Source organism: Pleurodeles waltl, chromosome 10 (assembly GCF_031143425.1).
Source record: "Pleurodeles waltl isolate 20211129_DDA chromosome 10, aPleWal1.hap1.20221129, whole genome shotgun sequence".
In the NCBI taxonomy this organism is placed as follows: Eukaryota; Metazoa; Chordata; class Amphibia; order Caudata; family Salamandridae; genus Pleurodeles; species Pleurodeles waltl.
This window is the reverse complement of record NC_090449.1, coordinates 676,491,152-676,563,240: the sequence shown is the minus strand read 5'-3', so window position 1 is coordinate 676,563,240 and position 72,089 is coordinate 676,491,152.

Below are 72,089 nucleotides of genomic sequence, written 5' to 3'. Positions count from 1 at the left end.
TGAAATTTTGATATAACCATAAAACATAATAGGGGTCAATATGACCCCGGCGGTCCCGGATCACCCAGTTGGAAGTGGAGGTAGTACCGCCAACAGGATGGCGGTGTGAAACACCGTATTATGACCGTGTCGCATTTGCCACGGTCATACCGCCGGTACCGCCAGGCTACCGGCTAGACGGCAGCCTAGTGGTCAGAATCCGCCAGGGCAGCGCTGCCCTGGGGATTATGAGTCCCCATCTGGCAGCCTGTTCATGGCGGTAAACATCGCCATGGAAAGGCTGGCGGTGAGAGAGACTCGGAGTGCCCCTGGGGGTCCCTGCATTGCCCATGCACTTGGCATGGGCAGTGCAGGGGTCCCAAGGCACAGCACCATCGTGCATTTCACTGCCCGAATTATGGGCAGTGAAATGCGTGACAGATGCTGCTGCACCCACTGCACGTCAACATTGCCACCGGCTCGATTACGAGCCGGCTTCAACATTGTTGTGACTTTTCCACTGGGCCAGTGGGCAGAAATGCTGTTTCCGTCTGCTGGCCCAGCGGAAAGGTCATAATCGGGTGCCATACATACCACCAGCACTGGCGGTATTGTGGCGCCCGTGGCATCGGCTGTCTGTTACAAAGACCGCCGATGTCATAATGACCCCCAATATGTTTCGGAGCCCACCCCTTCACAATGCCTGTGCATAATTAGCCTGGCGTAGCAAGTATAAAAGCCCCCCATAGGTATCATACACACAGGCATCTCACAAGACTTTTTTTGTGAGCGGGAAATTGAAGCTTGTGGAGAGGAGGGCTACCCCAGATGATTAAGGAGAAAAATATAAAGGACAGAGCACAAACTGGTAATGTAAACCAGCTTCTACTGAAGGTAAATAACTATGACCTGTTTGTATATTTTTTGTAATGTAATTCCATCTTGCTATTGTCTCTAGCCTTTCCCTAGGACACACAGAGCATGTGTGCCATGTACTTTGAATACTACTATGAAAGACATGTTTTCTTTTAAATGTATTTATTATAATTATTAATATTATTATTATTATAATTATTATTATTATAATATTATCTTTATGTGGTACACAAAATGTGTTTTAATTATGATAAAATGGCCTAGGGGTGTCCATCATGAACCGTTGCACCCTGAGCACCCCAGGGGCTAAGCTCACGGAGGGTGGGGGCACAGAGCTATGTGCATCCACCCTCAAGTGGCCATTACCTTAAAGGTGGGTAATAGGGGTGTCCTGTGTTTTGAGCGCTTTGGAGGCACCCCAACTCCCAGCACCCCAAGAACAGCGGTAGCCCATGCGGCAGTGTGAGGGGTTTACTGAGGAAGCTTACTATTTAAAAGCACATGCTGAAAAGTTCCTTGTGCATGCAGCCTTCTGGAAATAATAGAAATTGTCAATATACCACTCATAATTAATGTGCCTACTGCAGAGCTGTAGTTTTGACTCTCCATAAAGTAGCACAGAGGGTTGATATGCTTGCTGCAAAGAACAGAACTATATGTGGATAGCTGAGGGGACAGGTAAAGCCAGCCTTTACAAACACTTTTTAAAATGATATTAATGTGTGTGTAAGGAGGACTGTGGTGAGATGTGGGGGGGTACAATATTTTTTTGGGTGGGGTTGGGGTGCCAAAAAGACTGTTGCACGGGTCCGCATGCTATGATCCCTGGGGCCCCCCTGAGAACACGCATGAAAGTTACGTGATGGCTGGTGACAACATTAGTTAATTTGTGCTTGTTGTTTCTGGTGCTGAGCTCCTGCACCTAATTTTTGAGGGCTGATGCTTATTCTTCTGCCTCAAGCATTTGTTGCGCGCAAATTGCACATTTGGGAAAGATGGTGGAAGAGAAAAAACAAATAAAGCGCCACAATGGGAGAAAGCAGCAAACTGTAGAGTGACCTGAAGGGTCAGGGAATGGCTTTAATGTAACAAAATGACCGGAGATTGGTTCAGGATTATGATGCCTCAGTTTTCCATGTTCCCCAGCATTTAAGTGCAGCAGCCGTGTGATTAAGAGGACTGCTTTGGATACCAACATGTTTTTATTTACAAATTAAGCATTGGGTGGCGAGCACATGAGGTTGGCCACCCTTTGTTATTAACTAACAATACCTGCTCTCAGGGGCCAAAAGCTGCGAGCCTTCAGCCCCTGAGAGCAAGTATTGTTAGTTAGTGGTGGGGGTCGCAGAGTGCATGTGGCTCGGCGACACCCTGTTATTAACCTAACACGTCAGCACTCAGAGACCACGTGGCCTCTGAGAGACGGTCTGTTAAGTTAAAAACAAAGGTCACCGAGCGCTTTGTGGCTTGGTGACCATGCCATTAACATAATAGATCTGTTCTCAGAGGACGTGTGGGTGTTCCCTTCCTATTTGCGACTCGCAATGCAATTCAATTCCATTTGCGACGCGAAAGCGGTCGCAAATGGAATCGCAGTTACCATCCACTTGAAGTGGATGGTAACCCAGTCGCAAACGGGAAGGGGTCCCCATGGGACCCCTTCCCCTTTGTGACTGGACAAAAAAATATTTTTTCAGAGCAGGCAGTGGTCCTATGGACCAGTACCTGCCCTGAAAAAATCCGAAACTAAAGGTTTCGTTTTTTTTTTTCAAAGTGCAGCTCGTTTTCCTTTAAGGAAAACGGGCTGCACTGAGAAAAAAAAAACTGCTTTATTAAAAAGCAGTCACAGACATGGTGGTCTGCTGTCTCCAGCAGGCCACCATCCCCGTGAGTGCCCATACTCGCAATGGGGTCGCAAACTGCGACCCACCTCATTAATATTAATGAGGTGGGTCTTTGCGACCCCATTGCGAGTTGCAGAAGGTGTCTGAGACACCTTTCTGCATACCAAATTGCGACTTGCAATTTGCGAGTCACAGGGACTCGCAAATTGCAAGTCGCAATTTGGATTTTTGCTACATCTGGCCCTAAATCTCGGGAAGGGGTGTTGGAATACCACTTTCTCCATAGCCACTTTGAGGGCTTTAACCCAGAGGTTGGCGTTGTGTAGGACGGAGTTGGTCCAAGATTGTGAATAAGCTGCTGTAGACATAAGTAATATACAGGCGTGAAGAGGCGTGCTGCATTGCCTAAGCAGCCTTTATTAATACTAGTGTCCACAGGTCTAAATATAAAAAGAGGACCCTGGATATACTCTACAGTTCTTACAAGCGCTCAAAAAAAAAAAATGCAAGAGCCACACAAAAACTGGGTAAAACCCCAAAAATCAACACCCGTAACATATAAAACGACCCCGCTAGACCTCACAACATAAAGGTAGGAGAAAACATCACATACATAGGGGTTTTAAGACCTCAGGTGATAGAGTCTAGAGTATGGTTACCCCTGAACAACCTGCAAGACCCCAACCCATAGTAGGTAAACTGGCAAGGACACAGCTCGTAAATACATCAACTATTGTTCAAATAGGCTGCGGTCGGTTACCTAAAAACAGCTGGGCTTGTAAGAAACAGAAGCGGGCTAGTAGCGATAGAAACTGTAAGCTCTTAGTAAAGAAATTAAAGAAAGCTTGACGAAGGCCCTCATTACTACCCTGGCAGTCGGTGTAAAAACGGCGGTAATAAAGCCAACAGGCTGGCGATAAAAAAAATGGGATCAAAACCACAGCGGAAACCGCCAAAACAGACATCCACTTTAACACTCCGGCCGCCAAGGCGGTAGCAACAAACACAGTGGCGGTCACCGCCAACAGACAGGCGGAGGACAATTTACCGCCCACCACATCACAACCAGCCAAGCCGCCAGCTTCTCCGGGGCAGTACCAATCCCATCAAAAGCACGGCGGAAACAGTTTATGGAAGGGAAACCACTCAATGCTCAACACTCAACAAAGAACAAGGACGCCATGAAGACCTAGCTGCAGGTCCTGCCGATGCTGGTCTACCTCCTCAAACACGAGGAATATCAAATATATTTTACAGACAAGCTCCCTTGGATAGCCTTTCCGGTTAGAACGGATTGTGCCACAAGCAACAGTGTCCACCCTAAACAACTCCTTGAACAACTGGACTCCAGTGTAGAAATGATCTACTTACAAATGGTGACCTTTGTTAAACAGCCGTCTTAAACAGCCCCTTGAAAAGGACCAAAGACTCGTCCACACTTATCTCTTTGCCTGGAACATAGACCTCTGAAAACCGATCCACAAAATGATCAAGGACAGGCCTAATCTTAAAAAAAGGTCACAATCAGGGTGATCTCGTGGCAAGGCTAAAGCATTGTCTACAAAATGCAGCATACGAAGAAGAAGCAAATACCGATTACGTGTCATAGTTGCAGAAAATATAGCAGTTGCCATCAAGGGACTAGTAGACCAATAAGAAGCCAGTGACGGCTTCCTGATCAACCCCATCAAAAAAGACAAACCTAAAAACCTTTTAATCTCTTCCAGATATGTGGGAACCCAATGAGTAGCTCTAGACTGAAGCTTAAGTCTGGCAGCGGTGTCCCGCATATATTGCTCTGCATACACATTTGTCTGCTCCACAATCTCTTCCAAAAATACATCGTCCATAAACAAGTGAAAGAAATGGACAGGCAAAAAGTTTTCCGTATTAACTCTACACCCTGGGAGACCAGTAAATGCAGGTAACTGTGGCTGCTCCATGTTTGGGGCAATCCAGGTGTCAGGTCTTCTAATGGGAAACCCTTCAGCCCCAGGCTGCTGCACTCTTGGCACATCAATGTCCTCCTCTAACACAGGCCCTTCATCGGCACTGAGAGTAGCTTCCTCATCAGAAGAATACTCTTGGACAGAAAACTCACTTCCATAATCTCCTGCTTCCTCCTCTGCTTCAGATGCAGAGTCAGTGTCGTAATCATGGTCTGAAGACGACTCAAAGAGCATGCGAACAACCTGCTGAGCGGTCACTTTGCGGCTAGCCATGATCCTAACAACAAATGGATTGCCAACCACAACTAGCACTAAAATAAGTAATAAACAAAGTGTAGCTTTATCACAAAGAGTTATGTACTACAAAAAACTATACCACTCACTTGCCTGAAATAGCTACTCACCAAGCAACTACTCTGCACAGACACAGCAATCACCAATGATATCCCACTAAAAAGAAAAAAGAAAAAAGCAAATTAAACATATGACAACACAAACATCACTGTGCTCAAATCTAAGGACAATGTCAAACACACAATACTGCATTTAGTACACCACCTACAAACATGTCATTCATGCATGTCAACAATACTCCTTTGGAGTAAATTGCTTTCACTTACCTAAAACATGCAACTATGCAAACCGCAGGACAACTACTGCCAAAACCGCAAAGATCCACAGCAAAGGAAGCAAAAGCGTTGAACTAGAAGAAAAAGAAGAAATAAATTGTTATAATCACAAATACAAATACTTTGCCAGTTGACAAACACCCCACCACCAAGAACTTAGAAGTTGTCCCTGTTACCTAAGTGGATCCTGCCCCCCTCAGGGGTAGATGGGCGTAAAATAATTGGCCAATCTGCCCCCAAGGGGGGCAGAAATGGGCAACACCTCTGTGCCCCCTTTAGGGGGGCGACCCTTCCCAAAGGGGGCACCCCCAGCACAACACAAAACAAAACAAAAAAATCCCTGCCGTATTGGTGGCTTCTGCCCTCCTTGGGGACAGATGGGCCTACAAAAATAGGGGCAGAGATGGCCAATACGAACTTTCTCCACTTTAGGGGGGCTACCGTTGCCCAAGGGGTGCCCCCAAACACACACCACACACACACACACACCACACAATCCCTATCCCTGGCGCCTAGTGTGCTTCCACACCCCCGGGGGTCAGATCGTCCAAAAAATGGCTGGTCTGCCATCGGGGGGGCCGACACAGAAAAAAAAAATAGCTCCCCAGGGGAGCGACCCTTGCCCAAGGGATTGCCCCCAAAATAAATAATAAAAACAAAATCCCTGGTGTCTAGTGGATTTCGCCACCCCCCCCTCTGGCGGCAGATCAGCCCAAAAATTGGCAATCAGCCCCCAGGGCGAAATACTAAAAAAATAGCCCCCCAGTGGGGCACCTCTTGCCCAAGGGGTCGCCCCCCAAAAAAACTTTACAATAAAAATAAATCCCTGGTGTCTAGTGGATTTCGCCCCCCCCCCCCCGGGGGCAGATCGGCTGAAAAAAAGGCGATCTGCCCCCGGGGGGGGGGGAGGCGAAACACTAAAAAAATTGACCAGAGGGGTTGGGGGGGGGGCAACCCTTGCCCAAGGGGTCACCCCCAAAAAACACAATAAAAACAAATTCCCTGGTGTCTAGTGGATTTCGCCCCTCCCCCTGGGGGCAGATCCGCCGAAAAATCGGCGGATCTGCCCCCGGGGGGGTGGGGGAAATAAAAACAATTGCCCAGGGGGGGGGCGACCCTTGCCCAAGGGGTCGCCCCCAAAATACACACCAAAAATAAAATCCCTGGTGTCTAGTGGTTTTCGCCCCCCCGGGGGCAGATCCGCCGAAAAATCGGCGGATCTGCCCCCAGGGGGGTGGGTGGGGAAATACAAAAAAAATTGCCCCTGGGGGGGCGACCCTTGCCCAAGGGGTCACCCCCAAAATACACACCAAAAATAAAATCCCTGGTGTATAGTGGTTTTCGCCCCCCCCCCCCCCCCGGGGGTGAAATACAGAAAAAAATTGCCCCCCGGGGGGCGACCCTTGCCCAAGGGGTCGCCCCCAAAATATACACAAAAAATAAAATCCCTGGTGTCTAGTGGTTTTCGCCCACCCCTGGGGGCAGATCCGCCGAAAAATCTGCAGATCTGCCCCCAGGGGGGGCGAAATACTGAAAAAATTGCCCCCCAGGGGGGCGACCCTTGCCCAAGGGGTCGCCCCCAAAATAAACCTATTTAAAAAAATCCCTGGGGTCTAGTGGAGATTCCTGCCCGCGATCGTGGAGCAGGAATCTTGTGAAAACAGGCACAGGGGGAAAGGAAAAATGCTTTCCTTTCCCCGTGTCTGTTTTCACCACCCCCGCCCCCCAAAAACGGAAAGGACTCACCTTCTAGGTCCTTTCCCGACGATGCGCTGGAAGCAAATGGCTTCCAGCGCGCCCGGCAACACTAGATGACGTTGGCGTGCTGTGCGCGCGCTGACGTCATCGGATTGCCGGGGGGCGGGGGTGGAAGGGGAAGGTCTTCCCCTTCCATCCCCGCCTTAGGGGGGGCAGGGGGTGCATGGGGGGGCGCGCTAGTGCTCCCCCAAGTTCCCCTGTGCCTTGGATGAGATGATCTCGTCCAAGGCGCAGGGGAACTGTAGCCTTGGACGAGATCATCTTGTCCAAGGCATAGTAGCTGTTAAAACTAAAAAGAGGCCTCCATTTTGCTGGAGGCCACTAGGTTTCTGAGGGCACTGTTGGGACCACCCACCATGAAGGAATTTTGGTCCAGGGCTGGGTGCCTGAGAATGGGGACCTTTTGACTTGGTGACTGGAATCTGCCCAAATTTACTTGTGTGTGCAGGGATCTGGGGCCTGCTTTTAAGCACTGGTCGTGGTGCTGCCCTACCCCCTCATCAGACTGCCCTCCCCCTGGGATGTGGCTCACCTTTGACTTCAGCAGCGGAGTGGGGCCTATGCTCCAGCTGGCACCCTGAATGGTGGACTCAAGTGAGGATTCCCGATCAACAAAACACGTACAGCAGCCCTGAGCTTCCTCAATGCAAATAAAGCCTTGCATCCCTAATGTTGTCTCACGCATCCTTCTTTTAAGTTTTAGTACAGCAATTGTTTGAGGTGTGCATTAAATTAATGCATTGGGGGTTTTAACTTACTGCATATTTGGGTTCTGCATTTGTGTGAAGGCATTACTTCCCCAAACAGTTATTCCTCCCTGCCGAGGTTGTGGTACCGGTCCTTGTTAGGCTGGGTACCCTATCTGTGGTTGCTGTTGCCATGTGTTTGTCCAGCTACCTGACCCCTGTTGTGGTGGTGCGGCGGTGGACTGTCATCCAGGTGGCTGAGTGTAAGGTACATTCAGTTTTCCCTGGGCTTGGTTTTGTGGATGGAGATTTTATGGCAACTGACCCCATCTTATCGACCTCTCTCCGTGATATGACTTTAGCTGGCATCTGTCGGTCATGTGACCCATTCTGTGGCATAGTGACATTCTCTAAGGTCTGGCTGCTGCCAACCTCCCTGTTTTCTGCTGTTATAGCTAGGTTGAAATCCTCTGCGGTTTGTGGTGGTGCTCCCTTCAGAACTGGTGCCATGGGCATGCCAGCAGCCAATGCATCCCCCTCAAAGCGGTCTTTTTCAATTTATGCTGGACCAACTTAGCGGTGTCTCTCTGGGCCTGCTCCAGTCTTTCCCTGTCCTTTTCTTATTTCTTTTTGTGATAGTGTAATATGTAAGCTTATATTCCCCTTCAAGGTTTGGTGTCTAGCCCCACTACGCTGTCCCATTCGCTTTGTATTTCGGTGGGCAGCCTCTTTTTGAGGACATTGTAAAACAATTTGACCTGGGGGCCTGCATCAGCCCACGGCTGTCCTGTGTCTTGTCCCCATGGTTCCCTCATCCTATCTTGAAAATTGGTCATGGTCCCCTCAGGTTTCATACTTTCTGCCATGAACCCTCTTGCATCTGGGCAGTCAAGGAACATTTCCCTCAGGGCTGGTGCCTGTATGAATTGAATGTGGCCCCATCATGCTCGGTGTTTGTCAGCATGATTGCTGGGATGTGAGCTCGGGTGAAAACTGTGTTAGTCTGCTCTCTGATAAGACTACTTAGCAAACTTTTTAAATCACCTATCACTAGGTTTATTCCTGCTGTGTTCTTCTCAAAACATGAGATTCATTTCCCCACCCCACCCAACAGTGGTGGTAATTTGGTTCATAGCCCTTCTTTGTCCATCTGAACAATTGGCACATAGATGGTCCCTGACGTGCTCTTCTGCAGTGACAAGCATATTTTGGCTTTGGGTAGCTCCCCTGGTTTCTCCCTAACATAGCATTCCCATCTGCTTAAACAATCCTGTATGTAGGGGAAATTCCACTTGTGATCTCCCCCTCTGTACTGGAGGCAGTGTTCCGCAACAGCCCTGTCCTCTGGTTTTGGTTCAATAGTCTGTCAATACTGGCTCTGGGACAAAGATAATAACAACGTATGTGGAGAAAAGTAATAACTCAACACAGGCCCTTCTTGACAAAACATAAGCTACACCTAATCTCCCAGATCCAAACTTTTTCCATAATGTCAGAATCACACCCTATACCACACCCATGGGTTATGCGTACAATCTGTGTCACTCCCGGTGGTCCAAAGGAACCATCCCTCTCACTTCTTTCAGATACCAACAGTATTAGGAAACCAATAGCACTGAGAAAACCCTTTTAGACTTAAAAAATGAGATTGCGGTGCCAGCCCTATCTCACACCCAGGGCCCATCTGTGTTGCACCCAGAGGTCCAAGTGGTGAGGCCTCAACCCTGCATCACACCCAGGGAACAAGCGTACCATATGTGTCATACCCAGCGGTCTAATCGATAGACACCTGTCAGAATTAAGGTGCTGGTCCCATATCGCACCCAAGGCCTATGCGTACCATCTGTGTCATTCTCAGTGGTACAAGTGAACAATACCTTTCAAGGTTGAGGTCTGGCCCTTTATCACACCCAGGGCATATGCGTACCATCAGTGCCACACACAGCGGTCCAAGCAATCAACCCTATATCACACCCAGGGACAAGCCTACCATCTGTGTCACACCCAGCAGTCTAAGCAACATTCACCTTTCCTAGCGTGCTGATTATAAAAAAAGGTGACTTCTGCGGGAATGCCTCTGAGGCCGCCCTGCGACTAGTCAGTTCAGACACACAAAATAGGTAACATGCCGGATTTCTGTCAGTGGCAGGGCGCTCAGGTTAAATGTTTATGATTCTTCCTAGTTTGCTATATGCTAAATGCTAGGACTAAGGCTCTGATGTAGTCTCTTACCCTTCTGACAATGGCTTCAGGACAGATGTCCGTCCCACGGATTCAGCAGAACTTCCAATCAATTGTGGCATATGTTCACCTTCCCTGTTGAACAAATGTGAATCTGTCACAGCAGGATCGGTCGCAGTTGGGGCCAAGGTACCAATCAGCTCCTGGATGGCTCACCAAAATGTTGCTCGAATGTGAATTTACCTTGGAAAAATATAAAAGACAAGAGGTGTTATGCAAAACAGGAACAGTTGTTTTAATTAAAGATTATGGCTGCGAAAGCAATTACAGAAACGTGGTCTGAAGACTGTCTCAAAGTACTGAGCTGTGCTATATACATACCTCTGGGCACTGAAAAACAATTAAAGTCATAAATAAGGTCCCTGATAACAAATGTAGGCGGGCATTGACCTTACATTGACACAATGAGGGCCAGAGGGTAACATGTTCAGATGTCTGGCATGAGGGGCCCACAATCGTGGCGTGTTCCCATGCATGTTGTCTTCTGATTGGCTGAATGTTCCTAACTTCATGTGGCCTCTGACTCTATGGTGTTTTGGGAATGCACACACCCCTCCAGCCATATGTGTTTTATTGAGACCAATCTCCTGGGACCATAGTGGTGGTGCTGCACCTATCTGTGGGATTGCTCTGAGTTTCCTGTTCTTACATTTGTCTGCTTGCTACGCGCTGCATGGTGCCCCACCTGTGACCTGTCAGTCAGTAACCTCAGCCCTAGGTCTCAGAGTCTGCCTGACCACGTATGTCTGGGTTGTGGTTGATGGAGAGTTTACAATGGGTGAATTTGATAATAGTGGTGCAATTTTGTTTTTAAATATGAAAGTATCAATTGTGCACATTGGCATCACCTTTTTCAATAATAACACCTGTTATAACTGTGTACAACCCCTTCCGCACTTAACTTTCAGTAGTAGTCACAGACTTTTCAGAGAGGTGGTGTGGATGTGCTCAAGCTAAAAGCTCAACAATCACACAAGAATTCAATAAATCATTGTCCAGTCCAGTGCTTATCTTTACAAGAAAGAAGAGTACTTTAATACATCTAGGATGTAATACTATGTACTTTTTTCACAGTATACAATATAGCGCTCCTGGGCACTATCCAGGAAGGGCTGTGACAGGGTACATTTGGCAGGCACAGCCTCCCTTGAGCAGTCACCACTTAGACAGATGCAGCCCTGAATGGGCTAGGTTTAAGAGGCTATTGCAGACCGGCACTCTCGGGTCATACAAGGCTTCAGGAGCCATGCACAGGCAAACCTAAATGCTGGGCAGCTGCAGCCATGCACAGGTCAGTCACAGTGCAGGGCAACTGCTGCTGCATTCCTCAGGTCAATGATGAGGTTTAGCAGTAGCAGCCTCAGATAAGCTCACAACTTTATCAGGCTTGGCCCCACAACAAAGGACTGTTCTTATGCTGGCAGTGCAGCCATGGTCAGGCCAAATCCAACATCACTTACTGCACAGAGTGTGCCTCGGTAGTTGCAGTCATAGGATCACAGCTCTTGCCAGGAATTAATGCAAAGAGACTGTGGGACTGTTGGTACTGGAGTCAAACAGATTGCTCTCCTCAGGCCTCTCTTCCTGGCACCTTGTTCCCCCAGGACAGACACTCCCCCCGCAGGGTTGACAGGTTCCTTTCTTCTCTCAACAGGCAGGCAGGCTTCTCAGCATTTCAGAACAGGTACACAGCTCTTCCTGCAAGAGATCCAACAGTCTTCTGAATACTCTGTGGAGCACTCCCTCCCTTAGCAATAGAGGACCTATAATTAGAACAACAAGATGGTTTACACTTTTATACACCAAAATCAGTTGGATGTGCCCACCACCCACACCTGTAAAACCAGGTGGCAATAGAAATCCCTTTGAGTGTACTTTCCATGCTACTCTCCAGAGAGCAGCCTTTATATAGAGTGCTTCTAACAGCACTGTAATCTCATGACAAACAGACTGGCACACGGCACCTGAACAAAATTCTAAAAACACACAACACAGCGACTATAACCACCTAAAGGTGGTTGCCAAGTCTACGGCAAAGCAACTCTCATTTAGGAAAAAGAAGTAGGCTTTTTCAAAACCTGGACCTGCATCTCTTGGGACGCCTATTAAAACGTATGGAGTTAACCATAAAGACTCTTGCACCAACTTGCACTTTGTATTAAAGGTCTCCATCTGTCCAAACAGGAAACTTTGAGTGTGTCATTTAAAGACGGTTCAGTGGGACACAACTACTAGCGGTCCACACATTATGTCACTGGTCTGTGCTTAGAAAATCAGAGAATAAATCATAACTAATGCCTCAAAGGCAACAAAGAACGAGATAACTAGTAGGAATGTTTACATTTAGGGAGAATTGCTGTAGGGCTAAAGGCCTTGAACATTCAATACAGCATTGGTTACTTTTCCAAATATATAATTTAACATTAACTGTTTAGCACATGCCACTTTATGAATCCTCAGCACCAATCTAAGCATTGTTGATAAATGTACAGAAATTATAATTTTGGCAGCTTCGGTGTAAACAGGATGTACATGTCTGGAACGAGAGAAAAACTGAACTGGCCAGTATAACTTGTTCAGAAGTGCCTGTATTACCACATTGATCACTTTTAACACATTTTTAAATGTTATCATATGTGTTTTATTTTAATTGTTTTAATGAACCCTTTAGTACATTTTGAATCCAAATCTACCCTGGAGCAGCAGAGGCACAAAGATGTGTGAGATTTCTGCTTGTGGCTGCCATCACCGTAACCAAAGGAGTATTTAGGAAAAGACAAAAGGACAGGCCTCACCTAAAGTGTTCTTCACCGTGCACAACAGAGCCTGCAGACACACCTTGGCTTCTTCTACAACCAAATGGCAGTGGTCAGGAAGACTAAGCAGTACATGCTTGTTAAGCAAAGGGCCCAGATGAATAATTAAAAGAGCCCTGTTTCCACTGCCCTCACTTTAATATCTATGGGCCAGATGTAGGTAGCCTTTTGCGCTTCGCAAATGGCGAAAAAACGCTATTTGGGAGGCGCAAAAGGCATTCCGCGATGCAGAATCACATTTTGCGAGTTGGTACCAACTCGCAAAATGTGATTCTGACTCGCAAATAGGAAGGGGTGTTCCCTTCCTATTTGCGACCGCATCACGATGTAGAGTTGCTTTGTGACCGCGAAAGCGGTCGCAAACCAACTCGCAGTTACCATCCACTTGAAGTGGATGGTAACTCATTCGCAAAAGGGAAGGGGTCCCGATGGGACCCCTTCCCCTTTGTGAATGCTCACCAAAATATTTTTTCAGAGCAGAGCAGGCAGTAAATATTTTTACAGAGCACTGCCTACTCTGAAAAAAACCGAAACAAAAAGGTTTCGGTATTTTTTCTATTTGCAGCTCGTTTTCCTTTAAGGAAAACGGGCTGCAAAGACAAAAAAAAAAAACTGCTTTATTTAAAAGCAGTCACGGACATGGTGGTCTGCTGTCTCCAGCAGGCCACCATCCCCATGAGTGCCTAGACTCGCTATGGGGTCGCAAACTGTGACCCACCTCATAAATATTCATGAGGTGGGTCTTTGCGACCCCATAGAGAGTCGCAGAAGGTGTCTGAGACACCATTCTGCAGTTCCTTTTGCGAGTTGCAAATTGCAGGGCGCTGGGACTCGCAATTTGCAACTCGCAAAAGGAAACCTACCTACATCTGGCCCTATGTCTCCTCTCGACATCTTCAGGAATTTGAGCAACACAGTCCCACTGGCTGAGAAAACACCCACCTTCATTTTGTGAACAGGCCATGCCAGAGTATCCAAAATTAATCCGATAGGCCTCCATTATTCTGGACGCACACAACATTCCTATACCACACAGGACACACATATAAACATGCACTATATGTACTTAGGATGGTTGTGCTAGGAACTGGGCAAGCACACTAAAGCAGAACTTTAAACAAGTGGGTCAGGAGGCCTCCACTCCAGTGGCAGAAATAAAATGGCCTGGTAGCACAGCGGATTGTCAAAACACAATACCCTGCCTCCACTGTCAGGTGATGCATTGATTCTATCCTCGCAGAAAAGACGATGCATCAACTTCCGGACTCACGGCCTCGGTTCCTTACTGAGGTTCAGGTTGATGAAAAATTGGCAGCCATGGATGATGCATGGAAAATCCAGACGCGCTATGTTGGTGAAACAGGCGATGTGTCAATTCTGCAGGCACGATACAGGCGCTGCATTGATTCTCCAGCCGCGTGGCAGGCGCTGCATCAATTCTTCAGCCACGAGACAGGTGCTGTGTCGATTCTTCCGGAATGGTGTGTCAATGCATAGATTTTCTCCTTCAGATCACCAGCTTGCACTTCCAAGGGCTCTGGGACTGGAGTTGGCACCACTTGGCAGGTTAGAACTCTCGGCAGAAGAGCCCAGGCACTGGCAGGTGAAGTCTTTGACAAGCTCAATCCAAGCCCTTAGAGAACCTTTGGAGCAGGATGTAGTCCAGTCCAGTCTTGTCACTCCCAGGACAGAAGCAGCAAGCAGCAGGCCAGCAAAACAAAGCAACAGGATGAGTGGCAGTCCTTCCTACAGCATCCAGTTCTTCTTCCTGGCAGAATTTCCTCAGTCCAGAAGGATTTTAACTACGTGGTGTCAGAGGTCCAGTGCTTATACCCATTTCTGTATTTGAAGTAGGCAAACTTCAAAGAAAAGTCTTCGTAGTGGACAAGACCCTGCCTTTCTCTGCCCTGGTCCCAGACACACTCCATGGGGTTGGAGACTGCTTTGCGTGACGACAGGCACAGCCCTATTCTGGTACAGATGTTAGCTCCTCCCAACACTCTTGCTCAGGAAGCCTGGTGAAGGGCCATTAGGATATGCAGGGCACACTTCAGCTCCCTTTGTGTGACTGCCTAGAGTGAATGCACAGACATCCCAACTGACACCCAGACGTGTATTCAGCAGACTGGTAGAGGCACAGAATGGTTAAGCAAGAAAATGGCCAGTTTCTAAAAGCGGCATTTGCAAACTTACAGCTCAAAAAACAACTTCACCAAAAGATGTATTTTTAAGTTGTGAGTTCAGAGACCCCAGACTCCACATCTCTATCTGCTCCCAATAAGAAATTACACTTAAAAGATATTTCAAGGCAATCCCCAAGTTACCCTATGGGAGAGCTAGGTCTTGCAATAATAACATGTAAAGCACACCAGTACATGGCCTACCTTTTAAATACACTGCATCCTGCCAATGGGGCTGCCTTCGGCTTATTTTAGGAGTGACTTACATGTAGTAAAAGGGAAGGATTGGGTCTGGCAAGTGGGTACACTTGCCACGTCATAACTGCAGTTCAAAACTGCCCACACAGACACTGCAATGGTAGGTCTGAGACATGTTTACAAGGCTACTCATGTTGGTGGCACAATCAGTGCTGCAGGCCCCATAGTAGCATTTGATTTACAGGCCCTGTGCACACATAGTGCACTTTACTAGGGACTTCCAAGTAAATCAAATATGCCAATCATGGATAAACCAATCACCAATACAATTTAGACAGGGGGTGCTGGCACGTTAGCACTGGTCAGCAGTGGTAAAGTGCCCGGAGTCCCAAAGCCAGCAAAAACGAAATGTGGTATACAGTCAAAAACAGGAGGTCAGAGGCAAAATGTTTAGGGGTAACCATACAAAAAGGGCCATGTCCAACACACATACTAGCTTACTGTGATGCTAGGGCCAAAAAATCAAAAGTCTTGATACTGGATACACACATTCAGCTACTGAGGGCTTGTAATCACACCTGTACACCATAGAGGGGACATTCATGCCCCAACACACATGCTGACTGAAAAGTTAAAAAAGGACTGATGTATTTTAAAGAAGTTGAGGATTCTGCTACCGGAAGACTGAGGAATTAGAAAAGAAGAGAGTTTAAAATAATTTTGGAAAAACTGAATATTTAACTCTTAAAAATTAAGCTTCTACAAGAAAAGAAATTGCATTAGTTAGTATTTTACATTGGATGATTCATTACACAAACTATCATTGACAAAAGATAAGCACAACGATTACCTAGTGCGATTTAATATAATATAACGTTGACCTTCCTTCCACAGCCTCACACCTTCCAGGTGCTGCTGTGTTCATAGGGAGAGTACTTCATTTATTAACATATTCTTGACATTTGTTATTGTTAGTCTTTCTTTAGTGTAAGAGTCTATTCCATTTTTCCCTGAGTTCCTCTACATATGTGGCTAAACATACGTAGTTAAACATGCATAGTTTTGTTGAATGTTCACAACAAGACAGCCTGATAAGATGAAGCAAACACCAGAACATTATGAGCTACAAGTTTGTGGAGGTCATTTGTCTAAATTATTTCATTGATTGAGATACAAACAAGAAAAAAAGCAAGTTGCTCAGGTTGTGAGGCTAGGAAAGTGGGAAAATGTTAGGTATTACTGTGTTATCATCCATTCTGACTTTCAGAACTTAGAACCTTTCAGCATTGGTATTTACCTGGACTTTTGTACAGCACCTATATAATTGCCTCCTTGTAGTGAACAGCTAACACGTAAGTCATGAAAAGAAGTCTTGAATTTATCTCCACCATATAGGATCACCCCTTGGCCATCATATTTTGCTCACTGTGCCTCTCTAAACGGAGACTGGCCCGGTGCAAATCAGTTGTAGTTCTGCTTCAAAAGGAACAGTCCAGCCAGAATTGCCAGGCCAGGTCCATTCCAGAAGGGAACACAAGCAACCTAAGACCAGTTACTGCCTACTTGTGCCCTGTCAGTGAGCAGCAGCTTGTATCCAATGACGCAGTGTGCAACAGATCCATGGAACAACAAAGTGATGGAAGGAATACTCCCTTGAGGCATTCAGTGCACCTTTAGCAACTTCCAATGTCCTGATCACACGCAAGGGTGAAAATGTACTTTGCTAAATTAGTCTGCAAGATCATGCTTTCCTATTGCATTTTGCACAATAAAGCCTTGCAAAAAGGAATACACATCCCATGTTTTGTTGTCCATAAAGACTGTCGTGATGGTTCAGTGAGCAGAGATGAGTGTCTGTATGTATGCAAAAACGTGTGGTCAACTGGTGCCTTTACACTTCACCCAAGGCATATTTGTTTTTTTGCATCACAGTAGTAGGACAAAGTTGAGACAATTATGAAAGGGAAACATTATATCCTTCCACACTGAATGTCCTGAGGTATGACTGTTGACTTCAGTAGGAAGCAACAACTACACAAAGTTGTCTAAACAAATTTTTCAAATGCTGAAATGTAACATGCAGATTATAGGTTAGGTGTCATGTATCTGATGTAAGATGAGAGTGTATCAGACATTTGGGTCCCATTACCTGTGTGCGGAATGGTGCACCTGAGACATTTATACATACATGTACATGTTTTATAAATGCAGCCCAAGTAAATGTGTGAAACAAACATGATTTGAGGGTAGTTTCTCCTGCATGGGAAGAGATGTGCCTCCCCTTACTCTCATTCAAGTCACCTGTTTCTGCTCTTTTTCAGATTGTAAGCAGTTTATATATATGCCGGGCCATATTATTCTCCCTGTAGCTCATACCAAGCGATAATGTGACAACTGCTATTCCTGGACCATCCACACATCTAGACTGCATCCATCTCCATTATTTGCTGTTCTGCCTTGCAGAACCCCCGAAACAGCGTGTGAGAGGACCGAGGGAGCCTGCAACTTTGTGTAGGCAGTGGAAAGAAGCCAACAAAAAGGTGCCTTCAGCATTAAAGAAGTGCTTATACTCAGCCCTGGCAGAAGGTATGACTAGGCACCTGATAGGAGATAGACAAGAAGTGGTTTGCAGATGGTATTACTGAAAACAACTGCTAGGGACATCCGCAGTTGGGAGATGATCTTCCACCTATGTATCCACCATAATATTCTGGGAAGGTTCACCCTTTCCTGGACATTGCCACAAGCCAGGGAGACTGTGAAGAAGAAGGTTCTTCGAGCCATGTGCAACATATTGCATCCTTGGATTAGGCACATCTGTCATCACAGCCTGACACCACCTCATCCATCCTCCTCCAACAGTTTTTAGATATCTTATATTATAACTTACCTGAATCTTTTATTAGTGTTCCATGTGTGCGTTCTGCATGGGAATGCTTGCTGATGTTGTAACAGCATTACACTTGCCCTTAGATTTGCACCCATTTGTAGATAATCTCCACGTAGTTTAATGTCCACATGTAGGTGCCCGATAGACGATGGACAGAATATTGGATGGTGCAAAAACATTTACTGTAAGAGGGAGTGAAGTAAGGTAGCATATACCCAGCCTCTCTATAAGACGGTTTTGCCTCTAGAAATGTTAAACTAACGGGACACCAGGACATAGTGAGATTTACCCCCACCCTCCGTCACTGGATTTCCCTGTATAGGATCACCATGCAGGGCATAGTAGTCCGGGTAGAGAATTCAGCCAATGATCTCACTGTAGGGAGAAACTCCCTGTGTGGCGTGTTATGGTCATTTTTAAATTTTTCAAAAAAGAAAGTTCCCATTTGGTGAGGGGTGGAGGGGGGTGGAGGGGGGCGTTGTGTTGGAAAAGAACAAAAAACAGAGCTGGGCCAAAAAACACATGTTGCTGACTCGGCAAGCTTCTCATTGCAAAGGTGATGTGACTTGTAAATTTCAGATTTTTTGATGTTTTGTAGTCTTCACCATAACAGTAGTAATCAGGGATACCTTTCCTCATCATTCAAAAAGTGACAGTTGTCCTGCCCCGGAAATGACATCACATCCATTACCGGAACTTCCAGAGAGCTCCTGGGAGCCCACCCCGGAACTGAAATAGGTGTAGGTGAGTCATGTGTGTTGTGACATGGTGTGATGACGTGTTAGTCACACGCTCTGTTGCTGTCCCTAATGTTTAGATGTATGTGTTGTGTTAAATGGTGGCCGTGCAGGTGTGCGCCATGTTTCTGCACCTAAGAGGACAAGTCTGGGCATGTTCATGCCATCAGGCTGGTTGGGCTGCAGTGTGGTTCCTCAGAGGGAAGTGTGGTGAAACTACAGAGCCCCCACCCACCCTCCCCAGAGCCTTGCATAACTTAGAGGGAATGTACGATGGTGACCTTTTTAAAAAAAAAAAAAAGTCTTGAAGCCCACAGGCACAGAAAGGGTCAAGCAGGGTGTATATGGACATAGTCATAGTTACCTAAGGAGGGTAGCTGAGTGTGAGGGGAGGATAAGTGAGGCCTAGCAGGCCACGTGGGGGTGTTCAGAGGAGATGCTTCCCACCACCCCTATTATCTTATCAGGCCTCCTTGTTACTGCTTAAGCAATGAACTTTCAACCTATGTTTTTGCAAGTCAGAGAGACCCATACATGCTTAGCAGATGTCCACGTAGAAAGAGGTAGCCCTCAGGTGACGTGTTATGAAATTTTGATATAACCATAAAACATAATAGGGGTCAATATGACCCCGGCGGTCCCGGATCACCCAGTTGGCAGTGGAGGTAGTACCGCCAACAGGATGGCGGTGTGAACCACCGTATTATGACCGTGGCGCATTCGCCACGGTCATACCGCTGGTACCGCCAGGCTACCGGCTAGACGGCAGCCTGGTGGTCAGAATCCACCAGGGCAGCGCTGCCCTGGGGATTATGAGTCCCCATCTGGCAGCCTGTTCATGGCGGTAAACACCGCCATGGAAAGGCTGGCGGTGAGAGAGACTCGGAGTGCCCCTGGGGGTCCCTGCACTGCCCATGCACTTGGCATGGGCAGTGCAGGGGTCCCAAGGCACAGCCCCATCGTGCATTTCACTGCCCGAATTATGGGCAGTGAAATGCGTGACAGATGCTGCTGCACCCACTGCACGTCAACATTGCCACCGGCTCGATTACGAGCCGGCTTCAACATTGTTGTGACTTTTCCACTGGGCCAGCGGGCAGAAATGCTGTTTCCGTCTGCTGGCCCAGCGGAAAGGTCATAATCGGGTGCCATACATACCACCAGCACTGGCGGTATTGTGGCGCCCGTGGCATCGGCTGTCTGTTACAAAGACCGCCGATGTCATAATGACCCCCAATATGTTTCGGAGCCCACCCCTTCACAATGCCTGTGCATAACTAGCCTGGCGTAGCAAGTATAAAAGCCCCCCATAGGTATCATACACACAGGCATCTCACAAGACTGTTTTTGTGAGCGGCAAATTGAAGCTTGTGGAGAGGAGGGCTACCCCAGATGATTAAGGAGAAAAATATAAAGGACAGAGCACAAACTGGTAATGTAAACCAGCTTCTACTGAAGGTAAATAACTATGACCTGTTTGTATATTTTTTGTAATGTAATTCCATCTTGCTACTGTCTCTAGCCTTTCCCTAGGACACACAGAGCATGTGTGCCATGTACTTTGAATACTACTATTAAAGTATTTATTATTATTATTATTATAATATTATCTTTATGTGGTACACAAAATGTGTTTTAATTATGATAAAATGGCCTAGGGGTGTCCATCATGAACCGTTGCAGCCTGAGCACCCCAGGGGCTAAGCTCATGGAGGGTGGGGGCACAGAGCTATGTGCATCCACCCTCAAGTGGCCATTACCTTAAAGGTGGGTAATAGGGGTGTCCTGTGTTTTGAGCGCTTTGGAGGCACCCCAACTCCCAGCACCCCAAGAACAGCGGTAGCCCATGCTGCAGTGTGAGGGGTTTACTGAGGAAGCTTACTATTTAAAAGCACATGCTGAAAAGTTCCTTGTTCATGCAGCCTTCTGGAAATAATAGAAATTGTCAATATACCACTCATAATTAATGTGCCTACTGCAGAGCTGTAGTTTTGACTCTCCATAAAGTAGCACAGAGGGTTGATATGCTTGCTGCAAAGAACAGAACTATATGTGGATAGCTGAGGGGACAGGTAAAGCCAGCCTTTACAAACACTTTTTAAAATGATATTAATGTGTGTGTAAGGAGGACTGTGGTGAGATGTGGGGGGGTACAATATTTTTTTGGGTGGGGTAGGGGTGCCAAAAAGACTGTTGTACGGGTCCGCATGCTATGATCCCTGGGGCCCCCCTGAGAACACGCGTGAAAGTTACGTGATGGCTGGTGAGAACATTAGTTAATTTGTGCTTGTTGTTTCTGGTGCTGAGCTCCTGCACCTAATTTTTGAGGGCTGATGCTTATTCTTCTGCCTCAAGCATTTGTTGCGCGCAAATTGCACATTTGGGAAAGATGGTGGAAGAGAAAAAACAAATAAAGCGCCACAATGGGAGAAAGCAGCAAACTGTAGAGTGACCTGAAGGGTCAGGGAATGGCTTTAATGTAACAAAATGACCGGAGATTGGTTCAGGATTACGATGCCTCAGTTTTCCATGTTCCCCAGCATTTAAGTGCAGCAGCCGTGTGATTAAGAGGACTGCTTTGGATACCAACATGTTTTTATTTACAAATTAAGCATTGGGTGGCGAGCACATGAGGTTGGCCACCCTTTGTTATTAACTAACAATACCTGCTCTCAGGGGCCAAAAGCTGCGAGCCTTCAGCCCCTGAGAGCAAGTATTGTTAGTTAGTGGTGGGGGTCGCAGAGTGCATGTGGCTCGGCGACACCGTTATTAACCTAACACGTCAGCACTCAGAGACCACGTGGCCTCTGAGAAACGGTCTGTTAAGTTAAAAACAAAGGTCACCGAGCGCTTTGTGGCTCGGTGACCATGCCATTAACATAATAGATCTGTTCTCAGAGGACGTGTGGGTGTTCCCTTCCTATTTGCGACTCGCAATGCAATTCAATTCCATTTGCGACTGCGAAAGCGGTCGCAAATGGAATTGCAGTTACCATCCACTTGAAGTGGATGGTAACCCAGTCGCAAACGGGAAGGGGTCCCCATGGGACCCCTTCCCCTTTGTGACTGGACAAAAAAATATTTTTTCAGAGCAGGCAGTGGTCCTATGGACCAGTACCTGCCCTGAAAAAATCAGAAACTAAATTTTTCTTTTTTTTTTTTCAAAGTGCAGCTCGTTTTCCTTTAAGGAAAACGGGCTGCACTGAGAAAAAAAAAACTGCTTTATTAAAAAGCAGTCACAGACATGGTGGTCTGCTGTCTCCAGCAGGCCACCATCCCCGTGAGTGCCCATACTCGCAATGGGGTCGCAAACTGCGACCCACCTCATTAATATTAATGAGACACCTTTCTGCATACCAAATTGCGACTTGCAATTTGCGAGTCGCAGGGACTCGCAAATTGCAAGTCGCAATTTGGATTTTTGCTACATCTGGCCCTAAATCTCGGGAAGGGGTGTTGGAATACCACTTTCTCCATAGCCACTTTGAGGGCTTTAACCCAGAGGTTGGCGTTGTGTAGGACGGAGTTGGTCCAAGATTGTGAATAAGCTGCTGCAGACATAAGTAATATACAGGCGTGAAGAGGCATTGCCTAAGGAGCCTAAGAACTGCATTTATTAATACTAGTGTCCACAGGTCTAAATATAAAAAGAGGACTCTGGATATACTCTACAGTTCTTACAAGCGCTCAAAATAAAAAAAATGCAAGAGGCACACAAAAACTGGGTAAAACCCCCAAAATCAACACCCGTAACATATAAAACGACCCCGCTAGACCTCACAACATAAAGGTAGGAGAAAACATCACAAACATAGGGGTTTTAAGACCTCAGGTGATAGAGTCCAGAGTATGGTTACCCCTGAACAACCTGCAAGACCCCAATCCATAGTAGGTAAACTGGCAAGGACACAGCTCGTAAATACATCAACTATTGTTCAAATAGGCTGCGGTCGGTTACCTAAAAACAGCTGGGCTTGTAAGAAACAGAAGCGGGCTAGTAGCGATAGAAACCGTAAGCTCTTAGTAAGGAAATTAAAGAAAGCTTGACGAAGGCCCTCATTACTACCCTGGCAGTCGGTGTAAAAACGGCGGTAATACAGCCAACAGGCTGGCGATAAAAAAAATGGGATCAAAACCACAGCAGAAACCGTCAAAACAGACAGCCACTTTAACACTCCGACCGCCAAGGCGGTAGCAACAAACACCATGGCGGTCACCGCCAACAGACAGGGGGAGGACAATTTACCGCCCACCACATCACAACCAGCCAAGCCGCCAGCTTCTCCGGGGCAGTACCAATCCCATCAAAAGCACGGCGGAAACAGTTTATGGAAAGGAAACCACTCAATGCTCAACACGCAACAAAGAACAAGGACGCCATGGAGCCCGAGCTGCAGGTCCTGCCGATGCTGGTCTACCTCCTCAAACACGAGGAATATCAAAGGCGGCGGTGATGACCACGGTGAGTACTGCACCTAGCATACAGGGGACGGGGGGAGGAAAAAGAGAGTGACACACACACGCAACACGCAACACCTCACCCTCACCCACAACACCATACATACAAACACATGCAACAACAGTACATTTACACCTGTTGCCCCCTGGAAGAACGCAAGGACAAAAGGAATTGAGTGAAATAAGTGACATCTTTGAAATATGCCGATATATGTAACGAATAGAAAAACAGTATATACAAAAATTTACAATATGTACAGAAGGCCGTACACTGTCCTTTGCAAATGTCCGTTGCCCACTGGGCCAAAAATCATGGGCCAAGCCCACACTTGACTCCTGCCTCAATAAGGAGAGAACACTGCAGGGGCATCAGGTCGAAAACAAACAGGCACCTCAGGGGCATGGGGAAGGGGGGGCACCTCAGCCGGAAGATGGAATAATGCCACTGCTCCTCAAGGGGGCTCCATGCCCACTGCTAGGTCCCGGGGAGTGCAAAGCCACAGTCTCTCAAGTCTCTCAAGTAGGTGGGTTGCCCACTGCTTGGTCCTGGGGAGTGCAAGGCCACAGTCTCTCTAGTGGGTGGTTTGCCCACTGCTTGGTTCCTGGGGAGTACAAAGCCACAGTCTCTCAAGTGGATGGCTTCTCCACTGGTTCTGGAGGGGGTCTTGTGCCCAGTGTGCTTCATCCTGCCAAGGATAGGGGGAGTGGATGCAGTTCTCCACTGTTTCTGAAGGGGGCCTTGTGCCCAATGGGCTTCATCATGCCAAGGATAGGGTGAATGGGCGCAGTTCTCCACTGGTTCTGGAGGGGGCTTTGTGCCCCAATGATGCAGCACTTGTGGTGTGGCAGTTCACATACCCTCACCTGGGTGTCTGAGGCATGAGATTTGCATGGACGAGGTAGCATGATACTCCATGGTGGCAGGGCCAGTGTCCATCCTGCTGCAACTGAGGCTGCAAACTGGTGGTAGTGCCGGTGCTGGTGGGGGTGCTTCCAGTGGTGTTTGGAGGCTCCAGGCCGTCTACTGCAGCCTTGGACAGATGCACACTGGGGCTGCTGCTGCTGGTAGTAGTCCTACTGTCAGTGGAGCAGGTGGCAGTGCTTACGGCGGTGCTTGCGGCGGGGATGCTAGCGGTGATGTCCGTGGTGCAGGTGCTGCCAGTGGTGGAGGGAGGCACCAGCCCGTCTCCTGCAGCCTCGAACAGAGGCGGTGCTTGTGGTGGTGCTGAGCGCTGTACAGGTGGTGGGGCTGTCAGTTCTGATGGTGGGCACCAGGCCCTCACCTGGAGCCTCCGAGGCCTGAAGTGCCTTGCCTTGGCTTTTCTGCCCCTTCCTCAACTTGGCAGATGCTGCTGGGACCTTGGCTCTGGCAGCTGGAGTTTTGGAGGAGGCCTTGCTGGGTGGGTTGTGATCCTTGGCCTTGCTGCATGCTGGCCCCTTCTTCACCTTGGCAGGTGGTGGAATGGTTTGGTCCTTTGCAGGGGTCGGTGGCATACTCCCTGGCCTGACGGGTGCCCCCTTTGATCCTCTGGGAGTTGCAGGTACCACAGCGGACACCGACTTGGTGGCTGAGGCGCTGGCCTGGGATCTGGACACCCTGGCCCAAGGGGAAGGACGGGGGAGGGGTAAGGAACAGGTCAATGTTTGCCAGGAAATGTTTTTTAGACACAATGGGATGGGAAGATGGAGAGTGTTTGGGAGTGGAGGAAGAGGGAGTGGTTGTAGGAGGTGTCCGTCTGCTGAGTTTGGGTGAAGGTGCATGGGCTGGATGCTGTTGTGAAGTGGATGGCTGTTGGGTGGGTGGGTGCTTGCGTTTCTGTCCTTTGGGAGGAGGGGTCACAGACACACTGGGAAAGGACACAGGGGACCTGGTTGTGGGGCTGGTGACTGCTCGTGAGGGGTGTGTTGGGATGGGCGTACTGGTGATGGAGGTAGTGGATGAAGATGAAGTGCATGCAGGTGTGAGAGTAGACGCTACTGGGAGGGAGGTGGACGAGGAGAAGGAGGGGGACACAGTGGAGGCAGTGGATGTTGGTGTGTTTGCATGGGTATGGTGCTTGTGTGAGTGTCTGTGAGATGAAGTGTGGTGCTTATGTTTGCCTGAGCCACTTTTGTGTGGTGATTTGGGTGAATGTTGGTCTGAAGGTGTGCTGGGGATAGGCTGGGGTTGAGGGGATTGGGTCTCGGTAGAGGAAGTTGGAGGTGGGAGGCTAGACACAGGGACAAAGGCTTTCATCAGTGCTGAGGCCAGAGCCTGAAATGCTTTCTGTTGGGCCGCCACGCCAGAGTGAATGCCCTCCATGTATGCATTTGTTTGTTGCAAATGCCCTGCTACACCCGGGATGGCATTCCGTATGGTTGACTGCCCAACAGAGAGGGATCTCAGGAAGTCAATAGCCTCCTCACTGAGGGCAGCAGGGCTGACTGGGGAAGGGTTTGAGGTTCCTGGGACAAAGGAGATGCCCACCCTCCTGGGTGAGCGGGCACGGGGAACACGCTGAGGGGCTGCTGGGAGGGCAGTGCTGGTAGGGGGGATGGTAGCTATACCTGTTGTTGAGGTGGGCACAGAGGTGTCGGCCACCGCCAGGGAGCTTCCATCGGAGGAGGAGTCGCAGTCTGTGGTCTCCCCTCCTGTCCCTGTCGTGGTACTCCCCTCGCCCTCCGTACCACTGGTGCCCTCACCCTTGGTGGATTTGGCCTCCAGGCCCATGTGGGATGCAGCTCCCTCTGTCACCGGTGCCTCGGCTCCTCCGCTAGATGATGCTAATGCACACAAGGACAGGGTGACAAAACAAAAATGGGGGGGGGAGAGACAGAGATACACTTGGTCATTGCCAGCAACACCACTACCGTTGGCGTACACAACACACAGGGAGCAGCCCTATGCACTAGGCCATGCCCCCCCATTTCCTAAGACAGTCACCAGCCCATGGGGTACAACGCCTAACACCAGCATCTGCACACCAGAAACCCACAGGACCCTGCCCAGTAGTAGAATGCCACTTACACTATTGGGGTAGGAGTGCGCCAGAGCCTGCCCAACAAGGGACCTACCCTGCCATTATCGCCCTGGCCAAGGGGCACCCACAGCCCACATCGCCCACCCAGGTACCTCCTAACGCACGCAACGTCAGCTTTCAGAATCTGTACTCACCCCCTTGTGTCTGCTGTGATGTCCTCAAGCGCCCATCCAACTCCGGATAGGCCACCGCCAGGATGTGGAACATCAGGGGGTCATGGTGTGATGGGCACCCCTTCCTCGTTGGGAGGCCACCCCCAGCTGGGCCTCCGCTGTCTTCTTTGACTAGCAGCGCAGGTCCTCCCATCTCTTGCAGCAGTGGGTGCTCCGCCTGTGAAAGACCCCCAGGGTCCGCACCTCCTTGGTGATGGCACACCAAATACCCTTTTTCTGGTGGGCACTGACCTGGAGGGAAAAGACAGCAGAAAAGGGAATTATTCACCCGTCCGGACTGTCAGACTCATTGGCCACCAGTTTCCACCCATCCCCTGACGCACATACAATGACCACCTTACATGCTGCACTCGGGTCAAGACACCTCAGCACCCCCCAACATGTGGCTTACATCCACAGCACTCCATACATTCATGGCCCACTCATCATGCTCACAGTGTACTCACCGGTTTGTCTGGAGGACCGTAGAGTAATGTGTACTGGGGTAGGACCCCATCCACCAGTTTCTCCAACTCCTCCACAGTGAAGGCAGGGGCCCTTTCCCCAGACACATGAGCCATTGTCGCTTCCAGACACAGGTCACAGCAGCACTTGCAGTGTAGGTCTTCTCCTGTTGAAGGTGAGGTAGCAATGAGTGAATAGACGTGCCGTCACCACTGGCATACACTGTCATTTGCTCCTGGAACCCATATGGCCCAATGATAACCAATGTGAAGTTGCGCGGTGGTGGTCGACCGCCTACTGCGATGGCGCACAACGCCAGTACAATTACCTCATTTCCACTTGTCCCTCCTCACAGTTCAGGCATCTGCCATTGCAGGGGGCCACAGGGAATGGCACCTAACTGCGTCACAGCAGACATTGGCACGGCAACTGATTCTAGGATTCACATTTTGTTTCTGTAAAGTTAAAATAACAGCATTAGTGTAATAGATGGGGGAATGTGACCCTCTACTCACCGTTCTCTTCCATAGTCTCCAACCGCTGAGGCTGCATATGAGATGGCGGCATCCTCCGGTGTACAGGCCCCTGATGGACCTTACAGCAATGGAGGACAGACACATTATCATTACCTACAGAGTTGATCGTGCCACAATCCAGGAGCTGTGTGCCCATTTGGAGCCAGACCTGATGTCAGCTATTCTGCAGCCACTGGTATCCCCCCTCTAGTGCAAGTCCTGTCAGTGCTCCATTTCCTGGCAAGTGGTTCCTTCCAAACAACAGTGGCCATGGCATCAGGGATATCTCAGCCAATGTTCTCCAACGTGTTGACCAGAGTGTTGTCAGCCCTGCTGAAACACATGCGCAGCTTCATCGTATTTCCCCAGGTGGAGGATATGGCCACAGTGAAAGATGACTTTTATGCCCTGGGACATATCCCCAACATCATAGGCGCCATTGATGGTACACATGTGGCATTTGTCCCCCACCCCCCGGACAAATGAGCAAGTCTTCAGGAATAGAAAAAGCTATCACTCTCTGAATGTGCAGATGGTGTGTTTGGCGGACCAGTACATCACCCATGTGAATGCCAAATAATCTGGCTCTGTCCATGACGCCTTTATCTTGAGGAGTAGCAGCATCCCGAATGTGATGGGCCAACTCCAGAGACACCGGGTGTGGCTAATAGGTGAGCCCAAGGTCCCCACACAGTATGAGTAGGTGTCTGGGTGTGGGGTTGTCCCTAAGGGTTAGTGTGTGTCTAATAGGTATCCCTCGATATTTGCAGGTGACTCTGGTTACCATAACCTCTCATGGCTACTGACCCCAGTGAGGAATGCCAGGACAAGGGCAGAGGAGCGTTACAATGAGGCACATGGGCGTACAAGGATGATTAGCGAATGGACCTCCGGCCTCCTGAAGGCCAGATTCCAGTGCCTCCATCTGACTTGTGGATCCCTGTACTACTCACCCAAGAAGGTGTGGCAGATCATCGTTGCCTGTTGCATGTTGCACAACCTGGCCTTGAGAAGCCATGCGCCTTTTCTGCAGGAGGATGAGCCTGAAGATGGTCTTGTGGCAGCGGTGGAGCCTGTGGACAGTGAGGAAGAGGAGGCAGAGGAAGAAGATGTTGACAACAGGAGCAACATTATTCTGCAATACTTCCAGTGACACACAGGTAAGACATTGTACGTTCATATTACATTTCAGTTAACTGTTGGACATTGTACAAGACAGCCTCTTACCGTATGTTTCTGGACACTGACCTTAGCCTTTGCCATGTCTATTTTCAGATCCCTGTGCCCCACTCTGGTTCCTGCTATGTGTACTCCTGCCCACTACAGGTCATACCAATGTATATATAACTGTACATATGGATTGAAATGTTTACAGCTTGTTAACCTAATACATATTGCAATCAATTGACAGACTCTGTACTTGTATTTGATCCAAGGGTGTTTATTTCAGTGCTCATAAGTAGAGGGGGATGTGCAACGGGCAGGGGTGATGGTGGAGGAAGGTCCAGTTAGAGTCCAGTCTCTTGGTATCACAGGTGCATTATCCAAGGGGGCCCAGGAAGGGGAGTAATGGCAGTTCAAGGTGGACAGGGTGACATAGTGGGACAGAAAGGTGACAATCAGGAGAGTCTTATTTCCTGGCAGGGGTTTTGGCAATGTTCTCTGTCTTCTGCCTGGAACGTAAGGAACGTTTGCAGGGTGGTTCTCCTTCTGCAGGGGGTGGTGTGCTGGTGGCCTGTTGGTCCTGTGGCGGTGCCTCCTGTCCACTAGCGCTGGCGGAGGTGGAGGGCTGTTCATCTGTGTGGTTAGTGTCAGGGGCCCTTTGTTGTGCCACTGCCTCCCTCATGGTCTTGGCCATGTCACCCAGCACCCCTGCAATGGTGATCAGGATGGTGTAGATGTTTGATAGGTCATCCCTGATCCCTAGGTACTGTCCTTCCTGCAGCCGCTGGGTCTCCTGCGGCTTGGCCAGTATCAGGCCCATGGTCTCCTGGGAATGGTGGTATGCTCCCAGGATGTTGGAGAGAGCCTCGTGGAGAGTGGGTTTCTTGGGCCTGTCCTCCCTCTGTCGTACAGCAGTCCTCCCAGCTTCCTAGTTCTGTGCCTCTGTCCCCTGAACCATGTGCCCACTTCCACTGACCCCAGGTCCCTGAACGTCCTGTGTATGTGGGTTTGCCTGGGGTCCCTGTAGTGGTGGACACACGTGTCCTGGGGACAGAGGGATGGGCCCGCTGGGTGGGTGCTGTGCTGGTGTTTCCTGAGGGGGGAGGCTCTGTGGTGGGTTGGGACTGTGGCAGGGGAACCGATTGTCCAGAGGTCCCTGATGGGCCAGGTTGGTCATCGTGATCCAGGCTTGCAGAGCTGCTGTCATCGCTGTGGGCCTCTTCAGGAGGTGGACTGGTTGTAGCTGGCACCTCCTCTCCGGTGACGTTGAGTAGGGGTCCTGTGGGGATGCAAATGCAGTATTAATGTATCTGCGTGTGTCATCTTGTGCATGGGTGTGTTTCCCTGTATGATTGTGATTTCCCTGTCAGCTTGGCCTTGTGTTCGTGGTGGTTTTGTGGGCTGGGTGAATCTCTGTGATGGACATGCTGTGGTGATGGGTGTCCATGCAGGTCTGTGATGGGTGTCCATGCATAGGTGTTGCATGCAGGGCTTACTATTGGGATGGGTGGGTTGTGATGGTGGGGTACATGTGAGGTGCTGGAGTGATGGGAGTGAGGGTAGGGGTAGGAGTTTGTGATGGCATGCAGGTAGGGTGGGGGATTTAGTAGTAAAGATTTGACTTACCAGAGTCCAGTACTCCTGCTACTCCTGCGAGGCCCTCAGTATGTATGATTGCCAAGACTTGCTCCTCCCATGTTGTTAGTTGTGGGGGTCCACTGCCAGTCCTCTGTACTGCTACCTGGTGTCTTGCAACCACGGAACACACCTTACCCCGTAGGTCGTTCCACCTCTTCCTGATGTCATCCCTTGTTCTGGGGTGCTGTCTCACGGTGTAGACCCAGTCCACGACTCTCTGCCATAGCTCCATCTTCCTTGCAATGGACGTCTGCTGCACCTGTGATCCGAATAGCTGTGGCTCTACCCGGATGATTTCCTCCACCAGGACCCTTAGCTCCTCCTCAGAAAACCTTGTGTGTCTTTGGGGTGCCATGATGTGGTGTGAGTGGTAGGTGTGAGGATGTGTGGGGTGATATGTGGGGTGATGTGTTGTGGTGTGTGGTGTGAGGTGCGTGGATGGTGTATGGGTGATGGTGTTCTGTGCCTCTGATTGAGTGGGTGCTCCTGCCTTGTCTCTCTCTCAGTTGTCAAATCCTTGGGGTCATAAAGGGTTGTGGGTAATGTGGTTGTGTGTTTTATATTGGTGTGAGTGTGTGGGTGTGGTGTGTGTATATGTGTCAGGTGTGTGTAGTTTGAATTGTCCAATGTGGTGGTGTTTTGTAAATGTGTGTGTATTTTGAGCGTGGCGGTATGTACCGCCAATGGTTTTCCGCGTTTGCAAGACTGCCACGGTGATTCATGTGTCGTGATACTATTGTGTGTTCCTGTTGGCGTAACAGTGTGGGTTTTGGTCCCGCCATTTTATCACTAACCTTTGGTGTGGCGGACTTGTGTGGATGTCTGTATAGTGATGGATTTCTCTGTGTGGGTCATAATACCCGTAGCGGATTTCCGCCATGGTCACGGTATGTTGGTGGCTGTCAGCACAGCGGTAGGCGCCATTTACCGCCAATGTTGTAATGAGGGCCTAAGTGTTACAAGGAGGTATAAAAATACGGCAACCCCTAGCCTTAGTCAGCTCTCAGTGAATGAAACATCCGTTAGCCCCCCTTCTTGCGACGATCCTCAACACGAGGATTCAGAACAGGTGTTTTTAGAAAGTGTTAGAAGGTACAGCCATACTGTAGAGAGGTTTAATGCTACAGAGCATTATGAGGAATTCCGTTTGGTAACGTGGATCATAAAAATTCCTCTGATCACGGCATTATAGCTATCCACCAAACCGTACACACGCTCATAGAAAGGCTGTTACAAGATGTGGGTCCTAACGATTTTTTTCAACTACGCTTCTAGAGGTAGGGCATTGATAGTCTTTTGTTCACCCATCGAACACCAGGCGACGTGTTTGACGCTGTAGAATTTCTATAAAACCTCTCTAGTCTGCTGCAGAGTAAGGCTGTAATAGTTGCATAATGCACCTCCAGAGTCATCGCCCTCGTTGTCAGGGGTTGCGAAGGTGGTGTTTCCAGACCTTTAAAAAGCATCTTATATAGTAAGATCATTGGAAAGAAACAAAGATAGTTGCTCAACTTTAACACAGGGCCATCCAACACGTGTCTGGCTGCTAGCGTAGGTGGGCTACTGATGGGTCACTCTACACCCAATGCTCACATTCTGTCTAGAGCTGCTGAAGCCCATGGGGCACTTGAAATACTACACGACCGGATGGTCAGTTTTGGGGACATAGGTATTTTTTAGAACTACTTTGCCACAACGGTTCCTGGAAGTACGCCACAACCGGGGAGTGGAAGAAAAACAAGACAGTATGGGGGTCATTCTGACCCTGGCGGTCAGTGTTAAAGCGGCGGCCAACCCGCCAACAGGCTGGCGGCCCAAAAAATTGAATTCTGACCCTGGCGGGAACCGCCAACACAGGCCGCCGCATTAACACTCCGACTGCCACGGCGGTACAAACAAACAGCGCGGCGGTCACCGCCAACAGGCAGGCGGCAGACAATGTACCACCCACCCTATCACGACTCACCAATCCGCCACCTTTTCCGGGGCGGGAGCCCCGCCGATAAAAACACGGCGGAAACAGACATCTCCAATGGAAAACGCTTACCTCGACACACTCCACGCGGAATCGGAACAGCATGGAACCCGAACTCCACATCATCCCAGCCATTGACTTCCTGCTCTTCTTCCAGGGTCACGAACCTCGCCGCAGACGACAACGGTGAGTACTGCACCTACGACACAGGGGAGGGGGGGAGGAGGAAAGGTTACGGGCACACACATACGCCACACACCCACCCCCACCATCACCCCCACCGAAATACCTACACTCCTATGCAGATAAAAAAGTCAGAGTGACACCCCCAAACCCCCCCCCAAAAAAAAGCAAAGTCAAAAGGCATTGAATGTAAAAGTAGAACTATATTATTGCAACAATAAAGTATAGCGACCTTAGCAATATATGAGGAATTAATACACATCTAGTACTATATCCATACAAGTAGCAAAAGTCCGGCCCAGTCTTTCAAAGTCCAAATGTCCGTGGGCCAATGTGCAGCAACACATGGGCAAAGCCCACACACGAGATCGAGTCCATTGGAGAGATCACTGCTGGGGCATCACAAAAATAAAAAACAGGCACCTCAGGGGGAAGGGAAGGGCGGGCACCTCAGCCACATGAGTCCACGACGCCAGATCCACGAAGGCCCTCAATGCCCACTGTGCCATCCTGGGGAGTGCAAAGCCACAGTCTCACAAGTCTCTACAGTGGGTGGATTGCCCACTGTGCCATCCTGGGGAGTGCAAAGCCACAGTCTCACAAGTCTCTACAGTGGGTGGATTGCCCACTGTTACATCCTGGGGAGTGCAAAGCCACAGTCCATCAGGTGGATTACAGAGACCACTGGTCATGGAGGAGGCATGGTGGGCAGAGTGCGTCGTGAAGGCCTGCCCGACACAGAACCAGGACTGCCAATGGGCCAGCGGTGCATGTCAGGAAGGGCCCAGCGGAGCGGTGCTTGAGACGGCGGTGCCCAGCGGAGCGGTGCTTGACAGGAAGGGCCCAGCGGAGCGGTGCTTGACAGGAAGGGCCCAGCGGAGCGGTGCTTGAGACGGCGGTGCACAGCGGAGCGGTGCATGACAGGAAAGGCCCAGCGGAGCGGTGCTTGAAAGGAAGGGCCCAGCGGAGCGGTGCTTGACAGGAAGGGCCCAGCTGAGCGGTGCTTGACAGGAAGGGCCCAGCAGAGCGGTGCTTGAGATGGCGGGGCCCTGTTCAGTGGTGCTTGACAGGAAGGGCCCAGCAGAGCGGTGCTTGACAGGAAGGGCCCAGCGGAGTGGTGCTTGACAGGAAGAGCCCAGCGGAGCGGTGCTTGACAGGAAGGGCCCAGCGGAGCGGTGCTTGACAGGAAGGGCCCAGCGGAGCGGTGCTTGACAGGAAGGGCCCAGCGGAGCGGTGCTTGAGACGGCGGTGCCCAGCGGAGCGGTGCTTGACAGGAAGGGCCCAGCGGAGCGGTGCTTGACAGGAAGGGCCCAGCGGAGCGGTGCTTGAGACGGCGGGGCCCTGTTCAGCGGTGCTTGACAGGAAGGGCCCAGCGGAGCGGTGCTTGACAGGAAGGGCCCAGCGGAGTGGTGCTTGACAGGAAGGGCCCAGCGGAGCGGTACTTGAGACGGCGGGGCCCTGTTCAGCGGTGCTTGACAGGAAGGGCCCAGCGGAGCGGTGCTTGACAGCAAGGGCCCAGCGGAGCGGTGCTTGACAGGAAGGGCCCAGCGGAGTGGTGCTTGAGACGGCGGTGCCCAGCGGAGCGGTGCTTGACAGGAAGGGCCCAGCGGAGCGGTGCTTGACAGGAAGGGCCCAGCGGAGCGGTGCTTGAGACGGCGGGGCCCTGTTCAGCGGTGCTTGACAGGAAGGGCCCAGCGGAGCGGTGCTTGACAGGAAGGGCCCAGCGGAGCGGTGCTTGACAGGAAGGGCCCAGCGAAGCGGTGCTTGACAGGAAGGGCCCAGCGGAGCGGTGCTTGACAGGAAGGCTCCAGCGGAGCGGTGCTTGAGACGGCGGTGCCCAGCGGAGCGGTGCTTGACAGGAAGGGCCCAGCGGAGCGGTGCTTGACAGGAAGGGCCCAGCGGAGCAGTGCTTGACAGGAAGGGCCCAGCGGAGCGGTGCTTGACAGGAAGGGCCCAGCGGAGCGGTGCTTGACAGGAAGGGCCCAGCGGAGCGGTGCTTGACAGGAAGGGCCCAGCGGAGCGGTGCTTGAGACGGCGGGGCCCTGTTCAGCGGTGCTTGAGAGGGCGGGGCCCTGTTCAGCAGTGCCTGTCTTGGCTGGCCCTTGTTCAGCGGTGCTTCTCACGGCGGGGCCCTTGTTCAGCGGTGCTTCTCACGGTGGGGCCCTGTTCAGCGGTGCTTGAGACGGCAGGGCCCTGTTCAGCGGTGCTTCTCACGGCGTGGCCCTGTTCAGCGGTGCCTGTCTTGGCTGGCCCTTGTTCAGCGGTGCTTCTCACGGCGGGGCCCTGTTCAGCGGTGCTTGAGACGGCGGGGCCCTGTTCAGCGGTGCTTCTCACGGTGGGGCCCTGTTCAGCGGTGCTTGAGACGGCGGGGCCCTGTTCAGCGGTGCTTGAGACGGCGGGGCCCTGTTCAGCGGTGCTTGAGACGGCGGGGCCCTGTTCAGCGGTGCCTGTCTTGTGTTTCCAGTGAACCACACCTGGCCAATACTTGCCGCTCAGTATGCATCGGACCTTTCCGTTGCGGGCCCTCCTGTGATGGAGTCCTGGGGCCCTGGGTCTCCTCCGATACCCCCGGAATGGGGCTGGTGGGGCCCTCATGGCCAGGTCGGCTGCTCCCTGCCTTTTGCTCCTTGCTGCCCTTGCCCTCCTTGGCAGACTGTCCGTGGCCCTTGGCTCCCTTACCCGATGTGGCAGGTGACGGTGCAAGGCTCCCCTCCTTGGAGGCAGGCGTATCAGGCCTGTCGCGCCTGCCCTTCAGTTTTTTGCTCCTCTTCCCAGGGGGTGGGGGCTGGCTGTGCCTTTGCTGCTGGACAATGTCCCAGCCCAAGGAAAGGGCGGACTCCAAAAACCAGGCACGACGTTCTTGGGAGTTGCTGGGCTGGTGGTGGCTGAGGTGTTTGTGGAACTCTTACGGGATGGAGGGGGTGGGTCAGGTGAGGAAAAGAGGTCAAGTTTAGAGAGGAAAATTTTCTTTGGAGCCATGGGAAGGGTAGCTGGAGTGGGTATGGGAGTGGAGGAAGAGGATGTGGTTGTAGGAGAGTCAAGTGTGCTGTCTTTGGGTGCAGGTGCTTGGGCAGGAGGCTGACGTGAGGTGGATGGCTGTTGTTTGGGTGCCTGCCTGCGTTTGTGTGGTTGGGAAGCGGGGGTGACAGACACACTGGGAGAGGACACAGGGGACGTGTACATGGCAGTGGGGATGGTGACTGCAAGTGTGCGGACTGGTCTGGAGGGTGTGCTGGTGATGGGTGCAATGGCTGATGGTGGTGTGCTTGCAGGTGTGTGTGGAGACGTCACAGGGAGGGAGGAGGGAGACGAGGAGGTGGGGGACACAGAGGAGGTAGTGACTGTTGGCATGTCTGCATCTGGATGTTGCTTGGGTGAATGCTTGTGTGTCCTGTGGTGCTTATGTCTGGATGAGCTGCCCTTGAGTGTTGAGGTGTGTGCAGGCTGGTCTGTAGGTGTGGATGGGATAGGCAGAGGAACAGGGGAGTGGGACTGGGTGGAGGGAGTCAGAAGAGGGAGGCTGGAGACAGGGACAATCGCTGCCGTCAGTGCTGAGGCCAGAGCGTTGAACGATCGTTGATGGGCAGCCTGACCCGAATGAAGGCCCTCCAGGTATGCATTGCTTTGATGCACCTCCCTCTCCACACCCTGGATGGCATTCAAAAGGGTAGACTGCCCAACAATGATGGTCCTCAGGAGGTCAATGACCTCCTCACTGAGGGCAGCAGGGGTGACTGGGGCAGGGCCTGAGGTGCCTGGGGCGAAGGAGATGGCCGGCTTCCTGGCCTTGCGGGCACGGGCCGAAGGCCGAGGGGCTGCTGGGAGGGCGGAGCTGGTGCGCTGGGTGGCGGCTGTACCTGTAGGATCGGTGGGCACGGATGTTGCCGCCACCGCAAGGGAGCTCCCTTCCGAGGACGTGTCGGTGTCGCTGACGTCTCCACGGGTCCCCGTGGTGGAGCCCCCCTCGCCCTCCATCTCACTGGTCATGTCAGAGTCCGTTGCATGGCCCTCCGGGGCCATGTGAGATGCAGCTCCCTCTTGCGCCGATGCCACTTCTCCTCCGCCTGATGATGCTAATGCACACATTCACAGAAAAACAAAGAAAATGGGGGGGGTGGAAAACATAAAGACAAGTTGAGTGCATGCATTGGGGACACCGTTGGCGGAGAGGACAGACACAGAAGCCCCCTGCACTACGCTGCGCACTTGGGGTACACTACTCATTCACTGGGACATGCCCTACAAGCCTATGGGCGACAACTGCCCACACAGTATACACTGGTCCATGAATCGCGTTACTAGGCACCCTACAGAGGTGGGGGGCGGGGGCACAGGACTATACCTCACCGACGGGCCTATCCTACAGAAATCGCCTTGGCCTAGGGATACCCACAGCCCTCCTCCCCCACCCAGGCACCTCCACTGCGCGCAAAATAGCAGAATGTGCTGGTACTCACCCCCTTGTGTCTGCTGCGATGTCCTCAAGCGCCCATCTAAATCGGGGTAGGCCACCGCCAGGATCCGGGACATCAGGGGGGTCAAGGTACGACTGGCACCCCTCCTAGGTTGGAGGCCATCCCCAGCAGAGCCTCTGCGGTCTTCCTGCTCCCGCGGCGGATGTCCTCCCACCTCTTGCAGCAGTGGGTGCCCCTTCTGTTGTGGACCCCCAGGGCCCGGACGTCCTTGGCGATGGCACGCCAAATGTCAATCTTCTGATGGGCGCTGATCTATGTGAAATGTACAGGGGGGGAAGAGAAACATCATCACTTTTCTGCATGCTCGATGTGAGTGGCCCCCCCTCCCCAACCTTGCCATGTGACACATGCTCTCATCTGTCGTGCCATGCATTCGTCATTCGCTGCCCTCCCCTCCATCGTACATCCTCCCCACTCAACCCAGGCATTGGGCACTATGCATTGCCCCCCGTGTACTCACCTGTTGGTCTGGAGGCCCGTAGAGTAGCGCATACTGGGGGAGGACCCCGTCCACGAGCTTCTCCAACTCCTCGGAACTGAAGGCGGGGGCCCTTTCCCCAGTCGCAGCAGCCATTGTCACTTCCAGACCGAGGTCACAGCAGCACTTGCAGTATAGGTCCTCTCCTGTGGATGCTCCGGTCTCGTGTGATCAAGCAGAGAGAAAATGGCGGTTACGGCCGCTGCAGTGCGTACCGCGACCGCCGGCGCTCACCGCCATTGGCTCCTGAAACCCATAGGGTTCAATGTTGTCCAATGCGCCTTTGCGCCGCATACTGCGACCGCCTACCGCCACGGTGTGCCACGCTTGCGCAATGACCTCACTTCACATTGTCACACTTCACAGGTCAGGCAGCTGCCATTTCAAGGGCCCACATGGCTTAATTCCTACTGCGTCACACATGGCTAGGCCTTGCACCGACAATCATACTAGCCATTCAATCCCGAGAGATTTGTGTACTGTGCATGCTGTGGGCACTTACCTGTGGGTTGCTTGACTCTGTGCTCCATGTTGTCCTTCTTAGGCATCGTCCGCTGGGACTTGCGAGGAGACGGAGGAATCTTCCCGTGTACAGACCGCTGGTGGACCTGTCGACAATGGAAGAAAGACACGTCATACTCACCTACAGACTCAGCCGTGCCACTATACAGGAACTGTGTGCCCAGCTGGAGCCAGACCTGATGTCACCCATCCGCCAACCCACAGGGATTCCGCCTCTAGTGCAGGTGCTGTCAGTACTGCATTTTTTTGCCAGTAGATCATTTCAAACTACCGTGGCCATTTCATCTGGGATGTCTCAGCCTATGTTTTCAAAGGTGTTGTCCAGAGTGTTGTCTGCCCTGATGAAATACATGCAGAGCTACATCATTTTCCCTGAGGTGGGTGACTTGCCTACAGTGAAGGGTGATTTCTATGCCCTTGGACACATTCCCAATATCATTGGTGCCATTGATGGTACCCATGTGGCTTTGGTTCCCCCAAAAGACGATGAGCAGGTGTACAGGAACCAAAAAAATTATCATTCGATGAATGTCCAGGTGGTCTGTTTGGCTGACCAGTACATCTCCCATTTAAATGCCAAGTTCCCAGGGTCAGTGCATGACGCGTACATCATGCGAAATAGCAGCATCCCTTATGTGATGGAACAGCTACAGAGACACCGTGTGTGGCTAATTGGTGACTCTGGTTACCCAAACCTGCCTTGGCTATTGACCCCAGTGAGGAATCCCAGGACCAGGGCAGAGGAACAGTACAATGAGGCCCATGGGCGTACCAGGAGGGTGATTGAGCGGACCTTTGGCCTCCTGAAGGCCAGGTTTAGGTGCCTGCATATGACTGGTGGATCCCTAATGTACTCACCAAGGAAGGTGTGTCATATCATCGTGGCCTGCTGCATGCTTCACAACCTGGCTTTGCGACGCCAGGTGCCTTTCCTGCAGGAGGATGGTCCAGATGGTGGTGTTGTGGCCGCTGTGGAGCCTGCGGAGAGTGAAGAGGAGGAAGACGAAGAGGACGACACAGACAACAGGGACAGAGTGATACTGCAGTATTTCCAGTGACACACAGGTAATAATCTACTCCTGCATTGTATTATATCTGTAACTGTAGTGGCTCTCTACTGTCTGACCTTTCACCCCAATGTATGGTAACTTAGTTGTGTATATCACTTCCTATTACAGTGATCTGATCCCCACGGAGTGCCCTCTGGTTTTTTTCCCCATGGACTACCCCTGTGTGACACTGGTATGTTGTCATCACAATGTAACTAGAAATGTTTTGTAGGTTATATCGAATACATTTGGTTTAAATAAATAGATAGCAGAATCCAGTTGTTTTTTGTGCAATAATTGTGTTTATTGAAGTTTTCAAATAGGTGTATAGTTCAAAAAGTGTGATGGGTGATGGTGGAGGCATGTCCAGACTGTCGTTCCTACAGGTCCATTGTCCATATGCCTGTGGAAGGTGGAGCAGGGGCAGTCCAAGGTTGGACAGGGTGAACAAGTGGGACAGTGGGATGACATCCGGGGGTTTCCGTGCATGGCGGGGGTCTTGACATCCTACTCTGTCTTCTTCCTAGATCTCAGGCCTTTCTTGCGGGGTGGTTCTTGTTCTGCAGGGGGTGGGGTCTGGGTGGGCCGTTGCTGTTGTGTCGGGGCCTCCTGACCACTAGCGCCAGCGGAGGTGGTGGGCTGTTCTTCCTCCATGCTAGTGGCAGGGGCCCTTTGGGGGGCCACATGGTCCCGCAATGTGGTGACAATCTGGTTGAGTGCCACCACGATTGTACCCATTGCGGAACTGATGCTGCGCAGTTCTTCCCGGAACCCCATGTACTGGCCCTCCTGCATGGCCTGGATCTCCTGGAACCTGGCCAGGACCGTCGCCATTGTCTCTTGGGAGTGGTGGTACGCTCCCATGATGGTGGTGAGGGCCTCTTGGACAGTGGGTTCCCTAGGCCTGTCCTCCCTCTGTCGCACAGCAGCCCTCCCAGTTCCTCTTTGTTCCTGGGCCTCTGTCCCCTGGACGGTGTGCCCACTACCAGTGCCCCCAGGTCCCTGTTGTTGTTGGGGTTGTGGGTTACCCTGGGTGCCCTGTACTGGTAGACACACCGCTGCTTGACCTGTCCTGGAGACAGAAGCATGGGCCCACTGGGTGGGTGCTGTGCTGGTGTTTCCAGAGGGGGGTAGGTCTGCTGTGGCCTGTGGCTGACTGAGGGTAACCGACTGTCCAGAGGTCCCCGATGGTCCGGGCTGGTCATCAGGTTCTAGGTCGACAGAGCTGCTGTCATCACTGGGGGCCTGTTCTGGGGGTGAGATGGACAAATCTGGACCCTCCTGGCCGGTGTGTTGGCGTTCGGGCCCTGCAAGGGGTGAAATAGTATGGTTATTGATTTTGTGTGTGCCATGGCGTGCGATTTGTGGGTGCCCTTGTCCCCCAGTGCTGGCAGTCCCATGTGGGAGGAGTTGTGAGGGTGGTTTGTGGGGGGGGATGGGTATGTGCAGTGGTCATGCTTAGGTGATGGGTGTCCATGGTTTGTGTTGGCATTCAGGGGTTGGGGTTGGGTTGGGTGGGTTGTGCTGGTGAGACATTAACAGGGAGTATGTGTGCTGGGGGGTTAGGGGTGAGGGTGGGGGTGTGAGTTGGCATGCTGGTGGTTGGAGGGGGTGAAGTAGTTGAGATTAGACTTACCAGAGTCCATTCCTCCGCCTACTCAAGCGAGGCTCTCAGGATGCAGGATGTTCAAGACCTCTTGCTCCCATGCTGTGAATTCGGGTGGAGTGGGTGGGGGTCCGCTGCCAGTCTTCTGCACAGCGATGTTGTGTCTTGACACCATCGACCGCACCTTCCCCCGTAGGTCGTTCCAGCGCTTTCGGATGTCTTCCCGATTTCTGGGATGCTGTCCCACAGCGTTGACCCTGTCGACGATCCTTTGCCATAGCTCCGCCTTCCTGGCTATTGTGGTGTGCTGCACCTGTGTGCCAAAGAGCTGGGGCTCTACCCTAATTATTTCCTCCACCATGACCCTGAGTTCTTGGTCCGAGAACCTGGGGTGTCTTTGGGGTGCCATGGGGTGGTGTGGATGAGGTGTGGGGTGGTGTTTGTGGTGATGAGTGTGGTGGTGTGTGGTGTTTTGTGCGTAGATGTGGTGTGGGTGATGATGTTGGGTTCCTGTGTGTGTTGTGGTTTGCGTTCCCTGTGCTCTCTCTCTGTGTATTGCGCCTTGTCTCTGAATTTTGATTTGTGGGGGTTTGTGGGTGATGTGGGTGTGTGTTTTATATGGTGATGGGTGTGTGGGTGTGTTGTTTGTATGTGTATCAGGTGTGTGTATTTCGAATTGTCCAATGTGGCTGTGTTTTGTAAAGGTGTGTGTATTTTGAGCGCGGCGGTGTGTACCGCCAATGGAATACCGCGGTTGAAAGACCGCCGCGTGGATTCGTGGGTCGTAATGGCATGGGCGTATTTGTGTTGGCGTGACGGTGGAGGTTTGGTCATCTCCAGTTTATCGCTGACCGCTGATGAGGCGGCCTTCAGTGGATGTCGGGTTTTTGGCGGTTTGGCAGTTGTGGGTCAGAATGACTGTGGCGGTTTACCGCGGCCGCGGCGGTATGATGGCGGTCTTCTGACCGGCGGTAAGAGCCTTTTACCGCCGAGGTCAGAATGACCCCCTATATGTTCTCCATCATGAAACTCACTTTTACGGTATTTTGAACCTGAGGGGTTTTCTAGGAGCCAAGTACATGTGCACCCATTGCGACCATATCTACAACACACAGACAGCTCACCAATGTGAAAAGCGCTGTAAAATGTGCCAGAGAGACAGGTGTATTGAGATCCCGGGGCAGAAGTATGGTGCTGAACATTTAACATGTATTGTCGCTCGCAAAACTGCTTGAGCATACATAACATACTTGTTCGCTGTGTCTCTAAAGTAGACTGTGGGAGGTGCGGGTGCTACCTCGCCTATGAGCATAAATGCAAAGGTATGAAATGTCCCACATGTAAGGTATATTGTCACACGGGGGCAGAACACAAGTGTTACATGGTTAAAGGGTTCCCTCAGACCAAAACGGAAGACTACATAGTGTTTGCTCTAGAGTGTGCTCATCATCTAACTTCCAATGACAGCTGGTAGTCTGAAGGGCGTACGTGCGACAATGATTTCCTCACCACTTTCATGCAACGGAAATCCTACGGGTATTGCTGGCTCATAACTCGAAAGTGTATGACTCCTTCTCTATGTTGCAGCCCATGATTGGTGAAAACATGGCTGTAGAACTCATCACCCAGAAGTTCCAAACTGATGTTGTTAAAGGCGATACCTTTTCAAATAAGGTTCATCGATACCCTAAATTTTCTATCCATGAAATTGAGCAAATTACCAAAAGCCTTTGGTTTCCCAGTGTGCAAAAGTTATTTACCCCACTTGAACACCTGGGCCAATCAGAATTATGAAGGGGCTATGCCACCAGCCAACAGCTACGGTATTGATTATATGATGCCAGCTGAGACAGAGATCTTTCTACAGTGGTACAAAGAAAACCGTGAAAATCACTTTCATTTTCAAACAGAGTTGAAAGTGTACTGTCAGGCAGATGTAATGATATTACGAAAAGCCTGCAACCTTTTCAGAGTTTTGGTGGTGGAAATGACCAAAAGGGTTAAGGTTTTGAAGCTCAATAACCGAACGGTGAAAAATACCATACACTACATAGACCCTTTCCAAAATATCACGTTCACTTCCATGTGTATGTCTATCTACAAACACATGTTTCTGAAACCTTGCACCATAGCTCTAGTACCACCCGACCTCTATAACGGCAAACAAAAGCACTATTCTACCCCCTCATCCAATGGCTCATGTAGGTCTCTGACAAAGAAAACATCTTCATTCAACAGGGCGGTGAATACCGAGTGAGGCCTTATTATCTAGATGGCTACGCTATAATTAACAGTATGCCTACGACTTTCGAGTACAACGTTTGTTTTTACCACATTTGTCCCCACTGTTACAAGGCCCACGAGTTCAACAGATTGTTGGGCACCAAGTTGAACACTTGCACCAGCGTACTCTGATGAAGGCTGAATATGTAGAAAGCCGTGGCTGTATACTGAGTGGTTAGAAATGTTAGCATCTGATGCCGAACTCGCATCTTTTATTAAGAGGTGACAGTTACCCAAGCCTTTGCAACCCCGCAACGCCTTATTTGACAGTCGTACAAACGCTATACAATTGTACAGGGCTGGGGATGAGCGCGAAAAAATACACTATTATGACTTCATGAGCTTGTATCCGTTTGTGCACTAACAGAAGTTATACCCTATAGGCCACCCCACCATCATCTATTTGGGCTCATTAAGTGCCATATCTACCGGCCACGGTGGCTTAACTTTCCAGTGCCACCGTACAGAGTTGACGGCAAGCTAATTTTCCTGTTGTGTCGAACCTGCCCCGAAAGTAGAGACTAGCAAGTGTAGACACACCGACGAGCAGAGGATGCTCAGCGGAACTTGGTGTAGCATCGAGGTACAAACGGTCCGTGAGAAAGGCTAGACTGTGTAAAATAGTGGAGGTGTGGCACTTTGAAAGAAGATCAACACATCTCTTTTCTGAGTATATCAACTTGTTTCTGAGAGACAAACAGGAGGCTTCCGGATTTCCTGAGTGGTGTGTTGATGTGGCCTCTAAGCAAAAGTACATTGACGATTACCATGCTCAGGAGGGCTTTAGATTGAGACCCGAGTTCATTGCAGACAACCCCGCCAGGCACCAGTTAGCCAAGCTCTGCCTCAACCCCTTTTGGGGGAAACGTGCCCAACATACAAACCTACCAAACACTACTGTAATAACAGATCCTGACAAGTTGTTTAAGTACCTTTTTTCACTTAGTTATGACGTGTCCAGCTGCAAGTTTATTCATGATCAGACCTCCGTTCTCTGCTGGAAATACGCTAAGGAGTACCCCACAACATGTAACAATATAAGGATGACTAAATAGTAGAATTTACTTCCTTGGGACCTAAAACCTATTCCTACAAAATGGCAAACAACACCGTGTGTATGAAAGTGAAAGGTATCACTTTAAATGTTCATAACACCGTTAAAATTAATTTTGACAGTTTAAAGGATTTGGTGAATGAATACACTATAGCAAGAGATGGCGATAATAATAAAACAAATCGTTGTACAACATCCCGGCATAGTACGGTCCAAAAGGCGGTGGGAAATTATAACCCAGTCTTTATATAAAACCTTACAGGTAGTGTTTGATAAAAGGGTCATTACTGAAGTCTAAAAAACCCTGCCATACAGTTATTAAAGTTGCATGAGAATACTGAATCCCCACGACTATGGACACAAGATTGCAACAACCATTCTCCTGCGTTTTAGCAGGCCCCTCAAATTGCTGTAAAAGTTATTTTACAAAGAATTTGTTAGAAAATGCCCCAGGGGTTTTATCCCACACCCCAAACAATATCATATTGCTTTATTCATGCTGGCAAGATCTTTATACCAAACTATCCCTAAGGTTCCCACACATTAAATTTATAGAAGGCATACCCAACACTCTCATCGATGATGCCTTTTTTCCCTAAACAACTTTTAAACATGGTGATTGTAGATGATCTTATGCGTGAGGGCGGGGACTGCCCGAAATTGAAAAAGCTTTTACCGAATATTCACACCATCGTCATCTAAGCATATGTTACGTTATACAGAACTTGTTTTACAGGGGTAATATCAGTCGTTCTATAGCTCTAAACACCTCTTACCTCACCCTATTTAAAAAAAAAACCCTCACAAACAGCACATATCTATCATCACTAAAAAGCTGTACCCGGAAACACCAGTTTTTCTTGTAAGCCTTTAACGATGCTACCACTAAACCTCAAGGCTACCTGCTGGTAGACTTGAAACCCAACACTCTAGAAGACTACAGACTACGTGCTGATATTTTCACACCCGACCACCCCGTCGCTTACATACATAAAACCAAACCTAAATCGTATAGAAAGAATCGTTAAAAAGTCTATTGCAACATTTACACTTTAAGCCTTATAATATACGGTGCAGACCATGTCCGGGCATCTACGCCGCGATTTAGCTCTCCTAAAAATGCTGGTCACAGCTAGGCCCCAACAAAAAAAGGCCATCCTTTGCACGGCTTTGGACGACTTAGTGGCTGCTATTTCAGAAATCGTACTAAACACCCTAAAAGGCAATGTCCTTATATCAGAGAGTCAGTTCCGTATGCTGAAGAAGAGGCATAACCTTATCAAAAACTTAGTAATAAAAGGGCTTCCCTCGTAAAACAGTCGGGCGGCTTTATAGGAGCACTTTTGGGTAATGCAATTCCTTTAATTACAAACCTCCTAGCCGGGAACCAATGGATTACGCCCAAAAGATGTACTTGGTACCATGCCAACAGCGGGAACAGTTGGGCCCTTCTACGAATGATGCTTGAGATATACGAAAAAATTAAACACTACGCCTAGATGCCAAAATGAAAAACATTTTAAACCGTACTGATTTAAAACCTTACGGAAAAGCTGATCTTTACTTCAGAGTTCTTCAAAACTTTCTACATTATTACAAGCAGTGGCAGTCAGAAACAAACACGCTGACTCTATGTACCCCGACTCTGATCCGTCACCACCAGCCCTCGCCGTGCCTCAGGCTCAACAACCCCCACATCCGGCGGCCCCATCACCACCACCACCAGATGTCTTTGTTGAAGAACATTTAAAAAATGTAAGTCTGAGGTACAGAGGTGCAGGCCAAATGTTACTAAGTAGAATGGCTGCTTCTAAAGATCTAACCTCGTGTAACAATCAGGGTGAATTCCTCTACAAAGGACAGCCGATTGTTGGGTCTCATATGTACAACCTTGTCAAAGGTTTCACACACCCCAGAACCCTATCACTCTAGAAAGTGCCTACAGGCTAGGACCGGTTTCTACAGGCCGCTGCAGAACTCAATGTTCCTTCTACGATCATTGGTAATGCTGAACACAGACGGCTGTTCGAAAGTTTGAAAGATCCTACTTACAGCCCTCCAAATACTCCAACGCCTGTTGTTTTTAAATCCGGCCCTACAGTGCCCGCAGCCACGCTTATCCCCTGGTTGTCCCCCTCATGGAGCACATCGCCTCTGCCTTTGGAGCCTAAAAAGGCATTGTCCAAAAGGAACACTTGGTTACATGTTTGATACTTCTACTTTTTGAACCTATGTATGTATTTTACACTGTCTGTGTGTATAGTTTTACACCAATTAATATATTTATTGATTTCTCTCATCATTTATTTTCTTTAGTATGTTTGGTTGCTTAATGCTTGTACTAAAATTATATGTAACTAACACTTTTTAACCGTTTCACCACTCTTCTATTGTCGTTTTATAACGTGTGGTCCCCATCGTAATAATAAAATGTGTAGTCTGATTTTGAGTTTAAATTATTTTATTGTAGACAATTATAGTTGCATGTATATAAGAATTACACAGCATTACACTTTTGACACTCATCCTATTCTCTTTTAACAACAGTGACCATAGACCCCGCTTTTTCTTTTGCATACTTCACAACCATATGGTCTTTATTTACTAGATCGCACAAATATAGATTTCGAAAAATTCTTAACATCATACCCTCAGACATTTTACTAATAAAATATATACAGTGTTCCCCACATATAACTGATAAATAACCCTGCACCTGCATCTTGTTATACTCGACCCTACAAGCTGCTTTTTTATATACTTGAATATGGGTTTTGTATAGATGGTATGCTCGGGGAATGCTGCTGAAATGTCAAACACTGTAACCTTGTCAATATCCAAAAACATTCCCACCCATTGTGTTCCTTCCTTGTAATGCGGGTCTGTGTTAAAGACTAGCGATTGTGGTCTTTCTACACAAGCTCCTAGGATAGATGTCGCTCGGAAAAACATCTAAAAAGTATTTCCTTGCATATTTATGTCTCCTTAAGAACTCACGTATCTGCACAGTGTCCATTGTACAATATTTAAAAGATAGTCAAATATGATTTGGGGGCCGTGGTTGACCTGGATGATGCTGTTGAATACCGCAAATACAATCATATTCACATTGGTAGCCAAGAGTTGACTAAAACGTATTTCAGCTTTTAGATTTCTGTTTTTTATCAGCTTATAATGATCACCGTCTTCCATGTCGGGCGTCTGATCAAAAGCGAACAGCATTTAGCCGTCCCCATATCCTTCTCTTGATATGACGACTCCCAAGTCCCTCAGATCTTTTCCTGTTATTGACACCAGTCCAAGATATTCCCTGATAAAATTAGATGTTCCAAAACTGGGTGGTTTCTCCTGAATCACCGCCCCCTTGTGTACCAGCGCCGCATAGTTGATGTCGTAGTGTTTAGAATTGAAAGGGTTTGAGGTATACTGACCGCTGAAAGCTGTATTGTCCACAACACCTATAATAATAAGTTACAGTAGCTGTCCAAGAAATACATTTTGTTGCTGTGTTAATATGGTACCTGTTGGAATGCTATAAATCTTCAGTGCTACGCTTTCCACTGCGTACTTGGCGTTCATTAGCTATAAGGCCTCGGTGTGAGCCAGTCGCTTGGTGACACTTTCACTCTCTTTACAAACAAACTGGCAGACAGTATAACTAGTTTATACTGTTCTGCATTTCCACTGATGAGACAGAATGAGTCCTTTTTGCAGGTTAGTTTGATCTTAAGATTGATACCATTGATGACGACTAGTTTATCTTGGTAAAAAAGGTCCGAGTGTATGCGACCTAGGAGGTCGAACTGCCTACTGCCGGCGGCAAAGCTCGCTCTTTTTACAAAACCCTGATTGCGGCCGTCCAGAGCAGTAGCTTCAAAATTATCATAAGTATCTTTGTAGAAGAACCCTGCTTAAAGCTGTGTGTTCATTGCATCGCTGCTGTAATTAAGAACTCTCAATGTATGCCCTGTACGCGTCCATGTTATCACTTTGCGTGATAAGGCGACTACCGAGGGTAATGTCCACCTGATTAAACATGGTTGCTACGGGATAATCGATCGTTGCCCCTCTAGTGTCTTTCACTAAATTGGAACCATCAGCTTTTACAATTTTACAGATGAGGTGCAACAGCGTGTTGTTGAGATCCAAATACATATCCGTGGATCCTGAGAGATAAAACTCTATTGGTGCCAAAGGTGTTAAAGCGGCTAGCGGCGATACCTCCATGAAAAAACTATTTTCGATGCTAGTCTGCATCAGTTTTAGAGAAAACAGGTCTAACTCTGATTTAGCACATTCACCCAATGCGCAATGTACAAAGGCCTTGTTTACAGGTTGATCGGCTTTTAAAAAAATATTTATGTTAGTGACACTTCTCTTCTTCTTCTTCGAAGCTCTCTTCCGACTTACGGATCTTCGTTTGTGAGTGCTTTTTGAAGATCACCTTCTTTTTTTATAGGAGGCCTGTGGATCCCTGCACTTTGAAACACCGCGCTTCCTTTTAACAGGTGTGCAAGACTTGTACACCAGCCCCACTCCTTCTTTAGGTTGCTTATTCATATGATCAACAACCGCAGATGTCACAGAACCCACCACGTCCTGCTCAATGTTCGTAGCAGCCGCTTTAAAGTGCGCTTTTGCAATTTCATAGCCTCTTCTCAAGAATGTCATAGCTCTTCTAAACAAACTACTGAAGAACCCCCCCAACCCTGCCCCGTACATAACCAGGGATCCTTGACAGTACAGCGACAGGGCTCCATATATGCAGCCTGGTTTCTGTAATAATCCCTACACGTAGAGGGGTCACCGTATGTTTTCATAATCATAATGACTCGATTAATAGTCGCTCTCACATTGCGGTCTTAAACGAAGCTTCACAATAAATTTCCCATATTTAAAGGACCCCGACTCAGCCTCGTCATCCTAGATCATGATTGTGAGGGTGTCAAAATGTTTTTTACAAATTGATACGTAGTCTGGTTTGTTGTATTGTATATTAACCATCGTGTTATTTTCACCCTTTACCTGGACCGATCTCAGCAATTGTGAATAACTATCCCCTATCCTCTGCAACTCTACGATATTGCTATGCACGTAGAGTGTATGGAAGCTGCTGTTAATATCGCGGCATGACTGGTCTAGTTCTACATGACTTCTGATATGCTGCACTGTTCCTAAAACCCTTTTTAATTTACTCGAACAGGTAAACTCTGCACCACCATTTGGAGCTTCAAGAAACACCTTCCGTCTAACGTTATCTAACACTAAATGCATATTCGCGCACAACTCAATGTTGGCTATGGTTTTGTTTATGGCTCTGACCACCGAGGCCACAGATAGGTAATATCCGTGAGGAAACCCGGTATGGATGGTCATATCGTCCTGAGCACGCTTTGAATTAAATACAGCGTTGTACATTGAAAACGTATTGCATGTTCTGGGGTATTGGATTTCTGTTAGGGCTACCTCCCAATCCCCAAAAATGGTGCTGTATCCATCTTCGCGTCTACAACGATCCCCCTGTCGTACTCACACAACCTGCACAGAACTGGCCAGTACCCAATTGTTAAATTTCTCAGGCTACCCCCTCCATTTGGCAAAAACCTGGCAGTTAGCTCTGCTACCTTTTCTTTTCAGAATCTTTTCAACCCTGTACACCCTGTGAGAAACATGAGGTACGTTCTGTAGCTCCTCCTTGTAAAAGACACCCGACACCTTTTCCCCATCATAGTCCTTTAGCCTGTAAATATATACATCCTCTTTAAGCTCCACACTCCCCACTATGAATATCTTGTCACTAAAAGTCTGTTAGTAGCCCTTCGTAAAGACCCCTTTCAGTTTTGAAACCCTAGCATGGTCACCTTCTTTTAAAAAAAACTTCTTTACATCTGCAGTGATCTGACTCCCAAACACAGTTCACCATACCATTAACGAATTATCAGCCGTTACACCTATGGGGGCCATTTTGATGGTTCTGTGGTAAGTGGTGTTACAAGCATCTGTAAAAGCCTGTAGAACATCCACGCACTGGTAGGTGTTATAAGCCATGAAATATCTCCACATCTTAGACTTTAGGGTTCTGTTAAAACGCTCTATAACAGATGCTTTCACCTTCATGTGGGTTACAAAGGCCCTCATTTCGACCTCAGTGGTCTTTTGTAAAGACCGCCGAGGTACTGCCGTGCTGAAGTCCGCCAGTGCAGGTGGTTTTCCACGCAGCGTATTATGACTGCTGGCAGCCCTCCGTCCTTTTTCGGACGAAGACCCGCCAGCAGCCATACTGGTGGTCGGCAGGTAAGTGGAGGCTGCTCCACCTCCACCGCCCGTCATCAGAACACCGCCCACCGAATCACGTCCCATGATTCAGTGTGGCAGTGTTCTGGTGACGGAGAGCTGGCGGCGGAGCAGCCCCCATGGATCCTGTCCCCTCCCGGAGGATCAACGGACAAGGTAAGTTGATTGTCCTTTAGGGGAGGGGGGTGTTGTGTGTTGTGTGCGTGCATGGGGGTGTGAATATGTAGAGGAGGTGTGTGAGTGCGTGTATGCATGCGGGGGTGTTGTGTGTATGGGAAATGTGTGCATGTCTGTTTGTATGTGTTGTAGTGTATGTGTGGGGGTGTGTGTATGTGCATGTTGGTGGTGGTGGTGGGGAGGGGGTGTGTGTATGTGCATGTTGGGGTTCCTGCCACCTTTGGGGGGTGGCAGAGGGGTCGGGGTGTTGGGGGAGGACTTGGGGTGGAGGAGGGGGTGAGGGAGACCCCTATCAGTGCCAGGGAAGTAATTCCCTGGCACTGGTAGTGCCTACCGCCATGGATTTCGTGGCGGTTCCAAACCACCCAAAATCCATGGCGGTCTGCAGGGTCCTGATACCGCCGGCGGTCTGGTGACGACTGCCGGGCTGGAGACCGAAGTCTCCAGCCCAGCGGTCGGAGTGGAGAAGTGGCGGATGACCATGGCGGTAACCGCCATGATCATAATTCCATTTTGTTTTCCCAACGGCCTGTTGGCAGTTTTACCGCCACTTCTCCCCCGTCCGCCAGGGTCGTAATCAGGGCCTATGCTACTTTAACAATTTCTGAAACTCTTTGTTTAAAAATTATTTTCCTGCGTCTGTTTGTAGTTTTTGAAGGGGTTCGCCCTTTCATGAAGATCGCTTTAAAGGCTTCAGTTACACCGGAACCACTTTTATCGCTTAGCGCTTCTGTATAGGCATACTTGGACAATAAATCTATAACCTTTAATATGTATCGAACACCGTTATTATGCTTTGCTAAATCTTGAAGACTGATTATGTCCACCTGCCATTGATAATCTACTTGTGCATTTACGATGGTAGGTCTTCTCTTAAAACGTTTCCTGGCAGGTTTATGGAGTGAATACACCTCTTCCCCAGATAACCACATCTTCACCTGTGCTCTGTTTACCGGTTCATTTTTTAAATAGAGCCCTTCTAAACAGTGCTTCGGGGCCCCCGAAGATACCAGCCCCGCTTGTATCGTAATCAAGCTTCCTTAATCCATCACTCAACATGTTCTCATCTGTCAGAAACCAGAAAATGAAAGACACCGGTTTTGTGTAATGCCATTTTATTAAACATAAAAAATATTAGCATGGTATGAAATGATATAATTTACATTTCTAGATGCAAATCTTTTGGTGTGGTATTGTTGGACATTAGGCTGCTTTTTGACTATGGGAACATACTACTACACTCACTAAATAGGCTACTAGGTGCCATGCCTATAATATTTGTCAATAGGGTTCAAGCCACCCTCTGAGCCTGCCTTTTTGATGAGGGGGGGTGTATCTCTTCATAATGACAGAATAATCTCTTCCATCTAGATGCTACGGTGTTAGCGCAGGTCGCTTAGAAGGCCCGCTATGGGCATTCTAAGGGGCAGAAAGGGCGTATTCGCACTCCAACGTGACACATGCTCTCCAAAGGGACTCTTATTTGTTGGGAGAATGTTGCATAACCCTACCCCCCTGTATTAGGACCTAGCCACATGCTTAACATGTGTTCAGCCTACGTCCCAATCCCACTGCCCCTCCTACACCTATGTCAGTTCCAGGGTTGGTATGCAATGCTCTGGGGAGGGTCGGTGGGGGCTCTGTAGTTCCACCGCACCTCCCTCTGAGGAGCCACATTGCAGCCCAACCAGCCTGGTGGCATGAACATGCCCAGACTTGTCGTAGGCACAGAAACACGGCACACACCTGCATGGCCACCATTTCACACAACACATACACCTAAACACTAGGGTCAGCAACAGGGCACTTGACTACACAACATCACACTATATCACAGCACACGTGGGCGCATTCCCAGGGGTCACCGGAAGTCTCGGTAACGGATGTGACATCATTTCCGGGGCTGGACTACTGTCACTTTTTGAATCATGATGAAAGGTATCCCTGATTACTACTCATAACTGTATGTAAATGTGTTCAATGTCACCAGATTATACACTAAGACAATCCTATATTGTACTGCCTGCTGTGAAGTCTAAAAATCGAACAATAACATCACAGAAAATATCAAGTTACATCCACTGTCTGATAGATGTATCAAAGTATTCTTGAGTGAATTCTTCCTTCAATACTAAACAAAATCCAAGCATCTCCCAGGTCTGGTGAAAGTGTGGCAAAGACTGTAGTAGTATCAGTGCTGCAATTGCGAGTATAGCACTATCCTCGATCTATTGAAGAAGGTGTTGGTATGCAGACCATTAACATGAGATAACCTGTTACCACCTTGTGCAAAAGCAGCAAAACATTTATGAAATGCACAAAAGATCCAAAAAACATTGTTAGAGAACATCTATCACAACATCAGAAAACTGTAAACATTCACAACCAATGAGACCATATGTTTGACCATTTCATCACAGTTATAAGGAAAGCAGGTATACTATGGAATTAAGGATTCGTAAAGCCAAGCTTAAAAAATACACAGTATCACATATATGGCAAAATTATGGTTCAGGCAACTTGTCAAAGATAAATACAGTTGTTGAATTTTAGAGGAATCTCATGCAGACAAGAAGACAACTTGGGCAATATCTGACACGCTAAGTAGGGATAAGTCCGACCGAAGAGAATGATGCATTATGTGTATAGGTCACAAACAAACCAAGGGGCATATTTATACTTGTTTAGTTCTGAATTTGTGTCATTTCTTTACGCAAATTTGGTTTAAAATTAACTCCATATTTATACTTTAGCATAAGACCAGTCTAGCGCCAAAGTTATTGAGTTGAAGTCATTGTTTGGGCTTGGAAACCTACCTTGCATCAATGAGATGCAAGCTAGGCTTTTCCGTGCAAAAAATGACCCTTTGGCCTTGGTGACATATTAATCCCCCCATGCTAAAATCATGCATGGGGGCAGGAGAGGTCAAATAATGGTGCAAAGCTTGCTTTGCACCATTATTTAACACCTGGGTCAGGGCAAGCATTAGAGGACCTGTGGGGCTATTTCCCTGGTGTAACACCATGGAATAAACCACAGGTGCCCTCCCCAGGCCCCAGGGACACCCCCACCCACACCAGACGGACAGCAGAGGATGGGAGACCTCATCCCAGGTAAGTATAGGTAAGCACAGGTAAGTAGTTTTTTTTTGTTTAAGTGCCATTGGGGGCCATGAAATGGGCCCCCCTACATGGCACTGGGTGCAATGGCCATGCCCAGGGGACCCTGGCCATTGAGGTGGTAGGCATGACTCCTGTCTTTTCAAAGACAGGAGTCATGTGGGATGGATGTTTTTGTGTCTGAAAATAACACTAGGCTGGTTAGAGTCATTAGTTTTTACTCTAACCTGCCTAATGTCATGTTCTGGTGCAAAACCCCCTTCTCCCATACCACCTGATTAACGTAATTTTTTACGCTAGCCCACCCTTTGCGCTGGCTTGCACCATTCCATAAATATGGTGCCCTGCTGGCATCGAAGAATGGTGCAAGCTGGTGCAAAACTTTTTGATGCAAAACTGCGTTGGTGTAGTTTTGCACCAATAAGTATAAATATGCCCCCAAATGTTATCACACTAGTAAGACCCACAAACAAGAGTAGGAAGTAGCATCAACCAACCCAGAGGTAGGAAATAAACCAGCTAATCAACAGTCAACAGCTGCTCTAAAACATAGGGGCATATTTATTTACAGGAAATTGGTACATCAGTGTTGATAGGCCAGTTTTCTTGTGTTGCCCCTGCCCCACCTAACGGCACCATGGGTGCGCCGCATTTACAATGCAGCACACCATGGCGGTTGTTAGTACAATAGCGTCAGAAATGTTGATGCTTTTTTGGCTCTTTTCTGCACTAGCGTCAAAAGTTTGGATGCTACTGGAGCAAAGTGCAAGGAGGCCCATGGGTTTCTATTGGTCCATCATTTCTATGCTTGCTTTGAGCAGGCATTGAAAATGGCGCCAAAAATGGTGGAGTGAAATCTTGTAGATTTCACTGAACCATTTTTGCGGGCCTCCTAGCGCCGGAACACCCCACTTGCATACATTATGCCTGGAGCAGGCATAATGTGGAGCAAGGGGGTGCAAAGCAGTGCAATGCGATCACTGCACCACTTTGTAAATATGGCATGGCAAAAAGCCTTCCTAACACCTAAAAATGGCGCTAATGTGATGCAGTAAGGCACTAGGGCCTTGTAAATATGCCCTATAGTGTACAGCCAATACACTAGATAGAAAAGAGGTATGAAATAAATAAATAGTACGCTGAATAAACCTACTATTATTCAAAGAAGTGGCTACAATAAACGGCTGAACAAATGATGACCCCATCAGCTAACCCCACATCCAGGGACCCAAACGGGATGGAAAAAGCCTCTGAATGTCAATATTGGCCATTACCGTACTCGTTGTCTTACTAAATCAATTCAGATTTATAAGAGCTGCTAATCACCTGGTCCCGGACAGCTCATTCGAACAGCCAGGACTCGGGGACCCTTCAGAATTCTGGAAGTGAGGTGATGGTCCGGAGATGCATGGGAAGGTTGTTCCAGGCCTTTGCAGTGATGTAGGAGAAAGAGCATCCTCCACTACTGATTTGATGGATGCAGGGAATGTGGACCAGTGATAGATAGGCAGAGCGTAGACTTCTCAATGGCTAGTGGAAGTGCAGGCGGTGGCTGATGTAGGCAGGTCCATGGTTGTGTTAAGCCTTGTGTGCATGGGTCAACAGCTTGAATTGGCATCTCTTCTGTACTAGGAGCCAGTGGAGTTGCCTAAGATGAGGTGTGATGTGGATTCATCAGGGGAGGTCGAGGACGAGTCTGGCTATGGCATTCTGTGTGGTTTGAAGTGTCTGTAGGAGGTGTGCAGCGATTCCTAGGTAGAGAGCATTTCCATAGTCCAGTCGAGGAGTGATGAGGGCCTGTGTCACGGTGTGTGTCATGTGCAGGAGAAACTACTTGAAGATCTTCCATAGCATGCGTACTGAGAAAGCAGGTGGAGGAGATGGCATTGATCTGTGATTTCATATTGACCTTGTTATCAATAATGATCCCGAGGATTCTGGTGTGGTCTGTGGGTAAGGGTTTGGGTCCCAGGTCTGAGGGCCACCAGGAATTGTCTCAGGTGTCGCTGTTCTTACCAAAAATCAGTACTTCCTTCTTCTCCATGTTCAGCTCCAGGCAGTTGTTCTTCATTCTTTCGGCGACACTTGTCATTCATGCGGAAGTTGGACCTGATGGTGGTAGGGTCATCGGCGAGGAAGAGGATTAGTTGAGTGTTGTCTGCATAGGATATTGTGTTGAGACCGTGGGACAATGTTGGCCAGTGGGGTCATGTATATGTTGAGGAGTGTAGGGCCGAACCCTGGAGGACCTCAGAGATGATGCCCTTGGGTTCAGAGGTGAGAGGTGGAAGGTAAACTTACTTTGTTCTTCCAGTAAGGAAGGAGCTTAGTGCATTCCTTTGGATGCTGATGTGTTAGAGTCTTTCGATCAGTGTATGGTGCAATGCGGTGTGGAAGGCTACCGAGAGGATCTGGGCTTCTGATTCTCCTCAGTCACAAATTGTTCAGGTGATGTCAATGGCTGTGATCAGGGCAGTCTCTGTGCTGTGATTGCTGTGGAAGCTGGATTGGTAGGAGTCTAGAAGCTGGTTCTGCTCCAGGTGTATTGTGAGTTGAATGTTGATAGTCTTTTCCAGTACCTTCACAGGGAATGGGAGCAAGGAGAATGGTCTGTAGTTTTTAAGTTCACTGGGGTCGGCGTAGTTTTTTTTTGAGTAGAGGTCTGACTTGTGTTTCCAGGCACAAGGAAATGTTGTAGTGGTGACTGACGTGTTGAGCAGGGTGGTAAATTCCTGGCCTATTCTTTGATTTCTGAGGTTGAAGATGTGGTGCGGGAATGGGTTTGTGAGAGCACTCGACTGCGTGGATTTCATTATGAAGGTGGTGTCTTGAGTGGAAAGTTGGTTCCAGGTGGTGACTTTGTGGTTCATTTTGGTTGTGGTGAGGAAGTATTGGTAGATGAGGTCCATGGGTGTAGGTTGGTGTTCAAAGTTGTTCTATATGGTTGCAATCTTGTCATGGAAGAAGTCGACGAGGTTGTCCCATAGCTCATGTGAGGGAGTGATGTTGTTTAAACTGGCAACCGGGTTGGAGAACTCCTTAACAATGTTGAAAAGTTTGTTTCTGTTGTTGGTGCTGGTTTTAATGCGTGCGGCTAGGACTGTCTTCCTTGTTGCCTTCAGCAGGTGGTGATAGAGCTTCAGGAAGGTCTTGAAAGCTGCCCTGTCGGTGATTTTGTTGCTTGTACACCATCTTCTATCCAGCTGTTTGCTGTCTCGTTTTGCTGTCCTAAGTTTTTGGGTGTACCAGCTGGCCTTTTTGGAGGCTCTTCTATGATTGTTGGTTCTGATGGCCACAATGCTGTCAACACAGTTGGTGATTCAGGCATTGAAGTTCTTGCTTTCCTGTTCCAGGTTTGTGGCAGCTGGGTTGGAGGTTTTGAAGGAGCCCGTTCAGCTGGTATCTGAAATTTTGCTTCAGCTATGGTGGAGGACACTGGCCAACTTGTGAGTGGTGGTGCAGGAGCTAGAGGTGCTGAAGGGAATGATTGAGTAGTCGTCCATGCGAGTTCTGTGAGGTGGTTGTGTACAATGTAGTCGCTGGAGGTAAAGATGGGGTCCAGTGTGTGTCCGGTGATGTGCATGGAGTCATGGACGATCTGGGTCAGTCCAAGGCTGCTCAAAATGTCGAGGAGGTGGGTGGAGTTGTAGTCATTGGGGCCTTCGAGGTGGAAGTTGAGGTCTCTGAGGAAGATGTAGACCTTGGGTCCAGGTCGGGGGACGCAATGAAATCTGCAATGGAAATTCAGAAGCTGGAGCCCAGGCCGGGGATCGGTATGCAAGGGTGTCTCCGATAGTCGTTTTGGTGTCTGTGTGGAGCTTGAAGTTAAGGTGTTCCATGGGGTGGTCCACGGAATCGCTGTGGACATGTCAGGGGAAGACATAGGTTGAGCCAGGTCTCGGTGAGGAAGATGATGTTGGGTTTGAGGGTGGTGATGAGGTCCCACAATTCTGTGGAGTGTTTGCAATTAGAGCACGTGTTGAAGTGTATGCAGTGGAACTGCTGGGTCGCTTTTGGTTTGGCGTGGCAAGGGGACGGTGTGTGTAGTGTCTTGCATGAGTTAGAACAGAACCTTTCTGGCTTTGTATAAGTGTGGCATGATCGCTAGGATAGAATGTAATGAAAGCTTTATGTAGAATGGGGGTGTCACAGAAGAATAAAGACATGTAATTTACAGGCCCAAGTGAGGACTTGTCATTGGCGGGTACCCAGGCTGGGGAAGTCGCTACAACTGGCGAAGAGATAGGGGATAAGTAAACCAAAGAAAAAAAGTGCTGTCCCGGAAAGTTTGCTGTGGTCCAAGCAAACAGCTTGTGTGTGCCACGTGTGCCTTTGTCGAAGTACAGAGTTGACAGTTGGCATATGTGGAGTAAAAGTGCAGCTCCAGCTGGTGTGGAGCATGTGAATGGCAAGAAACATCACTAAGAAGTTCACGCATCATTTTTCAAGAAGCTACCACCAAGATCATACAAAAAGATTACTCACTGCCATGCAAAATAAAGTTATACATTGTACAGGGTGTTAACCCTGAAGGCAGATACAACCAGGTTTACAAAGCGCAGTTAAAGATGATTATCATTTACCAAGTAATGTTGCAAACAGAAGTGCTGCAAGGCAGGGATAAACCTGGTGTGGAAAAAAAAGATTGAGAATAAGATGAATCAAAAGAAAATACAAGGGTCCTTTGCTTACCTGAATCAATTAAACAGGAGCATCATACCACGGATAACCGTGGCTCCAAGAGAAGTTCCTGGGGGTGTGTTATGGAGCCATCCATAGCTGCAGAAATGAGAAGTCTGGCAGAAAGTTGTTCTGCCAATGGAGCCCACAAAATATTGACCCCAAGGATGGCACATTACAAGGCCAGGGTAGGGGCATGAATGGAAGAGATTTTGATTTCTAGTCAAGAGACCCAGAGAGAGAGAGAAGTCACAACATCAGCCAATACTGTGAAGAGTTACAATAATGCCGCCTTCCTGAATCCACCACTACCTTTTGATACCACTGAAAAGCAAAATATTGGCAATATATGAACTGCCTGGATAGAGACTTTTGAAGATTTCAATGATGCACTTGAAGAGACTGATAACAGAAAATGATCAAATACCTCAAAAATCTTGCTGGTGATGGTGTGAAAGAAGTCATAAAGAAAATTGACAAAGAGATTTGAATCTCAAGTTCAATCCAGTACCAAACATTGATTATGAAAGATACATTTTAGTCAAGAATGTCAAAGAGTTGGTGAAGCAATCAATAAATATGTGGAAAGGCTTGATGCACTCATCTAGTACTGTAAGTTCAATTAATTTGATGATGAAGAATCCATGTATCATAGAGTTTTTGATGGATGTTTGTTTGATTCATTTAGATGATGAATGCCGTGAGAAACTCTTAGTCTGGAGCGAGTGTTGATGGTTACCAATGCTGAGAGACAAGCTGCTGATATGGAGGTTGGAGGTGCCCCGAGTGAGTCAGTCATGAGTGTGAAAAGTAATTTGAAACAAAAGACTGAACGAAACAAAGTATCTACGTGTAAAAAGAAGTTGTGCTTTTGATGTGGATTTTTGTTTCCACATGAAGGAAAATGTCCTTCCATTGGACCGATATGCAAAGGCTATGGGAAAGTGAACCATTTTGTGAAGATGTGTAAAGTGCAGTAAAAAGAAAGTGGGTCACGGCGCAAAGACAAAGGCCCGTATTTATACTTTTTTAGCGCCGCATTTGCGTCGTTTTTTGATGCACAAACGGCGCAAACTTGCAAAATACCATTGTATAAATACGGGCCAAAATGGCTACAAGAACGTTCCAGAAGCAGCATTTGATGCATGCCCACAAGGCCAAGTGGGACATCATATGAGGCAAATAGATACTAAAAGAAGTAGATCGTCATCTAAATCATCCTCAAACTGTTCTTCCGCCTCAATAATAAGAGAAAGTGAAGAAAGTGATTGTTCCATGTCGTTGTTTACCTCAGAAAAATGTGCACATGTCGAATTGGTTGCACATAAAAAAAATGTTGGTCAAAAAAGAGATGACATGCAAAAACAGCACAATCATACAAACACTGTCAAAAGATTAGGTTGAAAAAAAAACGGATGTTCAAACTCTTTCATTATTGACAGTGGTGCATCAATAAACGTGATGCCCAAAGAAAAATACAATAAACTTTCTCCATCACCGTGGCTTACACTGTCAAAAATCTAAGTGTACACCTGAGCTGCATCAACGCCCATGAAGAGTCAAGGCTCATTTGTAGTGACAGCGAAACATAAGAAACCGAAGGTACAAGCACCAATCCATGTGCTTTAAGGTACAGCGGCAAGTGTCTGTTTGCTTGATTTCAACATAGCTGCTTACGTGGGACTGATTTCTATGAATTACAGCATTAATGCTCATCACAGAATAGTAAGTCAATTCCCGTGGTTGTTTCATGTGTTAGGAAAGTTAAAAACTATGAAAGTAAAGCTGCAATTAATGAGGATGTCCATCCTGTTACTCAGAGACATAGACGCATTGTTTTTCAGTTACAAGAAGCTGTTGTAAAAAGAACTTAAATCATTACTTAAGCATGATATTATTGAATGTTTCACTGGTCCAACACCATGGTTTTCTACCCTGGTAGTCCTAAAAAAGGACCGTGAAGGAGCTGTACACATATGTGTTGACATGCGTCTGGCAAACAAAGGAATTGAAAGAGAATGACATCCAGGTCTGCACATTGCTGACAAATGTAACACAACTGAATGATGCCAAGTCTTGATTTAAATAAAGGTTATCATCAGTTGGAACTAAAAGAAAGCTGCAGGTACGTGACAACCTTTTCTACACTTGTTGGTATATTTAGATATAAAAGACTTAGTTTTGGTGTGTCATTGGCAGCAAAACCTTTCCAAGATATCATTTGACACATCAGACAGCCTGCTGTGAATTCATTCAAATATAGCGATGACATCTTTTTCGGAGTGGGGTGCAGAAGGAGTGCAATAGAGCACTCACACAGGTATGTCAATTACTCAGTGATGCAGGTTAGACTAAAATTGAAATTCTTTGGCCATTTCTTTTCTGATCTATGACACGTCACCCTGCAAAAGCACAAACTTTGTCTAATGCTGACCCTCCACAATATGTTTCAATGATACATTCTTTTCATGGCATGGCCAATTCCAGTTCCAGATACATACATGACTTTGCGACTGTTAGGGCTCCATTATGAGAGCTGACGAAGAAACATTTCTCTTATCAATGGTCACAAGAGTGTGAGAGAAGTTTCAACAGCATCATACATGCCATTGAAAATGCTACGGAAATACCATTCTTTAATCCAGAACTTCATACTGAGATTGTGGTTGACGCTAGTTGGGCGAGTTAGGCGCTATCCTTGCACAACATGGTGGACTTCCAAATGCTCAGCGGCATACTATGGCCTGTGCTAGTAAAAGTTTGATCGCAAACATAATGTGCTTACTCCCAGCCTGAGAAAGAAAGTTTGACTGTGGTATGGGCTTTTAAGCATTTCCATGTGTTTCTGTATGGAAAAGCTGTTTATGCTGGTGAATTATTATCAAATTATTAGGGCCTGTATGATAAGCCTTTTTGCAGTGAAAGGGAGAATTTTTAGACTTTTCCTAAGCAGTCTGAATAGACCGAAACAGGATGAGGATATTATTTTTGCCTGATGCTCCATGGTTAGCCAAGGGTCTAGCCACACTCCTAAACTCTTCATGTTTGTCTTCGGTGGGGAAAGGTCTCCCAATGGCCCCTGAGCTAGGTTAGGATTGGCCTAAGCCCCCCAAAACATCACCTCAGTCTCCCCTTCATTCAGCTTCAGCTTAGATTCCAGCATCCACTTGGAGATCGCCTGCAGGCAAGGAGTAAGTTGAAAACGAGGAAGTTCTGATCAGTGGAGAAAGAAACCACCAGCTGAGTGTCATCAGCACATGAAACAGGAAAGAGACTAAAGGGTACCACTATTTTAGCCAGTGGGCCCATATAAATGTTAAATAGTGTAGGGCTCTGAGAGGAGCCCTGGGGCACTCCCCAGCTGCTCTTAAAGCAGCTGGAATAAAAGGACTGGTCCAGCACTTCAAATGAACATGCATCCAAGAATGATGAGAACCAGAGTAGAACATTTCCTGAAATTCTGCTTTCCCTCATTCTTTGAAGTAGAATCCGACGGTCTACCTTATCGAAAGCAGCACTCAGATCTATTAACACTATTGCTGATGCCCTGCCCTGGCCCATGCGTTTCATTGCTTCTTCAGTAACCGCAATCAGTGCAGACTCTGTACTGTGTAACGGTCTAAAACCCATCTGGGAGGGATGCAAAAGGTTGTTCTCCTCCAGAAACTTTGAAAGATGAGTGTTGACGTGTTTTTCCAGAATCTTCACAAGGGTAGGAAGCATGGAAATGGGTCTGCAGTTATTGAGTGAGGCAGGGTCGAGATTGGGCTTTTTAATCAGTGGCTTTACCAATGCATGTTTCCATTGTGGGGGGACGATGCCAACTGATAGTGATAGATTTAGTAACTCTGCCAAAACTGGTTCTATGACGGAGGCCCCTAGTCCTAAAATTGACGACGGAGCCGGGTCCTGCGGAGAGCCAGACTTAAGTGTGGATATTACTGACAGAGGGGGTCATTACAATATTGGCGGTAAAAGGTGCTTACCGCCGTGCAGAGGACCGCCAATACACCGCCGCCGCGGCGGCATTCCGCCACAGCTATTATGACACACATCTTGGAATCCGCCGAAATTCAGACACCCACACAACACCGCCACACCAAAGGTCAGTGATAAACTGGCGGAAACAAATCCTCCACCTCCACACCAACAGAAACACGCCCATGCTATTACGACCCACGAATCCACGCAGCGGTCTTTCAACCGCGGTATTCCATTGGCGGTACACACTGCTGCGCTCAAAATACACACACGTCTCTAAAACACCGCCACATTGGACAATTCAAAATACACACACCTGATACACATACAAACAACACTCCCACACACCAAACACAATACACAAAACACACACCCACATCACCCACAAACCCCTACGACAAAAAATTAGACACGAAGGCGACAGAGAGCACAGAATAGACAACCCCACTACACAGAGGCACACAACACCATCACCCACACAACATCCACGCACAAAACACCACACACCACTACACTCACCACACTCATCACCACATACGCCACCCCACACATCACCCACACCACCCCATGGCACGCCAAAGACACCCCCGCTTCTCCGAGGAGGAGCTCAGGGTCATGGTGGAGGAAATCGTCCGGGTAGAGCCACAGCTATTTGGCTCACAGGTACAGCACACATCAATAGCCAGGAAGATGGAGTTATGGCGCAGAATAGTGGACAGGGTGAACGCCGTGGGACAGCACCCAAGAAATAGGGAGGACATCAGGAAGAGGTGGAACGACCTACGGGGGAAGGTGCGTTCAACGGTCTCCAGGCACAACATCGCAGTACAGCGTACTGGCGGCGGACCCCCACCTCCTCCCCCACAACTAACAACATGGGAGGAGCAAGTCTTGACCATCTTGCATCCTGAGGGCCTCGCAGGAGTCGGTGGAGGATGGGACACTGGTAAGTCAAATCTTAACTATCATATCCCCCACCCTACCTGCATGCTATCACACACCCCCTCCCTCACCCCCTCCCCTATCACTACAACTCCTCACTAATCTACCCATGACACAAACCACCCATCCCAACACCAAGCCCTGCATGACACAACTAAGCATGGACACCCCTCACTAAAGCATGCCCACTGCACATACCCAGTACACCCCCAACCATCACCACACAAACTCGCACACAGGAATGCATGCACTGGGGTACACAAACACCCACCCCTTGCACACCATTACACACACACATGCAATAATCATGCTCTTATGCCCCTGCAGGAACCCGAAGGACCATCACCACACCAGAGGGTCCAGACAACACCACTCCACCCCCAGAAGAGGCCCACAGTGACGAGAGTAGCTCTGCCCTACTGGATCCTGATGACCAGCCCGGACCATCGTGGGCCTCGGGACAGTCGGTTCCCCTTGCACAGGCACAGCCCAACACCGACCTTCCACCCTCTGGTAACACCAGCACAGCACCCACCCAGCAGGCCCAAACCTCCCTACCCAGGACAGGTCAATCAGCGGTGTGTCCACCACTACATGGCACCCAGGGTAACCCACCACCCCAACAACAACAGGGACCTGGAGGCAGTGGTAGTGGGCACAGTCCAGGGGACGGAGGCACAGGAACACAGGGGAACTGGGAGGGCTGCTGTGCGACAGGGGGCGGACAGGCCAAGGGAACCCACTCTCCACGAGGCCCTCTCCTCCATCATGGGAGCATACCACCACTCCCAGGAGACGATGGCCACGGTCCTGGACAAGTTGCATGAGACCCTGCGCCTGCAGGACGAACTGTATTTGGGGTTCAGGGAGGAGCTCAGGACCATCAGCTCCGCCCTGGGCACCATCGTAGGGGTGCTGAAGGACATACAGCAGACCTTGAGGGACACCGTGGCACTCCAAGGGGCCCCTGACACTAGCCAGGACGATTAAATGCCCACCACCTCCGCCAGCGCTAGTGGACAGGACGCCCCGCCACAGGACCAACACACCAGCACCCCACCCACCACGCAAGCAGTCCCTGAGATCCAGGAACAGGACAGAGCAAGATGGCAAGACCCCAGCCAGGAAATGACACCACCCTGATTGTCCTCCCACTGTCCCACTTTGTTACCCTGTCCATACTTTAACTGCCACAGCTCCTCTTCCTATGCCCTGATGGGCAGTGCACCTGTGAGACTAATAGACTGGACTCTGCCATGGACATTCCTCCACTATCACCCATCCTCATTTTACAACCCCCTCCCATTTCTGAGCACTTCAATAAACACCCTTGAAACACAAAACAATCTGGAGTCAGTCTGTGATTTAGTAAAAATGTATTATCAATGACAGTGTCATAATGGGTGTACCATTCTAAAGTTAACATACCTATGTCACACATCACAAGCCCTTGAAGGATGCAAGCAGTAGACACGTAGGTAACCACACCTGTGAAACCGTAATGGAAGGGTACAACTCAGTTACCAAATGTTGACTTAAATCGAAAAACAGGATAGAGGTAGACGTGTGAAAGTTAATGTAATGCTAAAAATGAAAATGTTCTCACCTGTGTGTCATTGGAAATATTGCTGTATGACTGACTCCCTGTTGTCGTTGTCTTCTTCATCAGCTTCATCCTCATCACTGTCCACAGGTTCCACAGGCTCCACAGCTGCTACATCACCATCATCTGGATCATCCTCCTGCAGAAAAGGCACCTGGCGTTGCAATGCCAAATTATGGAGCATGGAGCAGGCGATGATGATGTCGCACACCTTCTTCGGTGAGTAGAATAGGTATCCACCTGTCATATGGAGGTACCTGAACCTGGCCTTCAGGAGGCCGAAGGTGCGTTCGATCACTCTCCTAGTCCGCCCATGGGCCTCATTGTAGCGTTCCTCTGCCCTGGTCCTGGGATTCCTCACTGGGGTCAATAGCCACGAAAGGTTGGGGTAACCAGAGTCCCCCAAAAGCCATACACAGTGCCTCTGGAGTTGACCCATCATATCAGGGATGCTGCTATTCCACAGGATGTAGGCGTCATGCACTGAGCCAGGGAACATAGCATTTACCTGCGAGATGTACTGGTCTGCCAAACATACCATCTGTACATTCATGGAATGATAACTCTTCCTGTTCCTGTACACCTGTTCACTCCTGTGGGGGGGGGACCAGAGCTACATGGGTCCCATCAATAGCACCTATGACGTTGGGGATATGTCCAAGGGCATAGAAGTCACCTTTCACTGTAGGCAAATCCTCCACCTCAGGGAAAATGATGTATCTCCTTACGTGTTTCAGCAGGGCAGACAACACTCTGGACAACACGTTGGAAAACATAGGCTGGGACATCCCTGATGCCATGGCCACTGTTGTCTGAAAAGACCCACTTGCAAGGAAATGGAGCACTGACAGCACCTGCACGTCAGGGGGAATTCCAATCGGATGGCGGATTGGTGACATCAGGTCTGGCTCCAACTGGGTACATAGTTCCTGGATTGTGGCACGGTCAAACCGGTAGGTTACAATGACATGTCGCTCTTCATTGTCAACAGGTCCACCAGCAGTCGGTACACCGGAGGATTCCGCCATCTTCTCATATGTCCCCGCAGACGGTGCCTACGAAGGACAACAGCGAAGAACCAGTCATTAGTCCTCCAGGTATGTACCCACAGTCACACACAAGACTGCACCACTCACATAACCCTTCCTTTATGTGTGTTGAGTGTAGGCCTAGCTATGTGTGACGCAGTATGAAATGAAGCTATGTGGGCCCCTGAAATGGCGGCTGCCTGACCTCTAAACTGGGACAATGGGATTGTGGGGTAACTGCGCTGGCGTTACACACCGTATCGGTAGGCGGTCGTAGACTGCGGCGCAATGCTGCATTGGTTAACATTGGACCCTATCGGTCCCAGGAGCCAATGAATAGGTGCGACGGCGGTGATGATGCGCACCGCCGTGGACGTCACCGCCGCGGACGTCACCACCATTTTCTATCTGTTCAATCACTACATACCTGACCTTCGACAGGAGAGGACCTACACTGCAAGTGCTGCTGTAACCTCGGTCTGGAAGCGACGATGGCTGCTGCGTCTGGGGAAAGGGCCCCTGCCTTCACTGCACAGGAGAAACTGGTAGACGGGGTCATCCCCTAGTACACGCTACTCTACGGTCCTCCAGACCAACAGGTTAGTACACAGGGAGCACGTTGTATGGGCTAGGCCTGGGTGGAGAGGGCCGTTTGGAAGAGGGAAGGGGGCAGAGTCCATAGAACATTAATGCATGGGAATGAATGGGCCACATGGCCAGAGTAGGGAGGGGGCCACTCACGACGACGGTGCAGTTGGTAATGACTGTTCCTCTTTCCTTGTGCATGTCATGTAGGTCAGCGCCCACCAGAAGAGGGACATTTGGCGTGCCATCGCCAAGGAGGTCCGGACCCTGGGGGCCCACCAGAGACGGGGCACCCACTGCCGTAAGAGATGGGAGGACATTCGCCGCTGCAGCAAGAAGACGGCGGAGGCTCAGCTGAGGATGGCCTCCCAACGTGGGAGGGGTGCCCGTCGCACCATGACCCCCCTGATGTTCCAGATCCTGGCGGTGGCCTACCCGGAGTTGGATGGGCGCTTGAGGACATCACAGCAGACACAGGGGGGTGATTACAACCTCATTCTGCGGACTTTGCGTGCAGTGGAGGTGTCTGGGTGGGGGAGGTGGGCTGTGGGTGTCCCTAGGCCAGGGCGAGTTAGGTAGGCAAGGCCCCTCCGTAATGTAGCCCATGTGGCACTCTTCCCCACCTCAGCAGAGTGCCAAGTCGAGGTATAATTGCCCCTGTGGCATCCATGTGCGCCGATGTCCACCATTGCCATATAGGCCATATCCCAGAAATTGCATGTGCAGAGGGCAGGAGCACGGTGTAATGCAGGGGGCATCTGCGTTTGTCTTGTCCACCAACGGTAGAGGTATGCCATGCACTAAAAACCCTCTTTCTTCTGTCTCCCCCCCTTTGTCTGCTCTCCCTGTCCTTTTGTACATCAGCATCAACAGGCGGAGGTACAGTGGCACCGGAGCACGAGGGAGCTGCATCCCACATGGCCATGGAGGGCCACACCACAGACTCTGAATGCACCAGTGGGACGGAGGGCGAGGGGAGCTTCACGTCGGCCACCGGATCACCAAGCAGCGACACGGACTCGTTCGACGAAGGGAGCTCCCTTGTGGTGGCGGCACCATCTGTGCCCCCCACCTCTACAGGTACAGCCGCCACCTCCCCTACCAGCACCGCCCTCCCAGCAGCCCCTCAGCGTTCGCCCCGTGCCCGCTCACCCAGGAGGGTGGGCATCACCTTCGCCCCAGGCACCTCAGGCCCTGCCCCAGTCACCCCTGCTGCCCTCAGTGAGGAGGCCATTGACCTCCTCAGGTCACTCACTGTTGGGCAGTCTACCATTGTGAATGCCACCCAGGGTGTAGAACGAGAGTTGCAACACGGTAATGCATTCCTGGAGGGCATTCATTCTGGTCAGGCTGTCCTTCAGCGAACCCTGCAATCTTTGGCCTCAGCACTGATGGAAGCAATTGTCCCTGTGTCTATCCACCCCCCTCCAACTTCCTCCACCCAGACCCAATCTCCTGTACCCCAGCCCATCCCAAGCACACCTACAGACCAGCATGCACACAAGTCAACACACCCAAGTAGCTCAAGCAAACATAGGCACCACACAGACCAAGAGCACTCACGCAAGCCTCACCCACATACAGACACAACAACATCCACTGCCTCCACTGTGTCCCCCTTCTCCTCTTCTCCCTCCTCCCTCCCAGTGTCATCTACACTCTCACCTGCATGCACTACATCTACAGCCACTAGGACTCGCACCAGTACACCCAGCACCACACCCGCTCACCTGCACTCACCACCTCCACTGCCATTTACACGTCCCCTGTGTCCTCTCCCAGTGTGTCTGTGACGCCCCCTCCCAAAGTACACAAACGCCAGCAATCACTCACCCAACATCCATCCACCTCACGACAGCCTCCAGTACCTGCACCTGCTCCCAAAACACCTAAAGAGACACCTCCGACAACCACCTCCTCTTCCTCCACTCCCAGACCCCCTCCAGCTACCCATCCAAGTGTTCGTCAGAAACTGTCCCTCTTTAAAGTTGACCTTTTTGCCCCCACCCCCTCCAATTCATCAGTCCTGTCGTAGCGCCTCAGCCAAAAAGCCTCCAATACCAGTGGTGCCTGTTCAAGGTTTTTGGAGTGCACCGGCCACCAGGGCAGGCAGTAGGACCTGGAGCCAAGGCACTGGCAGCCCACCCCCTGTAAAGGCAATAAAATTGGAGAGTGGAGACGGGACCGTGTTAAGACTCCAGGTGGGAAAACAACTGACATGGGTTCCAAGGGGATTGGAGAGTCAGCTGTGACTCCACCAAAGGTGGGGAAGGGCCAGAGGAAGTCTGCCCAGCCTGTTGTGAGTGTCACGGTGGAGAAGTGCACCATCATTTCCGGCGGTCGAGACACAACCGCCAGCACCGTCGTTACTGGTCCAGAGACTACCGCCATAGTCACAGCCCAGGAGGGCCCAAGTATCATCACTGGTCAGGAGACCACCGCCAACGCCAGAGTCAGTGCCCAGGAGGGCCCCACTATTGTCACTGGTCCAGAGACCACCGCCAGAGTCATAGCCCAGGAGGGCCCCACTATCGTCACTGGTCAGGAGACCACCACCAGAGTCACAGCCCAGGAGGGCCCCACTATTGTCACTGGTCAGGAGATCACCGCCAGAGTCACAGCCCAGGAGGGCCCCACTATCGTCACTGGTCAGGAGACCACCACCAGAGTCACAGCCCAGGAGGGCCCAAGTATCGTCACTGGTCAGGAGACCACCGCCAAAGTCACAGCCAAGGAGGGCCCAAGTATCGTCACTGGTCAGGAGACCACTGCCAGAGTCACAGCCCAGGAGGGCCCAAGTATCGTCACTGGTCAGGAGACCACCGCCAGAGTAATAGCCCAGGAAAGCTTAAGTATCGTCACTGGTCAGGAGAACACCGCCAGAGTCACAGCCCAGGAGGGCCCAAGTATCGTCACTGGTCAGGAGACCACCGCCACCACCGGAGTCAGTGCCCTGGAGGGCTCCGGTTGCCACAGCCCAGTCCCCCCCAGGAACCAGTAGAGACCTGCATCAACTTGAGAGACTGTGGCTTTGCACTCCCCAGGATGGCACAGTGGGCAAACCCCCCACTGTAGAGACTTGAGAGACTGTGGCTTTGCACTCCCCAGGATGGCACAGTGGGCAAACCACCCACTGTATAGACTTGAGAGACTGTGGCTTTGCACTCCCCAGGATGGCACAGTGGGCAAACCACCCACTGTATAGACTTGAGAGACTGTGGCTTTGCACTCCCCAGGAGGGCATGAATAGGCATGGAGCCCCGTCGTGGATCTGGCTTTGCAGTCATCCGGCTGAGGTGCCTGTGGAATTTCTATCTGATGCCCCGGCAGTGTTCTCTCCGATTGTGGTCAGGTATCGTTTGTGGGCCTCGCCCATGTATTTTTGGACTGATGGTGCACGGACATTGTTATGTACATATCTGCACTACTTCTCGTCTTGTATATAATTATGACTGAGTTTCAAATATATATCTGTATATTTTTGTATGACATGTATATTGGCACATTACATTGTTTGACCGATTTTCGCTTTGTGTATTCATTCTTCCGGGGGATTGTGGGTTGTTACTGTGATTTTTGTGAATGCATTGGTGTGTATGTTGTAATATGCGTGGGTGGGGGTGTTTGGTGTGTGTCCCCCTAACTTTTGCCTCCCCCTCCCTGATGTCGTAGGTGCAGTACTCACCGTTGTCTGCGGCGCCTACGTAGCTGTTGGTCGTAGAAGAGCAGAAACACAAGGGCAGGGAGTATTTGGAGTTCCGGCTCCATGGATTCCTCGTTCCTCGTGGGATATGTTAAGGTGAGCGTTCTCCCATAGCAAAAGCTGTTTCCGCCGTGTTTTTATCCACGGTGAATCCACCCCGGAAAAGGTGGCGGATTGGCGGGTTGTAATAATGTGGGTGGTACATTGTCTTCCGCCTGTCTGTTGGCGGTGACCGCCGCGCTGCTTGTCATTACCGCCGTGGCGGGCGAAGTGTTAAAGTGGCTGTCTTTGTTGGCGGTTTCCGCCAGGGTCATTATTCCCTTTTTTTGTCCTCCGGACTGTTTGCAGTATTTCCGCTGCTTTAACACCGTCCGCCAGGGTTGTAATGACCCCCAGAATAGTTTCAGAGGAAAGAGGTGGAATCTGCGTAAACCTTACAGGGCCCTTAAAGCCATAATCTTCTGTGGTTAGTGGATGGTGCCTGATTGACTGAAAGGCTGCATGAATATCTGCGATCGTTCCCTGAAAAAATAAAGCTAAAGTATTACTATGTTCATGAGAGCCCTCTACAGCTTTAGTATGTACCTGGGGAATAGTGAAATCTTTCAAAATCCGAAAGATTTCTTTTGACGAGTTAGAGCTCTACTCAGTTTTCTCTGCATAGTACGTGCTTTGTGCTTTTTAACTTCGGCATGAAATCTTCTAATCGCCTTCTGATATTCATCCTTGGAGGGAATATCATTTCTGCTCAAGCTGCCTACATTCCCTCTTTATCATTCTCAAGTGGATGGAAAACCAGGGGGCACTTTTTGTTATGACCCCTTAGCCTGGCTGTAAATGGAAGAATTACATCTGAGCTTTACCTAATCCAATTGTTGAATAAGTCTGATGAAGTGGATATATTCCCATCCAAGGTGGGAACAGATTTATCCAAAATGGATATCCATGCTTTAATCCTGAGTCTATGCCAGCGCCTATACGGTTGTGTAATGGTTTTGGGAGGTTTATCAAATCCTAGGACCGGGAGGGAAAAAGGAATTAGAAAGTGGTCCGACCAAATCAGTGGGGTGGGGGGCAGAACCGTTAGTTCGGTTAGGCTACTAAAAATTAGGTCAATAGTGTGATCTTTGGTGTGGGTAGGACTCTTTATTCATTGGGTGAGGTCTAAGGCTTCCATATCAGAAATCAATCCCTTGGCGGAGGCTTTATCCTGATCCTCCCCATGAATATTAAAATCGCCTAGGAGTGTGAAATTTGACTTATTACATGTTAGTTCTGCCACCTGCTCTGATAATGCGTGAAGAAAATGTTGAGCTGTGCCGGGAGGGCGGTACAATAAAGCGCCTGAAAAACTGTATTGGGGGTTTATACAAAAATAAAAAAACATGCTCTCACAGTCAGCCAGGTTGAGGGGATAAGTGGTGACCTGTACTGGAACCCTAACTATGATGGCAATCCCCCCCCTGTTTCCCAGAGCCTCTATCCTGCCTTAGTATAGAGTATTCTTTAGGGAGGGTCAATTCATTAAGTAAAAGATGAATGTCCAGTTTGTGTGCGGCTAATGATCTGCAAATTGTCATGAGAAATAGATTACCTGAGGGATCCTCTGATAGTCGTAGGTTCTGGTAACCTAACTGCGGGGGTCTCAAGCTTCTTCTAGGCAGAATTGTGGTGTCCCTGACCTCAGCTTGCCCATTACTTTTAGAGCAGCTACTTTCCGGTCTGAGAGAATGGAGGAACTCAGCCTCATATGTTATTCTCCTGGTAGTAGGAAGGCCAGGGTCACTGGCCCCTGGGACCGGTCGGGTGTAGCCGTAACATAGCCGCCTTTATTTGATCCAATTCCAGGAGGATCAGATGGCTAGCCTGCTGACCTCCAAAGATGGCGACTGAGAAAAGTGCCCCTGGGAAGGATAAAAAATGGCTCCCGTCTCAGAGTATCGAGATCGGCAGGCCACACACTTTACACACTTTCCTGGATTTGGCTGGTCAGGGCTTGTTTGAGCGCCTCAAGTGAAGCAGCCGTGATCGCCAGTCCAAGTAGGTGAGAGAAAATTTTTAAGATACAAATAGTAAAAAATTAAAAGCCCCCCCTCTTACCCCTTGTTACCACCTCCGGCCTCTAAACACAGACCGAGGGTGGCAATATAGGAACAG